The sequence below is a fragment of the Myotis nattereri genome (genome assembly GCF_964212035.1).
Source record: "Myotis nattereri genome assembly, chromosome: 12".
NCBI classification, from domain to species: domain Eukaryota; kingdom Metazoa; phylum Chordata; class Mammalia; order Chiroptera; family Vespertilionidae; genus Myotis; species Myotis nattereri.
This window is the reverse complement of record NC_138087.1, coordinates 18,320,671-18,392,759: the sequence shown is the minus strand read 5'-3', so window position 1 is coordinate 18,392,759 and position 72,089 is coordinate 18,320,671.

The window sequence follows — 72,089 nt, the reverse complement described above, 5'->3', positions numbered from 1 at the left end:
AAAACATTAAATGATATCTATATAACATCAATTTTTGCAGAGTATGAAATTTTATAGTTTTATTGTAAGTTTTATAAATTAAAATTATACAATAGTACTCTTAATATAAACCAGTGCAAGAGGCTATCACAATATTGTCTGTATTTGCATAAAAAAATGAAGATTAGGCCACTAAGTACTTCAAACTAAAATTGTCTCAACTATATGGCACAGGAAACATTATTGACTCATTATTTTGACTAAATATCATTAGTCTTGTGTTAAAGATAAACCGAGGCATATTAAAAATGTTAAGAATTCATCTGAGCAAAAATCAACTCAAATCCAGCAGTGCCAAACTGACAATGGTTATGAGGGCTCGTCAAGTAGGAGCTGGGGAAAAGACTTGTGTAGAGACTAGATGGGCTGTTTATAATTGGTTGTCCATAGGTTTTGATTTCTTAACAGTGTGGCATTTAGAGGCTTACATAAGCTACCAAAGTATTAAAGACACTTCATTCTTGTTTGATTAATTTAACATATAATTTAACATACAATATATATCTTATACTTATTATGCAAATACCACTCTTCTGAATGCTAAATCATATTTGAAGAGTAAGATTGTGTAGAAAACATTTTCAATCTGGAAAGATGTAATATATATGCAAATAAAATCATTAAAAAGTACAACCGTATTGTGGTAAATACAAAAAAAGTAAAGAGATGCAAATATTTGGGTGCTTTGAGGAACAAGTAATTATTTCTAAAGGAAAGACAAAAGGTAAGTTTTGTAATTGAAATGGCATTTGAACATGCTCTTGAAATTTGGAAAATACAGCAATCATCAAATAAAAAACTGGAAATATTCCAAAAGAGTTAAGTTATGGGAATGGAAATGCTTATTATGAGTCCAGGAGATAATGAGCTCTAAGTGTGACAGAAGTAGACTATGTGAGAAGGGAAATAGTGTGCAAATAAGTTAGCAAATGTCAGTCTTGACTGGTGCAATGAGTGAATTGAATGGAGTTTGGGTATTGATGAAATTTATTAAAATGAATGATTGGATTATAAGTTTTCAAAGACCAAATCATATGAATGAATCCAAGTGTTTCCACTGACTTTGGATAACTCATATATTATTTACTTAAAGAACTTTTAATTTATTTTGGCAGGGAAAACAATGAAATCCAAAACGTTCCTTCAGAAAACTAAATCTAAGACCAAGATGACCCCTGAGAGCATAACTATTGTAAAAAGACCTGTTCTGTCCAATTCATATATATATATATATCACTCTGAAATTCTGTCTCCAATTATTTCTCTAACTTTTCTTCCTACCATTTCCATCGTATCATTCACCTCAGTTCCCTACGTTTTTTATGATGCGGCAGCTCCTCTAGAACTCATGAAAAGTGGCAGCAATAAGGTTGGGTGGTGTAATAGGTCTCTGGTTTAGAAATAGTACAACATGCAAACCAAACTAGCAGAGAAGGGAAATTATTTGTTGATGTTATTGTTATATTAAGTGCACGGTTAACGTAAGAGGCAATTAAATGGAAGCACTCCAACAATAATCTCATGGTTATAGTATTTTTTTCCTTTATCTCTCAGCCTCACCTTTCACCTGATTCACTCCATATTCAGCGAGATTTCCTGTCTTTCCAAGAAACTCATTACAGCTTTAGATCCAAGATACCTCAGTTTGAAACACATGGTAGAATGTGGGTTTCCTTCCCAGAAGTTGCATCAACAGTGTTTCGGTGATTCTGATGAACTCAAGTGCTTGCTTGATGTATAGTGAATGGAATGCTCTGATGGGCTCAGGCCTAGGACGCCTGCTCCATTCTTCACCTGTAATTTGAAAGGGTGTTCCCTAGGAAAAAAAAAAATGTGGTGCAGTTAACAGAAGAGAGAGCAAATGAGAGATAGCAAATAGTAATTTCAAAACCACCAAACAAGCCTAACTTTTAACTGACCCCAATCTGAGAGATGAAAATTTGTTCTGTAACTTCATTACCTTTGCAACAAAACTTAGAGTGCTTTGTCAAAATATACAGTTGACTTTGATTAAAATTTCATGCCTTATGTATTATTTGAGCTTTCAATAATAGTGTCAGGTGTGGGGAATTTATGTGGCAAGATGAAATACTCCTGAGACTTTTATTTCAACTAAAAAAAATCTCATATTTTGTTCAGTGTCAAACCTGAGGTTTCATGAAAGGCTATCCCTGCTATCTGACCTCATAACTCAGGTTGAATCACTTTTAATTTATCTTCCCCTTTCACTCTTCTGTAACTGCACTGTCAAATGAGGCCAATTGGCTCCTGATCCAATTTCTGGGTTCAGATATTTCCTCTCATTATCAAAATATTTCATTTTTTGCAGTGCACTGCTGAAAGTAGTGATTTTAGAGTTAAGTTTTTGAAAAATATTTGCAGAAGTCTTTGTTGAAGTTCTACAAGAGAAGACTTTGTAATATTTATTTTGACTAGAAATTAAGAATCACTTCTAGATAAAATGTATGTACAAGATTATGAACCAGCTTACCTCTCCCTTTCATATCTTAAAATGTGTAACCTCTTATCACACAGAAAGATTCCCTCACATTAATTAAAGAACTGGTGGCCAACGAGGATCATACCTTATGATGTAGGGCCCAGAATGAATGGAAAAACAAATACCCTTCTAAATGTAGTCTAAGGATGTTGTTAAGACTGCCCAGGGCCAAAATCGGTTTGGCTCAGTGGATAGAGCGTCGGCTTGAGGACTGAAGGGTCCCAGGTTCAATTCCGGTCAAGGGCATGTACCTGGGTTGCGGGCACATCCCCAGTAGGAGATGTGCAGGAGGCAGCTGATCGATGTTTCTCTCTCATCGACGTTTCTAACTCTCTATCTCTCTCCCTTCCTCTCTGTAAAAAATCAATAAAATATATTTTAAAAAAAAGACTGCCCAGGACTTCACATGATATTTAATGAATCTGAGCTGAATCTAGGAAACTCTGTTGTATTTATGTCTATCCTTCTTATGTTTTAGAGACACACTAATATTTAGAATGTTTTGAAATGTTACGACCATTTTTTAAAAATAAGTCTAATTTTAAAGCTGATGTCTGGTGATATTGCCACTCTTCATCTTTTATGTCACTCTTCTTCTGGGTGGGCTGCTGTATGACTTTTGTTCATGATCTCTTCCTGCGGGAAACCTTTCTCTCCCTATCCTTCCCACAGTTATTTCAAGTGCTCAGTTGATACATCTGTCTCTACAGTCTCAATACTAGGGTATTGAATATTCCCTCCTTTAGTTCTGTTGGCTGATCAACTAATGAAAATGACATAGGACAGATGAACTGGAGAAAATAAAATTTAATCCGTACATATGGGGAATCTGCATGAACGTGAGAGATTCCAATAACAGTAAGGCAAAGTGTGGTATATATGTCATTTGGGACTAAGAAAAAGGAGGTAGAGGTCTGGAACTTCGATGGAGAAAGTAAGGCCATTCATAAGAAGATGGAAAGATTCAATGTTTGGTAAACAAGTATTCATTGGGCCATACAGAAACAATGAGATACAGAAAGTACTTTGATTAAAGGGGCCTTGCTAGGTTCATACCAAATTCATGTTAAACTGGTTACCTATGGCACTACCTCTCTTCCTGGAGCAGGTCCTCCATGTAGATTCTTTTAAGCAATTGGGGAGGAAGGTCAAGTGTCCTTCCTGAATCTTTTGTTTCCTCAAATCAATCACCCTAAAATAATCTTCATGCCGGAGAGAAACATCTTGAGGAGGCAATGTTTGTTCCCCTACAGTAGCTTAAACAATATTTCTATGTGAGATTTTGTGATCAGGAACATAGCAGCACTCAATAAAAGTCTTTTGTGTTGTATTTCAATTAAATATCAGAAGTTAGTGGGAAAACAGTCTGTTGTCCTTTTTTAATGTATTTTCTTTTCTGTGGATTGTCAGGAGGGAACCTGCTCACAGGTTCAACACAATTTTTTCAAATCTTAAACCAATTAAAGAAAAAAATGTCAGTCATTTTTACTCCCTAGAATTTTGCTCTGTTGCAAATTGCCATATATATTTATATGTGTTTGGATATACACATGTATTAGTAATGCACTTATTTATATTTATCAAAAATACATATACAGAAAGTTATATTTTTTATTCATTTCCCATGTTTTACTTACACAGACATTAATAATTTGTGATTTATATTATGGCCATGATACATTGGCCATAGTCTTAAAAGCTGGGGGGAAAAAGTCAAGAAAGCTACATAAAATTTTATTTCTCAGAGAAATCACAAAGACACAAAACAAGATGTTGTATTCTTTCCCTGAATAGTTTCCATATTTTCTGCTAACCACCAAAAATGGGAAAACTATTTTAATTAAAAGGGAGAAGAACTTGCCACCCCCAGAATATTCTTTTTTGTTGTAAGGATTATTTTAGGTTGATTATTTTCAAGAAATAGCAGCCACAGTAGGAGCTCTGAAAACAGAGTGGAAATTACTCTTGTGTAAGGAAACTTGCATTTATAAGGAAAAATCTCCTTTTGTAAGGATGTCTCCCCATCTATATCAGGAGGAAGAGGGTGATCAAGTCTCTATAAACTCTTATCAATGAAGAAGGCAGAGATTGAGAGCTCTGCAACAAGCAGACTCCTGCTCACTGTCATTTTTCTGGTAACTCCCATAATTACCCCCAACATCTTTCTTTTGTCTTTAGCTCTAGATCGTATTTAAGATGGTGGCTTGAGCCATTTGGGGGGAGTGATTCAGTTTTATTGGAGTATCTCCATGTATACAAGAGGCGTCGATGTTATTAAACTTCAGTTTGTTTTTCTCCCTTACTCTTTTATTCCAGGGGGTTCTCAGCCAAGAACCAAGAGAAGAGGGATCATTTTTCCTTCCTTATGCAATCCGAAAGGGACTAAGCTAATCTCAGCTGGTGTTTCAGTTTATTAGAAGAATTAGTTTACTTCTGATTGTCCATTGTGTTTGCCTAAGACCTACCCCCTTCCTTTTAGTACCTGCTAAACTCCTTTTTATTTTTCTTATCCTCAGTACTGTATATCTGCTGAAAGATCCACTGAGCTTTCCAACTTTATGTATAGGTTCCAAATTCTCCTGGGATTTGCGTTTTATGAATAGCAAATCATTTCAGGAGGAACTGCACACTGTCCTGATTATGTACTGAGCCTCCGTCCTCTTTGGGACTTGGGACTCCCAATGCCTTCCTTCCTTGGCCGGCTAGAACTTTATTATTTTTTTCTAGGTGTTTTGTTTCTAGGTCCTTATGCTTTTGTTCCTAAATGCCTTATGCTTTTGTGCATGAGTTTCTTTCACCTGAATTTCCCTACTACTGCCATGTCAATTCCACCTGTGAAAATGATGCCTTTTGTCAATATGGCATCATTTGACATATCACGCCATATCAAATGTCTTCTCAACTTGTTGCTGTTTTTTTTTTTTTTTAGCTTACCCAATAAAAGTGCTTTTTTCTGTTTGTACCTTTCTTATACCCACTCTTGTATTTTGCTTCATATCTTACTGTGAGTTTACTTTACCGTGAGACTGCTTCATATATCAGTGAGACCCTTGAAAAGGGGAAGGTTTTAAATTCACTGTTGTATTAACAGTTTCTGGCACATGTTAGGTGACTAATAAGTATTTATTGAATGAACAATATTAGAATATTAACTGAGAAATAAATTTCTCTCAGAGACTCTTTCCCTTCAGCTCCTTATCTGGAAACATTTCCATTGCAGCTTTACCTGAGAGTAGTTACTCTGCTCAATTCATTTAATATTTAGCTTTTGCTTCTACGAACAATTCAGTCCCGAAAGGAGTATCAGCCATAAAAATGCAGAACAAAAATTAGCTTTAATAAAAAACACAATTCAATTCCCTATAAGAGGCAAACAGGTAGAAAAATAAATGAAATTAGCATTCTTATCTCCTCTCCCTGCATAGATCTTAAGGCATTCTGGGTGAGTTCCCAAGATTAACATGCAAAAATTTCACATAAGAATTGTTCACAGCTCCATGGATGAATTTAAATGTAATTCAGAAATATCATAAAATAATTTAATTCCCTAAAAGTAACACAGACATTGCAAAAATTAGAATGTAAAATGCCTACCAATTTCCAGGAAGTACTGCTGGAATTAACCTTGCTATATATAAATATTCTGTAATTCAGCATACTGGTTACTTTTCTATTAGAGGTAGTACTTAGTTCAGTTTTACATTTACATACTGAGAATTTGTAGTTTCTTAATTTTGAAGAGAAGAACATGCTACTGGGACCTCCATCTCTGAATACATATATATTTTTTCCAAAGAGGACAGATTTTTATGTACTTTGAGATTCTCAATCTTTCTCCTATTAGCAAAAACAGACATAGTCCAAGTCCAGTGGAATCTAAAAGGAAATGAATTTGGGGACTTGGTAAATTATTCCATTCAGTTCTCTAATTCCTTTAATAATCATGATAAGGATATTTATTACTAATGTGTATTGAGTGCTTACAGTGTTTCAAGTACTGTGCTTAGTACTTAGCATGCATTGAGTCACTGTGAGTTGTAGACACAACCATAGAAAATAAGCTATGTAACCTTGTTTTTATCATTCTTGAAAATAAAGAAGAGGGAAAGATCTCGCTTCACTCACTCTTGCCTTCGGTCATCTTCGAGCCTTCACCCTTTGCGACAAATCATTTTGTAACTATAAAAGTGAAGGCAAATTAGTCCACAACATAAATTTTACATTTTATTTTAATCAGTGTACCTTGTGATAGTGTTTAATCATAGGACTTGAAAAGTGAGTAAAATTCTTAAATGCAAGTACATTTCCTCTTTTTTCTAATTTATTTTATTCAATATCACTAAATCCATACTAGATATTTTTATTTACATTGCCCCCAGAATTAACTAAATCACTAGTCCTTCAGGAAATAAAAATAAAGTATAAGGGAAATAATTAAAAAATGCAAAATGTTTTTATAAATGGCATAATGGGGATGCAATCAAATAAGTGGAACGGTTTTGTTTAGCCTTTGCCATGAGCTACATAAAAGGGGATGGCTCTGAGCTTCAGCTTCATCATCTGTAAAATAAAGAGGAGTGGGTCCCACTTTTCCTAATATCCATTTAATTGGAAGTATTGCATGGTGCCAGGAAAAAAAAATGAAAGAAACCTATTTTTCCTAAGACTTGAACAAAGTTGAACATGTCAATGTTAATATCTCCTGAATATTTAGACACAGAGAAGGGGAAGTAATTTACTTTTGGCTTTTTGCCTTCTGGTATTTTATACTATAATCAAAGACCAAGCCACTAAATGATATGTAGACTTATATTGATTCCTGTTACCTATCACTCAAGGATGATGTGGTAATAAACACTAGAAAGGATGCTCACTGGAGTTTTTGCAGGAGTGAGAAAGTGTGACCTTCCGTGCAAAACAAAGTGGTCTACTCAGTCACTAAATCAATGAATGCTGACATCTTGTGAGTCTCACAACCCAAACACTGAGCCATTCTCTTCAAGCATCAAAACGTGACAATGGAACAGCTTTGGGGGTGATATTGTACTCTTTACAGCTCCTACGGGCATAAAGTTATAAAAAGGGTGGCAAACCTTTCTTTTGGGTTTTGTAAATCCTTCTGTGTAAAAATATAAAATGGCATTTTTAAAGACAAAAATCACAATATACAATTACTTTACAGACTCCAGAGTTCACAAATCTGTCATTTTCAGTTATTCAAGCTCTGTGAAACAGAAATAAGTAAAATATCTTCTGAGTCACAAAGACAGATTTTGCAAAATGCATACATTAATACCCAGTCTAACAAACAAAATACATAGTTTTGGTTCAGACACCATTAAAAGTAATAGCATATAAATGAATGCTGGAGGCAGACAATTTTACAACATTAATATGTAAACACTTATTGAGCACTTACTATTTGGCATTTATTGCCCTAAATGCTACATCACCATGAAATAGAATTATTTTATGAATTATTACCATGAATCATTATTTCTTTTAATTTCAGAGATGACGAACCTGAGGCTCAGAAAGGTGATATAACTTATCCAGGTCACACAACTGAAAATGATGTTGCCAGGATTCAATCTCAGGCAGCCTTATTATGGAGCTCAGACTTAAAGCCAGGACATTTTATTACTTTACTAACAACAGAAAGGATGGTAATTTGTAGTTTAAAAATATATATAAAATAAATAAACATTTAAAACATCAATTAAGGAAGAGATAGACTGGTAAAATACAAACAAAGATTTATCTATTCATATATTTATTACAATCATGTATTAATTCTTTCAGCACTTTATTTTTCCCTTGGATTTTTGTCATTTGTGAGTATTGCATGACAAAGCAAATTTACTGACCATAATTTTTCTCATAAGCAAAACTAGGGTGTTTTCCTTGTGAGAGATATGATAATAAAATCTATTAAGGGTCTAGCACAATGTATGGTATATCTGAACACTCAATACATGATAACTATTACTTTTAGTTGTTAATGACAACATAATATAGAATGTGCTCCAATTCTGATATTTAGATTCAAGGGATCATATCACTTTTTTTTTGCCTGATGTTTAAGTTGATCATGATTTATAATGTATATTATCTTTTTAGAAAAAGTTTGCAAAAGGTATTTTTACACCTCCCAATATATTTGAGAATTAAAAAAAAATGCAATAATCTCTTTCCAAGACTAAAATAAATGATTCTTAGGTTGAATTAATCAGAAATAGGTAGTTGAGGCCATATTCTAAACTGCTGATGCAATATAAATGTTCACATTAAACATAAATTGCCCATATCAGAAGCAAATCATTCATACAGCACATAATCACAGATAGTATTGGTTATTTTACAATCCCTTGGTAAAATCTGTTAAAATATTGAATCTATCTAGAAAAATATACTTTTTTTCCTTGTCAATTCAACCTGAAAAAAAAATATCCTCTCTTCGGCTGTAAGGTGTGTAGATAAGCTATTTTGTAAAATAATGATATTCACTATGGCTACATTTATTTTCATCTATTTGAGATAAACACCTAAAATGCTAGCTAAATATAAAAACATTTATTTTTACATATGGTTGGTTTGTTGACTACAAAGGAAGTTTTCAAGGACAAGAACAAAAGTAAGCATTGTAGCTAAAGGTTGTCCTAAAGGTATTTGGTGACAGCTTTAGTAGATTAGGATGTGAATATATTTAAAGGTATATCTAAACAACATGGACAAAACAGAACCTAGACCTATACCAGAATAACCTATTAAAAATGCCATACTTACGCATGAAGCTAGGACCCAGGACTCACAAAATATAGCACTCCCAAGTGAGAAATATGCACCCATTTTTCCCCTACAGTCTCCCCCATCATCACTACCACACACCAACACCCCTATGAAATCTATGAAGGGAGACTGTAAACATATGTGGTCCTGTTGTTCCAGTTTGCTCTACAATTCTAACCAGAATGCTTCACAAACAAAGGTTTAGGTGACTTAAAACTTGGTCCCAATTAATAGTGTTTCCAAGAGCCTGACAAATTACAAGCCTGTCACAGCAAAATTCAATTTGCATTGTGTGTTGCATATTTGCATTGTATATTGTATTGTGTGCCCACCACCCAGTCAAATCATCTTTTGTCATCATATATTTGTCCTCCTGTTCCCTTTACCCCTCTTCCCTCTTAGAACCACTGCACTATTGCCTATGTTCATGAGATTTTGTTTGTTTTTATTGCTTGTTCATTTGTTGCTTTCAGTTTTATATCCCTCATATGAGTGAAGTCATATGTCTCTTAACATTTTTTTGTCTGATTTATTTCACTTAGCAAGATATTTTCATGATCATTGCAGCATTACTCATGGAGGAACTCACTTTAAGCCCACATCTTAGAATCTTTTCCTCCCAAACCTCCAAAGAATAAGCTCACATACAGAACCCACTAAAATAATAAGAAAAATGAAGTCGATAGGAAAATACAATTTAAAAATTAGAACCATCAAGCTCATAAGTGTTGATAAATCAGGAACCACGACACAAAATTATATTTAACATATAATTTAACATCAAGTAAAGAGCTCCTCAGTTCATAGCATCCAACAACATTTGTCTCTGTGAGGTCCTTTCCATGTTTCATTCACACTTTTGATTCCTTTCCACTTCCTTACAGGCAATGGCTGTATTCATGAATTGGTATATAATATTATAACAATGTAGTGAGGTTTGATGGTCTATATATTTCAATTTACATACATGCTACTTTCATTTTACATAATTTACTCTGTGCTGTTTTAATAATCTATCCATGTTGCTGTTTCCATCTACTTTGTTTCCTATGATTTCTGTAACCGTTCTCTCTGTTCATAGAAACACTTCATGATGAACATCTGACATGTTTCCTTACAGAACTTTGTGATAATCAGAGAGAGATAGAGAATGAAAGAGAATGAATATGAATCAGGAGAGAAATGTTTTCTCCTAGGTACTTATGGAAGTTAAGTTCCTCTTAAGAATGTCTCTTTAGCCTGGCTGGTGTGGCTTAGTGGTTAAGTATTGACCAATGAACCAGGAGGTCCCAGTTGGATTCCCAGTCGGGGCACATGCACAGGTTGCAGGCTTGATCTCCAGTAGGGGGTGTGCAGGAGGTAGCCAATCAATGATACTCTCTCATCATTGACATTTCTATGTTTCTATCTCTCCCTATCTTAAATCAATAAAAGTATCTACACTAATAAAAGAGAAACATGCAAATCAGTATCACTCCACTATACCCACCAGCCAATCAGAGCAACTATGCAAATTAACCCAACAAAAATGGCAGTTGACTTGCATACGCAGGCACAGAGCGAAGACTGAAGACTGAAGACTGAAGAGGCTTGGCTTCTCTGCTGCGGCTGCAGTGGAGAAGCCAAGCCTCGCTGTGGCCGGACCAAAGGCCTGGGTCCCAGGTGCCAGAGGAAAACTGGCGCTAGCAGCCAGGGGAAGGAAGGCCTATTGCAACGGGCTTCTAGTATTAAAAATAATGGCTCTTTATGTCTTCCCTCTTCCTTATTTGACTTTATTCTACTACTTAGGATTCTAGAGATAACTGTGTTTGAAAAATAAAGGCCAGTTCTTAAATGGTTGTTGAAAATTTAAGATTTGGTTAAAAGTCCTTTTATTTTATTTTTTTAATGCCAAAAAGGAAGTCATGCTATCATTACTACAAATGTCTAGGGAACAGATCATTGGCTTTTAAGATGTGGAATTTTGTTTCCGATCTGAACCTAATCTCTATATCTACAGTTTTTTTGCTATATAACATTGGGATGTTGACCTAACTGATTTAGGAACTTTAATTTTATAATCTGCACTAGAGGCAGATTATCTCAAGGCAAAATTCATGCAAGAGGCTCGGTTACCACAGCCACGGCAGCTGCCTCTGCCTTGGCCCCCGGCCACCGTGGCTTCATCAAGAAGGTCGTCTGGTCTAATTAGCATATTACCCTTTTATTATTATAGACTATGGGAATAAATATCTATTTTATATGATTATTGTCATGATTAGTAGAAATGACATACATAAAATGTCTTTCACAGAGCAATCCTGATGCAAATTTTATTCATCTTCTCATATCCGTAACCCCCCCCCTCCCCATTTTCAGCTATGTTAATGCTTTAGGATAGTGGCTCTTCATATTTTGAGGACATTGACTGCTTTGAAAAGTAAATGAAAGCAATCTACTAATTTCATTTTTTAATATATATAATAAATACAAAATTACAAAAAATCAAGATGATCATGATCTCTTTTAGAGACTATGCTTTTTAAAATATTTTCAGTTTCACCAGAGCCTCTGGCATTTACCTCCTTTTATGGAGCACAGCCCCAAAATATGAATAGATTCACAACGCAATATACTGGGAGAAAGGACTGTTTGTTTCCTGGGAACTGGTCTACCTAGACCAGAGTTACGCTGGGCAGCCACAGCACTCCAGCCTAGCAGAACATTTTATGGTCTTTTCCACTGTCAAGAGATAAAGAATGAGAGCTTTCTGCATGCCTTCTGCAAATTATAATTTGCTTTATGTGCAATGTTCATTAATGGCTTTTTGTTTTCTTGTCCTGAGGCACACATTTCCGTCTATGCCTTTGCTAAATGGTTTCATTTTCTGCCATTATTTATTATTTGTACTTGTCAGATTTTTAATTGTATAATTAAGATGCTGTTGGTCTCCACTAATAAAAAGGCATCAAAGTGTTGTGACAGTGTTGTACCAAATAAATTTTGAGGTCACTGAATATGGGAATTTATAGATTTCAAGATCCAAGGTATGTAACACATTTCATTCAGGGGCAAGCTTAATCAGCTCTAGGAAATAACCAGTTTTGCTAATAGCTATTGAAATGCAGACAATTATTAGCTCGGCATTATTGAATGAAATGACATTCGACCGGTGACCAATGTTTGAAATGGATGATTTTATAAACATAAAATTGGGGGTAAACAATTAGACATTTTTTCCCAGTTCTTTTCTATGAAGACAGCAATATTGAGAATTGAATAAAACCAATTTAGAACAACAAGGAGTTTTCCTTGAGACAAAACTGATGTCTAGAACGTTTTGTCATTTACACAAGGCCATGAGGTCCTGTACTGATTGTTTTTTTCCATGCCATTATTATTCCAGCCAACTTCACTGTTTAGTGTTTTTTGTTTTTCTTATTTTAGTTTCTTTTGTCTCTACACTGTGGGCATGCTACTGCATGGCCCCACTGGTAGTATTATATAGTTTAGACACATATGTGCCTAGAATATGGAGGTTTGGAAATGTAGATTTAACATGTACAGAAAATTTCATACAGCTATATTGAAGTAGATTTTTGAAAATAGATTTCCTGCCCAGCTGGTGTGGCTCAGTGGTTGAGCATTGACTTATGAACCAGGAGGTCCTGGTTCGATTCCTGGTCAGGGCACATGCTTGGGTTGCAAGCTCGATCCCCAGTGTGGGGAGTGCAGGAGATAGCCAATCGATGATTATCTCTCATCATTGATGTTTCTATCTCCCTTCCTCTCTGAAATCAATAAAAATATATTTAAAAAATAGGTTTCCTTTCAAATGAATATTGATTTACAAAAGTACAAATTGTCTAGTTGTAAAAAATTCTGAATTTATATAGATTAAAATAATCAGCTAAAACATATGCTCATAGGTGCTATAAAGATGATACAAGGTACAACTATTTGATCATAAATTATGTTTTTTTTTCTCAAGATATCTTTGTTATTTTCTTATTTTGCAGAAATAGTTTCTGAGTCTTGTCTTGTTTTCCCCTCACTGTTGTGACATGTGGCTTTTAAAAAATGCCTTTATATTTCTCTTGTACATGAACTGTAGCATACATCCAGATTTTGGCCCTTTTCCCCTTTGAATGTGAATAACTTTGAGACAGACAAGTTACTGGAACAAAGAATTCCCAATTCTCTCCGTATGAAATCCGTATGAAATCTGCTGACACCTGAACTGGCTTCTACCAGAATTTGTTTTTGGCTGATCTTTACATGACCTTTGAAATCCTGGCATCTGACCTGCCTCAGGCTTGGACTCCATGGCTGTAAGCCTAGCCACTGCGGGGACTTTGTCCTCCCAGTCTAGTATTTTCTGGATCTCTCTGTCTCTCTTAACCCTGTGGAAGCCAAGAATATGAGAAGCTAATATTTTCTTGACCTCTTGGTCAGTCCGAAGCCTATGAGAGATAAGATATACAAACCCGAATACCACACACCTCTTCCTAGCGGCTGTTCGGTCCCAATCAATGTCCAGTGCTTGAAAGACGTGCTCATTGAGAGGAAACAATGAGCAAAACAGAAAACGCCAAATCCTGAGAGACCTTGGGCTCTGTGCACAAAAAGGAGCCTCAGCCAGGTGATTTCGTATTTTATTAAAATAGTTCTTCTACATATGAGATTGCTAAAGTTAGCAGATAGCTAGGTTAAAATTTTGGGAAATGTCAAGACAATGAGTCCAAAAATAACATTTGTAATAATGCATTCTTTCACACTTAGATGGACTTCTTGATTCTGGCTTGGGCTATTGACATTATGTGCCAACATTTTCCCAGGAGAAAACGTGGAATCCTCACAGGACTTCTGCCCAACTGGAGAAGGGAAATTCCAGCCATCTCTTAATAAAGCATGAGCCCCAGAGATTTGCAACTCAATTTTGGAGACCTAATGAGTTTGAAGATGATTGGAATAAACATTGCAAGTCTGGTAGCGGCTTAGCCGAATTCTGGCTAATCTCTCTGTCCTCTGTGGTTTGCCCTTCACAGATGCAAACTCCTCACAGCTATTGCTAACCAAGATCATTAGTGCCATACAAAGCCAATTGAAAACAAGTCAAGTGACAATCCTCGTTGTGTATCTTTAATTTACAAAGAGAAATTCTCTGGGCAGTTTTCATTAGCTTCTAGCAAGTTTAATTGGATGAAAACATTGCTTTCATGATCTTTGATACCATGTGTTGGTACAAATTAAAGCATAGCAGCGTCTAGTCACGGAATTTTGCTTCTCAAAGGCCTCAAGGGAGTTAGGCTAGACAAAGGAGGGCCCTTGACAGAATGATTACAAATTCCAAGGGTGCAAATTGATACTTATAAATATCAAGTTTCAGTACCAAACAAAAGAACAAAAGTTCAGATAAACACATGCATAATCAAACATTCATGAGAAACACATAATGGGTTCAAGACAGGCAGTGTGTTCAGGAGTCCTACCCTACGTGAAATGGAGACAGGCACTTTTATAGAAAGATATGTTTTAATATATCACAGTATATGAATCTTGTCTATGTGGCAGCATAGCACATTGATAGTTTTCTGGCTGATTTGAAATTATATTATCACTGGTGGCCTATTAACTGAAGTTGGTCAATAGAAAGCATTCAACCCTTGGTTATTTTTTGTAAGATTACATTGATTACTCTGATGAAGCAATCTGTAGCCAGAAAAATAAATTAATCTTCTACAGTTAGAAGAAGGTAAAGGGAGGAGGCTGCGGACTAAGATTTAATATATTTGTCTAATAAGATAATCACAGAAATCGCATATCCAATTTTTTTGATTGAAAAACACAATTACATCGATAGTTCTTGAGGTGGTCAGTCTTTTGGAAGGTAGAACTTCACAAACTACAATCACAAGTTCCTAAAGCAATTATTTATTCAGATATATGCCTACCACTGCGGACCAAAATCCTTAGGTCGGCTTTTAATGGCATTCACTCCCCAAAAGGAAGTCATGCATCTCTTGATGAATTCCTAATAGAGAGGAAGGAGAAATCCTAGGAGAAGTGTCACAGTTGTGATAGCACACAATATGCACTTTCACTATCTGGGGTTATATCTGCCAAACAACATAGAGGTTGTGTCTACCAGCTCTCCCGGACATTGACAAATTCAGACTTTTTTATTTCTCATTGACTAGATTCCAGTGGGTAGGTTTATGCCTTCATGTTGTGAAAAAGATGACAGTATTACATTAAAAAAAAACTAAAAAAAAACAATCCAACTCCTTAATGAGTCTATTGGATACATTTTGGAAACCAGAAGTATGTATCATGGATGTCTCCAGTCCCTATTTCAAGGGTCATGGCAAACATCACAGCACTGGGACCCAGGAACACGGATCCTTCTTGACTGTTTCAGGCTGCCACTTGAAACACCCAACCATGCTGCTCTATGTCATGAATTTTGGAAAATATTCTGGCTTTATTAGGAAAATATATCCAAACAATCTGTTATGGAGAAATCTCCTTGTAAATCTTCAGTGATTCATCGTGATTTTAGATTCTGATGGTAACACTTTTGGGCTTGCTCCTATTCTAGTGTGTGTTCTATTTAGATAATGTAGTCCCAGATTTTACAGTAATAGATTCAACCAGACAATGGCCACTTTAGGTGAAGAATAAAAAGTTTGGAAGCATTCAAGTGATGTCTGGAAATAGTTTAAGTTTCTTTTTTTTCATATAAATTATGCATGCAATTAAAATATTGCTAATAATTCATTTGCTTGAATAGTCATAAAACTTTAAATATGATACATAGCGATTTGATTCAACTCTATTTTTAATTAGCAAAAAGTGACATGATTTTTAGCATTAAAAATCTTTAATAATGTTTTAAATGAAAGATCATGCTAATGGTTGTAAAGAATTAATTCTAATTTCTAGCATAAATCAGCAAAACGCATTTTTTTTATATTTAGAAAATGTTTCCTAAAAGAAAAAAAAAAAGAATTTGTATGCAAACACATGCATTCCCTACTTGTGCAAATCTCAGAAATGCTTTAATTTCCCCCAACATTTAATTGACATTTTACATAGCAGTGAAGGAGTCATACAGAATCACCTTTATGTGAAAGTGAAGGCTCCTGTGGAGCAGCACAGACTTGGAGGCTGAAGCAGGAAAATAAAAATAAAAAAGCATCTAGGTAAACATTTACGTAAAATGGTGCCGCCGTGATGGCGGTGTAAGGGGATGATTCTTGGTAGATGCAGAAGGAACAAGTGACAAAAAGAAACGCTGCTTGAGCTTATATTGTCCCCAGAAGTTCACAGTAGTTGAGGGAATGTTTCTTCCAACTCCTCCTTTTCTATGTCTGCCCAGGAGAACAATGCCATCATGTCTCATCATGCTCTTTTTCTGGCAAGTTCTCACAAAATACTCCCCAGACACTTGTGGCCCTAGGTTATCAGCAGCTCCAGACAATACCGTGAGCATCCCTCTGTAGTCTTTCTCTTGCTGCTTACTAAAACTCCTCCACCGGATGCTAATTCTCCCTCTGAACCAAATGAGCAAATTGGTTCAGACCTTGTCCCTAAGTGGTTTTATTTCGTTTGATTCTTAAAAGGCAGAATTTAGCTCTCCCTTTCACTGTAAAATTATCCTGAATTCCCTAGGATCTAGGCCAGGAATATTCTAATGATCACACTTTGTGTAGAACCATTGACCTTTCTAATTTAGTCTAATTTCATCCTCTCAAATTGGGCACAAAACTCCCAGATTCACTCCTACCTCATGTCCTTGCCTTTCTAAAACATCATCCTCTCTTCATGGGCCTGGGAAGATTTATTTGAAGGACTGAATGAATAATTCAGTCTTCTCTATTAGCGTCCATATTTCCTTTCTTGATATTTCACATTATGAAATAGCTCAGACATGTTGATCATAAGGAGGGATCTGTCAACAAAAGAAATTAAAAGAGAGTTTTATTCCTATATGATTTTCAAATTAAGGGACATGAACCAAAGATATGTTCCAAGGTATTATGGCTGGGGTGTGTTTGGCGGGGGGCGGGTGGGGGGGGGGGGGCGGCAGGCAGGATTTTTAAAAGGAGAAGAGTTGCTAGTGAAACAAGGTTATAAACCTAAATCATTCATTTTCTGGTGGGGACAACTGAACTTTCAATGGTAAGAACAAGGTAGAAAATATAATGAAGCATTTGTCAACATCCTAGTTTTGATTCAGGCTGACAGAAAAAAGGCTCTGGTGGAGCACTTCCTGTACAGAAAATGTATGGGATGCATTGCTATCGACCTCATAGCGGGTGTGATTTACCATACAGTACAACCAGCCCAGGAGGGCTGCTTGCCCTGTAGGCGGTTTCAGAGCCCAAGCTGAAAAATCCCAGTGTTGGGCCATAAGCTATGATATTAAAGTTCTTATAAGTCCTCATATAATGTTCATATTTGTATATCACCTGTGGTACCAAGGACCATAGGAAAACACAGGATCTAGAATTTAGTTCTCTGGGTTTAAATCCTGATTCTGTCATCTACTAGATGAGTGACCTCAGGCAAGTTACTTATCCTCCCTGATCCTCAAAAAATATCTCATCTGGAAAATAAGGGTCCTATTAGGGGAAAAAAAATACATACCCTAGGGTTATAGGGAGGAATAAATTCTATATTAATATATGTAAGATAATTACATGATAGCCTGGCATTCAGTGAGGCACAGGCTAGAAGGGTTTGGCAAGAAATGTTCAAAGTGATGAAAAACAAGGACTTACAACCAAGATTACTCTTCCCAGCAAAGCTAGCAAGTAGAATCAAAGGATAAAGAGTTTCCCACACAAGAAAGAGCTAAAGGAATTCATCACCACCAAATTAGTATGACATGAAACGTTAAAGGATCTTACTTAAGAAAAAGGAAAAAAAAGATTTTAAATATGAATAATAGAATGACAATAAATACATATCTATCGACAATGAATTAAAAAACAAAACAAACAGAACAGAAGCAGACTCAGATACTCAGAGCATTTCATTGTTGCCAGATAGGAAGGCTGTTGGGGGAGGGTAAGAAAGGTGAAGGCATTAAGAAGTACACAGAATAGTCATGGGATGTAAAGTATAGCATAAGCCATACAGTCAATAATATTGTAATGACTAAGTATGGTGTCAGAATGGGAAGAGATTTATCTGGATGATCACCTAGTAAGTTATATAATGTCTAATCACTGGATTGTACACCTGAAAGTAATATAATATTGTATGTCAACTATAACTGAAAAAAATATTTAAAGTAAAAAAAAAATAGATTTTAGTATATTGTTTAATAAATGTGTAGTTTATGCTAAATTTAAATAAGCCAAAATATAAATTTGTATGTATAACATGATGTTATTTACCTTGAAAATATGTGTGGGAAATGTTTGAAGGTAAATCTGGTTTAAATGTTAGCAGCGGTGCAATAGACTGACCGTGCTCCCCCAAATTTCATATGTGAAAACCCTAACCCCTAAATAATTATATTTGGAGGTGGGGCCTTTGGGAGGTAATTATATCATGAAGATAGAGCCCTCATGAATAGATTAGTGTCCTTGCCTCTTCCAATACTTGAGGACACAGAGAGAAGATAGGTATCTATGAAACAGGACACCAGGTTTGCTGGTGCCTCGATCTTGAACTTCTCAACCTTCAGAACTGTTAAATAAATCATTCCTTGCTTATAAGCCACCTAATTTCTGCTAATTTGTGATACCAACCCAAACAGACTAAGTTAAGTGGCTTCTCCTGTGTAATAAAATTTTAGTCAGTTTTTCTATCCTTCTTACTCTGATCTTCACAAAAATTCTATTACTTGATAACTACTCTGCCAAATACCTATTTCATAAGTAATAATAAAAGTTTAAGAGACTGTGAGTTGGTCTACAGGCCCAAACACACATGCGTGTCAACATGGACTCAAGACAACAATCTAATTGTCAAAATGGTAGGCACTGAGAATAAATACAATCCGGGAGTGTGACTGCTTCTTGACTTCGAATCCTGTGGGGATCCTACTTATTGAAGACTCTCTGGTGATTAAAATGTCAGTCTCTTTGGAATCAGTATGCAAAACACATCCTAAAGCCCTCATTCGGATTCTTCAAGTGTTTTGATACACAAGGTCCTCTGATTGAGTGTGTTTGGGGAAGGGAAGCTAACGGGGGCGCTGAGAGCAGAATGGTGACTAACCTGGAAAGAAGGGGACAATTTTCAAACAGCAAGCAGCTTCCGTATAAATAATGTGTGTCTCTCCATGACCCATACTTTGACAGCTGGTTGCTGCTTCATTCTAGCAAGGTGAGGTCTTCCTCCTGATTAGGCCACCTCCCTTGATGATCATAATTTTTAGTGCTACCGCAAGGCAGAAACAACAATAAAGCAATGATAACAACAAAGCTTTTAGTGCATTAACATTGCTTTCATCTCTGCCAGTCGTATGGTTTTGTAAATTGTCTCCACTTTGTAATTGTGCAAAGGCAGACTACTGGCTTGCTTTTCAAACGGGAGCTTTTATCTAACAAATGATGCCATCAAAACCAGACAGTGGTAGGAGTTCCTTTACCCCTCTCCGGGCAAAATACTTTCATCGTTATTCTCCAGCTGATTAAGTCTGAACTGTTTGCTCCAGAGAGATTAGACAAGATATAGTTTATCTCTAAGGATGCTCTATTGGTGCAACGTGGAGTGGAGTGTGGAAATTGTCTAATGAGTCTGGACAGATAAGTAGTTTATATTAATAATTCAAAGTGTCTCCTTCCTGAAACTCTGCTTTTATCTTAGTTGCTGTTTGGGATAAAACATGGAATGTAATCACTGTGGAGCTACACAATCAGTTTCCTCAACTTTCTTATGAGCTTTAACATTCCAGATTCCTTTTCTCCTTACTTTCCAGTTCTCACCACCAACCTATCCCCTGTGGGTTATTCTCCATATTTAGCTGTATATGAGAGCGTCTCTACAGTCTCTCCTTTGATGCCTCTGGAAACCAAACACTTAGGCCATTTCTTTTACAGGAAACAGACAGGGATATAGGAAATTACAAACTTGGGGATGTTAAAAAATGTTCCAAACACGCTCTTTGGTTAACAGTCCCTGACTCCCTTCTGGGATGGTAACCAGACACCATATAGTTTTTATGGCTCCAAGAAGAGCAATTCTTCCCCATTGTAGACCGAAGAGGCAATCCATGGGAGAAAAACAAATGTCTATATCTCTCATTTGGGCAGTTTGCATGTCTGGGGATTTACACTGGGTAATACTCATTTTCTTAAGGCTCTGTACCTCACTGAAAAACCCTTTGGACATTTATTACCTATGCAAGATTCAAGGAGAAAGTAGATTCTTTGTGCCCCATCTGATACCTAAATGCTGTATATGGGGTGAAATGTATTATTGGTATTTTGGGAAATTCTTCAGTTCTTTTATTGAGCACACAATAGAATTTGTGACTTAACAAAAAATAGGTCCTTCCCTAAATTCTGCCTTGCACACACAGACACACACACACACACAAATTCTGTGTGAATGTACACCTAACTATAGTGCACTATAAAGGCAAAAGATATCCATAGACATTGTATGATCATGGTTATTATAGCTGTCTATGCCTCACAATTTTTTTTAATATATTTTATTGATTTTTTACAGAGAGAAAGGAAGAGAGATAGAGAGTTAGAAACATCGATGAGAGAGAAACATCGATCAGCTGCCTCCTGCACATCTCCTACTGGGGATGTGCCCGCAACCCAGGTACATGCCCTTGACCGGAATCGAACCTGGGACCTTTCAGTCCGCAGGCCGACGCTCTATCCACTGAGCCAAACCGGTTTTGGCGCCTCACAATTTTTTACACAACTTTTGTTTTAAACATTTAAAGTATATGGAAGCAGAGCTTCTGATTTTATTAATCTGAATGTAAACATTTCAGATAACACTTTATTTTTGTTTGTCATAAATTTACTACTCATTAACTCTGGTGGGATCTATAATTTATGATAATATTGAAATAAAATACAATTTTCATTTGAACCATTGAGTTATGAAATTGAAAATTAATCCAGGCATAGGTAGGTAGTAGTGTATTCCTCCTACTAATACACGTTAGCTTTCGATTACTCAACACAGTTGTGTATTCAGATCGTATTATAAGAGTCCAAAAGTAAAAATGAGCGAGAACAAAAGTTATGTGTATTTATTTATTTATTTTATTATTAAATTTACTGGGGTAATTTTAGTTAATAGTATCATATAGGTTTCGGGTGTACATCTCCATGATACATGATATGTATATAGAATTAGGGCCCACCATCCAAAGTCAAATCATCTTCTGTCACTATATATTTGTACTTTTTAAATATTGATTTTTATGGATTCAGAACATAATCAACTTACATTGGGTCTCAGAGAAGTTAATGTTTCAAGTGTTCAAGTTAAAGGTGAAAAAAACACATCCTCTAATCAAAGCCTCATTTTTGAATTTCCAGTTACCAGAACTATAAATCTAGGTACAGTTGACAGTACCAGCTCTGTCAGGAACAAGTTGCAAAATGTTTCTACCTTGTATTGCCTTCTTATCTGAACTCTAGAATATGGAGGCCAGGTAGAGTCTTTCTAAAGTAATTCTGCTCCTATTATTCTGTGATGGCATCTGTAGATATACTACAAGACTGTTTGCCTTCTTCGTTTAGATGTGCAGATTGAAATTAAGAGCTCAGACCCCCTAGAAGGAATGCTTTAGCAATTTGAATTAGGGATCCTACATGACTAAGGGAGCATGGTTACTGTATGAGCTCCCAGGTTAAAAAAGATAATAATATTCTAATCTATGCATTTATATTGTATATGGCACAAATTTCAGGTACAGAAATATAATTCCTCTAGTTTCCAATATTCCTTTTTGTGGAATATTGAAAGTGCAATATTGATTTTTGGCTAAGTAATTTTATTGTTTAGACACGTTAATCACTGCAGTTTTCAGAGCACATTGAATAACTGATGACCAGTGGTTAGGTAAGCACGTTTAGTCAACGGTCAAGGCATGCAGCAAATGATGGACAGAAGGAGTGTCTAGAAATCTTGAAGAGGTTTGATATCTCTAGGCCAGTGCGTGACCATTGAACCGATGTAGGAAATTACTCAGGTGGAAAGGGCAAATAGGGTGAATATTCAAGCATTTCTAATTTAGAGAAGACTGATTCATATGTTAATGGTTCAAAGATTTTCAGAAAAGGCATTCAGCTTAAACCAAGGCAGAGACTGGCTTATTCCTGTACGAGACACGTTTGACAATTCTATCGTACAAACCCTTTGTGCTGAGCGAAATGAGGCAGAGGAGTCAATAGCTGCCTCTTTCCTATGCCTCATTGCAAAGCGTGATCTGATGAGCTGCCTGAGGATTTGTTAGAAATGAAGATTCTCAAGCCCCTTCCCCCAGAACTACTACCAGAAAAGGCCTTTAACAAGATGGAGATAGAGTTCACAGTTTGTGAAGCACTTGTTTGAGATCCTTTTGATTTTAAAAATCTTAGTCACCTCAAATCAGCCTAAAGCATTGACTAATTAGTATCTAATTTTTCTGGAGGCCATGACAACTTTCTTTTAAAAAATAGTTGTTACTGATTTCAGAGGGGAAAGGTGAGGGAGAGAGAGAGAAACATCAATGACCGGAGAGAATCATTGATTGGCTGCCTCCTGCATGCCTCCTACTGGGATCGAGCCAGCAATCCCAGGCAGGTGCCCTGACCAGAACAGACCTATGACCTCCAGGTTCATAGGTCAATGCTCAAGCACTGAGCCACACCAGCTGGGTGTGATATGAGGGACACCTTTCCAGAGGAGGCATTTTCTCATCTCATTTTCCCCTGAGGGTCATAAGCCAGCAGACAAGGTAATGTTCCAGGTAGGAGTTGCTGCTCCACCTCCTTGCCTGGCTCGTGTCCTACGCTGAACTTGGCATTTGGAAGTAGTTTCCTTTAGGAGAGGAACAACGCTCCCAGCCTCATCACTCTTCACCCCAAGCACTTTTCATGTCAAATCCTAGTCTCTTGGCAGACCCCAACCACTGAAAATTTCAAATTTTTAAGAAAATAAAAAGTGGTTATTTTCCATGAAGAGGGACACTTGGGGATTTTTTCCCCCCTTTAAGAAAGGGTCCTTTATATCTTGTAAACTCCTGTGACTCAATCACAGAAGCTTCTTATTTCCCAGTCAAAATGCCTTTTTATTTCTGCACTTAACACCAACCCTTTCCCCTCTATAATGCACACTGAGCCAAATGTGTTTTCGTTTTCGTTTTTGTTGAGTCAGAGAGAACCGTGACCCTTTTTGTAGCACTCATCTAAATGTATAACACGCTCATTGGTGACACTGATTATTACTATCTTGACACTAGAACACAGCAAGTATGTTTTATTTCTGTGTCTTCTGTCTGCTTGGCACAATGCATGACCCAGAGTAAGCACTTAGCAGTATTTTCAGGTTAAATAAACAATGGAATATGAGACTCAAAGAGGTTAGGTAATTGCTCAAAATGTCACACAGACATGAGATGTTTCTAACTATGAATTCTATGGTTTTTCTTCTACACCTGTATTTTCTCCAACTGGCTGCGTCCCAAACCGATTTCAGCAGAATCTCTGGAAATGGACCCTTGCATGGGTGTCATTAAAGCCCTCCAAGTAATTCTCGTGTGCAGGTATGGTTGAGAGCCAAACTCTGTACTTTGCTGTTTCTTCTACTATAATGACACAAAATCTTCCAGTGTAATAAGCAAAAACAGCAATTGAAGAAGTCAAAATAGACTTGTCAATTGGTAGGAAAACATAAGGAATGGAAAAATCTTCAGTCTAAAGTAATGAAATCACAAAAGGACTTGCTATCTGCCTTTAACTGTTAGAAAGGTTTTCTTTCTTTTTTTATTGTTTGACGTATTACATATGTCTCCTTTTCCCCCCCATTGACCTCTCCCTGCCCACTCCCGCCCCCGAACGCAAGGCCCCACTGCCACAGTGTCTGTGTCCATTGGTTATGCTAATATGCATTCATATAAGTCCTTTGGTTGATCTCTAACCACCTTCCCCCCTGCTTCCCTCTGAGGTTGGATGGTTTGTTCAGTGCTACCTGGTCTCTGGATCTATTTTTGTTCATCAGCTTATGTTGATCATTATATCCCACATACGAGTGAAATCATGTGATATTTATCTTTCTCTGAGTGACTTATTTTGCTTAGCATAATGCTCTACAGTTCCATCCATGCTGTTGCAAATAGTAAAAATTCCTTCTTTTTTATAGCAGTGTAGTATTCCATTGTGTAGATGTACCACAGTTTTCTAATCCATTCATCTACAGATGGGCACTTAGGCTTTTTCCAAATCTTAGCTATTGTAAATGGTGCTGCTATGAACATAGGGGTGCATATATCTTTTCTGATTGGTGTTTCTGGCTTCTTGGGATATATTCCTAGAAGTGGGATCACTGGGTCAAATGGGAGTTCCATTTTTAACATTCTGAGGAAACTCCATACTATTTTCCACAGTGGCTGCACCAGTCTGCATTCCCACCAGCAGTGCACAAGGGTTCCTTTTTCTCCACATCCTTGCCAGCTCTTGTAGTCTAGAGATGCAAATCTAAACAACAATGAGGTAGCATCTCACACCTGTCAGAATGCCTATCATCAACAAATCAATGAAAGGTTTTCTTTTTGGGATTAGATTAATTCTGTGTATTCTCCGGAGGAAGAACCCAGACACGTGTATGCAAATTTCAGGAAGGCAGTCTGGGGTTCAGTAAGAGGAAAACTCCTCTTAGAACATGAACAATGAAAATGTATTAGATCAGTATTGGAGGTGATGAGGTGTTTAGGTAAAGCTCGGTGGGGGGATTGATGAAGTCCAAGTGCTGAATTAGTTAGAATGTAGCTGCATGGGATTCTGGGATTCTGTGTCTCAAAATATCTATGTTTTATTAAAAAATGATACTACTAAAAATAATGATTGTGAATATTTATTGAGTGTTTATTGTGGCCAAGCACTATCTTAAACAGCGTATATCATAGTATTACCTCTGGTAAGCCTCACATCTTGATGATGCTGGTATAATTAATAGCCTTATTTTAGTTAGGAATAAACATAGAGTGATTAGTAAACCTGTACAAGGTAATTAGCCAAAAATTATTAAAATATGAATTCAAACTCAAGGAGTCTAATCTTAAAGCCTGAATTCTAGGTCATTTAGTTCCAATCATCCATAAAGACTGTCAATATTTATCAAACAATAAAATACCAATGTTACTTTCATAGGCATACCTACTTTCAGATACACAACAAAGCCATTAAGGAAGAAAGGATTAAATTCAATTCTTCACTTAGAAATGAAGAGATTACAACCATATATTTAGTTCAGCAAAGGTTGAATTCCGTTTTGATGGCTTAAGATATTAAAGATATGTGTTTGATTTCTCTATTGAGCAATAAAGAACCAACTGAGGTGCAGCTTCTAAACTCAGAAGTTTCACTAAAAAATGTTTTATATTTTTCAAAATACATTGCCAAAAAATTTTAAGGATAATTAAGTACCGTTTTTTTTCTGGATCTTGACGGATTTTCTGTTATGAGACCTGTATTAAATCCACAGTTGAATTAGTTTTGCTTCTCAGAGGCTAGTGTGGGTCGTCTGGTGTGTATCATCATGTGGTTCAGCATGCTTGAGCTCTACATAGTCCTGTGAAATGGAGAGTCTGAGATGTGTATTGTCTAATGATCATCCCAGAAACTATATCCTCCAATGATAAATAATAAGTTAAATACCTTTGCTTTCAGGTTGGAAAATAAAGCTTTTGTAGCTTATTCTTAGAACCTCAGTTTACTCCTCTCCAAGGTGGAGAAAATCATGCCGACTTCAACAGATTCAATGAGGATCAAATGAAATAAGTATCTGAAATACTTGGCACATTTCCTGGTTCTCGGCATATGTTAAACAAGTTTTAATTGCCTTTCTTTTTCTCTCTTTTATTCTTTGTTCCATCATCTTTAAAATGGGGCCAATAAATCTCCCTGACTTACTCCATAGTTCAGTTATGAGGATAAAAAATGGAATTATGTACCTTTAAGTGCTATGAAAACTGTAACTTATGTTTACAATTATAACTATTAGTCATCCCTCTTTTAATTATTTAGTGTCTATCATTGTTGACATGCTGTTGTATTTTGAGTCTCTAGAAAATATACCTAATCTATTTTGTTTAAGGCACTGTAGAGATATTACTGAGAAAACAACAACTTCATAAAATTAGATATACATCTAAACTTTCCCAGGAAGAAAAAAAACAAAACTGAAAATGCTAAAAAAAAAAAAAAAAAAAAAAATACTGCTGCATCCTGTTTAGATTTGTTCTCGTCTTCTGCAGAGTTAGTGTTAAGGCGTGAGGCCACTCTTAAAGCCAAGAGAAGTCTCTCACTCAGTTTAATCCTACTCTTGATTAAGTTCTCACTGCCATTGTCTACAGAGGGTGGGTATTTCCCTAGGAAAACTGACCCATGTCTTTTCTTATACATGCTTATTAAGTCCATGCTCTTTCAACTCCCTTTTCCTCGTAAATATCAACTTCATCTCCAAGCTTGCATCATTATATCTCAATTAGAAGCTTTTTCTACAATCATGACCTGCTTGTGTTTTATTTTGCTTTACTAGAATTTTATGCACAGAAAGGATGCAAGTTTGGTGCAAAGTTAGGCCAATAGCTCGAATGGAAAACTCTTCAGAACAAAAGCAATGTAGTCATTTTTCCTCCAGCTAAATGATGTGTGCATTCACCAGAGAGTGATAAAGGGAAAGGACTATGTGTGAGAAACATATGTATTATTATGAAGTTTTCAATAAATAGGGCAAAGAACAAGGTGTGTTCTACTAAATAAAATTGTGTTTTATTTAGTAGAACATTTACAAAATTTTTAATAAAAGGAATATTTACTTCAAATAAAAGTTATAACACTTAGTCATTTTCATAAACATGATCAAGGAGAGAAGGGTTACGTTAGGTTTTACTCCAATAACTTCCAGTAGCAGAAATAATGGACTTCAATTTTCCAGGGAGAAGGAGTGAATTCCCGTGTAACCAGCTTAATGAAACTAAAGATAGCATCATCACAGATAAAAAGAGTAGTTTGGTGAATATGTCCTTCTGAACACGACTTCTAAACGTTTTAAAAATTGAATCAGCTGCAGTGTGCAGTTTAAAGAATCAATGGCATCTTCCATTTACCCAAAAGGAGAAAATCGCTACCTATTTTCTGGTGGCAACGATCACTCTGCCGTGGCTTTAGGAGTAGTTAGAGGGGGGGTTTGTCCTGCAGGTTTGGAAAATACACGGTGGAAACGGAAAAGCTCTGCTGAGCGTCTAATTTTATAGACATTTTAATCTACCCAAACCCCCATATTGCGAGCCTGTTTACACACAGACTGATTTGTTGACGCCAGAGGAGCGGCTTTCTCACCAAGAGTCATTCAAAATCACCTGGACTTTTAAACGTTAGTCAAAGGGGTAAACGTCCAGTTCTGTAGTGTCCACAGTTTAAAGCAGATAATGGGCTTCGGAAATAACCGGCGACATTTAGAAATTGATTTCTGTCATCAGGAAACTATCCTGATAAGTTTCTCCTATAGACAGGATGTAACTTGGGGATTTTCTATCTTCCTGATGTTATTTCATTCTTAACATCTCTGTTCTAGAACCTGGTGGTTTATCCTGAGATTGAAATGTGTTAATTTTGTGGTGGTTGTTTTGTTTCTTATTTGTTTTCTTATTACAAAACAGGGGTGGAGCCGCCGGGGAGAGGTCAAAGGGGGAAAAGGGAGACTTATGTAATACTTTAAACAATAAAGAATTTAAATTAAAAAAAAGAATAGGGCTTTGTTGGTTAGGCAGAACTCAATCTTAGTTTTACTACTATTTGTGACTTGGGACAAGCTTCCATTCCAATCTCAGTGTTCTCATTGACAAAACCAATGGAGTAAAATCTATCTTGTAATGGTTAGAGGTATAATGATCAGCATAGTACCTGTGAACGTTTTCTACAATCATCTGAGCACATTAAATGAAGACCAACACTGACTTACCCAGGGATCCATGAAGATGTACTATTTTGAGGCATAAGGGATGACTAATGAGATGCCTGTGTATTTTTATTTTAAATGTTTTCCCAAATATCCATTGATGCATCAGATTATTACAATAAAATTAAGAGCAACAAACATGCATAAAAAGGAGCCTGTGGTTAGCCCTTCGATTCTACTGTTCACATTAAGAACTTCATGAACTTTTCTATTTGAACTTTTCTAAACTGTTATTTCTTGCTCCATTTTTTCCCTTCAGACCACCCTAAACAAGTAAAAGACAATTTATCCAGAATCATTCTAACATGTCACGGTTCTGTTTATCCTTGTGAATAAAATGACAGCTCACAAATCCCAGCCCTGTTCTTGGTCAGGGTTTTTGCTCCACAGTTCAAATGAAATTTCAGCATTTTTCTTAATGTCCACAGTAATTTTGCAAACCAAATGTGAGAAAAGAACATTTTTGCTTCTGCTATGCAAGGCCCAGATGCTCCATAAATATTATTTAGCATCTTCATGGTGCATTCTGTGTGCACTCTGCTTTATAATCATTGCTACGGCCATTAGCATAAAAATGCTTTTCTCCAGTCTTTTTTTTCCATGCTTTGGCTTCGAAATTTTATCCTTATTCATAGTTCAAGAACTTTGCAAACAAATCAGATGCTGCACAGAATACTTTAGGCAGCTTCGATCCCAGTACTAATCTGCACTTTGTAGCATGAAACGAAAGTTAAGCAAGCATATGGCCAGAGACTGGAATATAATAATATTATGCATGAGATATAAGAATGGAAATTATTTACTAAGGCCATTAACTATAAAGTTATTATCCATGCTTCTCTGACAAAAAAATAAGGCTGATCACAAATATAAACTTACGTGTCTGTGTGTATGTATAATTACATATTTTACATTTCCCTTATATATTGTGTTTAGTATATATGCATTTAGTAAAGTGTATATATTTAGTTAGGTATATACATTACATTACATATATTTAGCTTAGTATACATGTATAAAGCATATAGTGCACTTACATATTTTTATTGTTTCTTACTTTTATATTGACTATATATTTTAGATAAAACGTTGGTAGAAATACCTGTGGAAAATGGCAAAGGAAAGGCAGGGACCCGATTAGAATGGAGAAATATATAGAGTCCTTTGTCACTTAAAAGTGTGGGAAGAGCATTTGTTGGGAAACAAAGCAGTGAGGGGATATATTCTGCCACCAAAGCCATGATGCCTGTAAGGAGCAAATAAACTAATAAGCCAACTGCCCAGCACAGAGTCTTCTGATTCTGAGACATGAGGGGAACTATTTTGTGAATTATCATAAAGGTAAATGATGAGGGGGAGGCAGAGAAAACATTTTTTATAGTTTTTTGTGTGTGTTTTTTTATTATCATTGAGATGAAACACAAATATATTCACTACTAATGAGTGGGCTGCTTTTTCAAATACTTGTCTCTCATGTGAATTAAAAGAAAATACAAGTCTTCAAGTCAGATTTTTCTCTATAGAATATTATTAGCATACTAGAGACCTGGTGCATGAAATTCATGCACAAGTGCAGTCCCTAGGCCTGGCTGGTGATCGAAGCAGGAGCATCTGGTGTGGAAGGGCAGGTCTCAGCTGACTTCTGGGCAGCACGTAGGCCCCCTGCGCAACCCCCCCTTCCCATCTGCCTGAGTCACAGTGCCCGAGTCCCCATACGAAGATGCAGTGAGTGTGGCCAGACACTGTGGGGCCAGGACGCAGTGTAGGCCTCTGGGCCGCCCAGAGGTGCTGCACAAAAGACAGGTGGGCAGCTTGCTCTCTCCTGGCCAGCCTCGCAGACTGGCTCCTGCGCAAACCCACGGGGAGCCAGAACAGCCCCTGTGGTCCGGTCCCAGTGGCTGCGACCGGGCGCCGTGGCCCGGCTTACCTGGCAGAGGCCGCGTGAGTGTGGGGGAGGGTAGCAGGGGAGCAAGAGCGAGCTTAGTGGATACCCCACATTCTCACCACACCTCCATCCCTGTCACCCCTGCCTCCAGGTAGCTGGCAAGAGGTCAAAGCCCCTGCTTGGGTGGCCGCTGGTTGCTTTCTGTGGAGCAATCAGTCAGAGCTGGACCCCTGCCTGGCTACCTCAGTGCCTGGGAGCTGGGCATTGGCCTCGCCCCCGCCTTGGCCTGGTGCCACCCTCTCATCTGCTCCACCATCCCGCTGCAGTCCTGCTCTCCTTGGAGCTCATCAGAGCCGACAGTGCCTCCAATGCCGCCCGCTGCCAGTGTCGTGTTGCTGATGCGCACTATGTCCCACACTGCCCCCTGGTGGTCAGCACATGTCATAGCGAGCAGTCAAACTCCCAGTTGAACTCTGGGTTGAAGGGACAATTTGCATATTAGGCTTTTATTATATAGGATTGTAAAGCTTGCCTTTGGAGAGGCATTATTATCTTACACAACCAACATAATTCTAAAGATTTGACTGAGGATCAAATTTTGGTAAGGAGATTTTATATTTTAAATAATAAGGCATGCTTATTTGTACTGTCACAATTGTGTCCTTTGGTAAACAGGAATTGTTAATTTTAATAAAGTTCACAAAAGGAAAGAAGAACAGCACAACTAAATCATTTTTTTCAAAATGAAGGGCCAACTTGTTACCTCATCAAAAAATTATAAATAATTGGCCCATAAACCTGTCAGCATGTACTCAAAATTTTCTGTCATCAAGAAATGCACGTTCAAATAGCTTCCAGATATAACTACACACTGTTATAATGTCTAAAAAAAAACTGAAAAGCACACATATATTTTGTAAAAGAAGCATACACAAGACTCCTGATAGCAGCATTTATCATACGAGCTCCAAAGTAGGAAGCTCCCACACTGTAATGGACAAATGTGTTGCAGTGTATTAATTTGCTTAAATCTAAAATGACAGTTCAATTTCCCAAACCCCAGCTACACACAACAGCATGGGTAACTGTCACAAACATTATGTTTCAAAAGTCAGACCTTCAAGAGGACATGATTCCATTCATATAAAGTTCAAAGTCAAAATCGGGCACCACGGCTTTGGGGACAGAAGACAGAATCGTGGGTACCCGAAGGTGGTGACGAGGACACCGCCAGGAGGGAAGCATGAAGGGGGCTTCCATGGTGCTGGTCGTGTCTGACTCATTATAAAACTTCTAGCTGTACACATATTTTTGGTACATTTTTTGCTAACTCAGGATGGGCTCTTGAAAATCTCCAAAACAAGGGGCCGCCTATACAGAATAACTCACAAAACAAAGCAAGCATAAAAGCAAAGTAGGAGGCAGAAGCGTGTGCCTCTTTGCTGGGAACTGCACTTCTTCAGGTGCTCCGACGGCTGGCCTTGCACCTACCCCTCTTAGAGCACTTATTGCACCGCATTATTGTGTTTCTCTGTTTACATCTGTGGGACTTTTGATTTCCCTTTACTTAAGAAGGGAAAGAAGTATCTCATATATATGAACTGGTTAGATTTCTGTGTCGTTGTCTTTAGAAAGGGGCAGCATCAAAGCAAGGCCTGTCTTTCCCGTGATCTGTGCTAGTGTCTCTCTACCAAGCTCCCACCTCACGGTGCGAAGCCAGTATCACTGATCCCACACCAGCTAAGACTGTACTCCCCAACTCTGCCCTCAAACCCTAGCCCACTGGCACCACCATCAAGACTGGGGAAAATGCAGACCCTGAAGCTTGTCACATGATCTCTCTTGACACTTTGTAAAGGGGATTCGGGACTAGAAATCAGTTGTCTTTCTCTTTTTTTTTTGGCTGAAAATAGAAAAATAGTATATTTTAAGCTAACATAAAGTTTTTTTTTCAAGTGCACAGTGGAGCAGAGAGGCCAGTTAACATAAAATTAAGAATGAAGCAGAGAGATGTAAAGATGAGCCCGTGTTACCCTGAGAACTGGAGAAAGTAGTTTCCTTTGTTTATAAGTTTCCTTTCTCCTTCTAGCTCCAAGTACAGCCAAACTACCCTTCCCTTCTCCTACCAATAGATGCATCATGTCACTTAATGCAGCTTCTCCATGCTTCTGTTCCTTGCAAAACCAAGCAAACAAAGCCCAAGCCCTTACTTTAAACCATAGATATGTTATTTCAATCAATTATTTCTATGAGGTTTCAAATTTGATCTAAATGCAAATTTATACGTTTTTATTTTGTTCTTCGAAATGTACATAAAGTCGAATTATAATTTCTTCCTTCTCTAAAATTAACCGCTAAATATATGATTCCCTATATATTTTAGGATGAATAATAGGAAATGGTAAAGGATGAGTACTTAACAGGAATGAGTTGGGACAGCCTTGATTATTTTCTTCGGCAAAGAAGCTGGCTTCGTGGCTCCAAAAATAAGGTCAGTTTAAAAAAAACATTTTGCTATAAAAATAGTGGCTAACTCTCTTTCTCTCTTCTCTTTTCTCTTTTCTTTTCTCTTCTTTTCTTTATTTCCTTTTCTTCCCTTCGTGTAATCAAAGAACAAAATGTAGTTATTAAACGAGGCTGCCTGGAAGTTGGCATTTGAAACACAAATTTTCTCTTATGTCTGCTTCTGCTCCAGAATGTCTAATGTGAAGGCTCATGATTTGCTGAGTGGATGCAGCAGACTGAACTGTGCACAGCAGCTGCGTGTTTATGTCAGATCCACAGATAGGAGGATGTGTCCATAAAACACGAGAATGCGATTATCAAAGCTTTGAAATGAGCAGTAATGTGTAAGCAGGCACAGATTGGCTATGCTGGACCCACCATGGGCTCTGGATGCCAAAAAGAGTGCAAAACACTCAATTTCAATTGCTAAAGGGCTTAATTGATTTAAAACTGATAAACAACTGATATTTACTATTTACTCCACTTCTAGACAGTCTACCATTTTTTTTTTCAGTTAAATCCCATTTTTCTTTAAGAAATGAAAAGCCTGTGCCAAAAATAATTAAAGAAGGCATATCTGTGATAATAAAAGTGTAATATGCTAATTAGACCAGACGTCCTTCCAGATGAAACGGGGGCTGTGAGAGAAACCCAGGTCCCAGGTGCCTGCCAGTGGCCGAAGAGAGGGAAGCCCAGGTCCCTGGTGCCAGAGGAAAGCCAGTGCCAGCAGCTGGGGGAAGGAAGACCTACTCTTCCACAAATTTCATGCATCAGACCTCTAGTACTCTTATATGGCCATTATATGGCCATAAGTAGTATCTCCCCTCTATACTAATCAGATTTTTGTTGTTGTCTTTGTATTTTAAGAGGAGTAAATATAGATGGGTTTAAGAGAGGAAGTTAAGAGAATTAAATGGAATAAGACATGGTTCTAAGCTATAGGGTCCAAATAACAGTGAGGCATCACAGTCATTGTTGCAATATGTTCAATATTTGGGGGAAAGTAAGTTTTGGGAATGATCAGGGTATGTACAAATCTTCTATAATTTTCTAAAACTCAAATCTTACTGAAAGAAGGTTACTTCCTAAAAGTCTTCAGGAAATATAAGGACTTTGGGATTTGAAGGACTTGCCACTGGAGGGTGAGGAGCAGGGCTGATGGGAATAGAACAGGCTGAAGGGGTCTTCTCCCACTGAGCTGAAAGTTCCTCCCACATCGGGTTCACATGGCAACATGGCATAAGTGATACAGATATGACATGTGAAATTTCCATGGTCAGTTTTTCTTTGTACTGGTATCTTCTGAATATTCCAAAAAAGTTTGGTCCCAGCATTTGGGCCTCTTATGACTCTTCCTTCTAAAGAGTAGCCATGCATACAAAAGGTTGATGTAGCCCCAAACATAGATATATAACCTGAGAAAATAGTAGCATTGTCGCAGTTGCTTTTGTTCTTTTTGTTACATCTCAGTGCAAGAGTTTATGTTTGAAGATAATATTTAGATGCTTAGTTGAATTTTCCAGGGTTCATGATTTGTGACACCTAGAAAAAAAATGTTTTATATCAAAACTGTCCCCAAATTCAGAATCTGGGTCAATTAAGAAAGTTTTTAAATATAGGTATTGTCCAGAAGATGCCAAATTGTTTAGTTAGAGGTGGTGGGATTTAAGTCAACTCACTTTTCTGCAGGTCAGTGTGGTAATTGTATAATTTCACATTTTGTTTTTGAATAGAGGATGCAATATTCTGTTCTTGGAAATAAAATTATTTTGTAGTCAAGGAGATTTATATTTTAATTCTATTCTATTTCATAAATGGGTCAGGAAACCTTTTAATATTTTAATATCTTGCTCTAAATAAGGGTTGTATGTCTAATTCATAAAGATTATGTGAGAAATGCAATAAACTGTATAAAATGTTTAAACTCCCTGGCACATAGTAAGTGATCAATAATTGTTTGCTTACATTTTGCTCATAATTATAAAGATAATACTGATATAATCTCACACATAAACATGAATGTCAGTGCTAATATTAGTTAATAAAAGTAAATAATCATTAATATTTATTACACTGAGAAAAGCATTTAATGGGGATTTCTCATTTGATCCTCATCATAACCTATGAGGTAGGTGCTGTTTTTGTCCCCACTATACAGAAGAGAAAATAGAGGAGAGTGATTATAAAGTTGTCCAAGCGCACACAATTTATCAATGTTGAAGGAAATATTTGATTTCAGCAATCTGACTGTGGAGCTTGTAATCTTAATCAGTTACCATAAAAAATCCAGCTGTAAAAAATTAAAATAAAAAATAATGTGAAAAAGACCTGGATAGGAGAATTGGGATATAGCACTTCACACTTTTAAGTTTCTGCTTCAAAACTCCACTTCACGTTTCACAAATACAATCGCTTGATATCTGAATATTTCCATTTACCAATCCTGTTGCTTTTCTTTCCTTAGTTTCCTTCCCTAAGGTATGATTTAAATTCAGCTGAAAGGACATCCTTTTATTTATTGTTTTCTGGGTCTGCTCATGGCAAATGAACTCAGGTTTTGCTTATCTATACATGTTTTCATAGGGTAAGTTTTATCTCCCACCCACCCCCACCCCCATTCGCATGTTGGAGTCCTAAACTCAATACCTCAAAATGTGATCTTATTTGAAAATAGGATTGTTACACGTGTAATTTATTAAGACGAGGTAACAGTGGAATAGGGTGAGCCCTTCATCAAATATATGGCTGGTGTCCTTATGGGGAAAAAAAAATGCTATGTGAAGAGACAGACACGGGACAAAAACCATGTAATTGGGGCAATTCTTCTATAAGCCGTGGAAAACTGAAAATTGCCAGCAAACCACTGTAGCAGAATTTTTGGACTAGAATAAGCAGTGTTTCCCTGGACTGGAAACCGGATTCTTTGTCTGCTGGAATAGAAGAATGAATCCACGGACAAAAGGTGGTATAGCAAAGGTGGAGATTTATTGAAGAACAAGTACAGACTCCCACGTAGGGAGTGGGGGAGTCCCACAGAACAGACTCCCATGTAGGGAGGGGGAAAAGGGTCTCACTGAGTTCCTTTTCCCTATGGCTTATAAAGGCTGCAGATCCTGGTGCCTTGATATTCCCTCTGATTGGTCACTATTCCCTTGGGCTGGTTACTATAGTAACTCCTGGGCTGGAAGGTTGAACCTCACATGGGACATGTGAGGTTCTCCCTGCCCCCCTCCTTCCTTATTGTTTTCCTATTCCCTTTGGTCTTTCTTCTTCTCCTTCTGGATGAAGGGCTTCCTTCCCTTTATTTTGTAAATTGGGGGTGATCAGGCCGGCAGGGGAGGGCAGTTGGGGTGATCAGGCCGGCAGGGGAGCAGTTAGTGGGCAATCAGGTTGGCAGGCAGAAGTGGTTAGGGGCAATTAGGCAGACAGGCAAGCAGGTGAGCGGTTAAGAGCCCGCCATCCCAGATTGTGAGAGGGATGTCCGACTGCCAGTTTAGGCCTGATCCTAAACTGGCAGCCAGACATCGCTCAAGGGGTCCCAGATTGGAAAGGGTACAGGTTGGGCTGAGGGACACCCCCCTCCCATGCACGAATTTTGTGCACCAGACCTCTAGTATATGTATAAAAACTAATAATAATAATAAATAGACATTGCTTATGTCTTCAAAATTACAGTCCAGGGAGAGATAATAAAACATAAGCATACAAATGAGTGTATAATTATAAATTGTCATGAATACTCTGAAGGAAGAAAGTGTGGCTTCTAGTTGTTTCTGGTGACAGTGGAAGAAAAGCATCATTCAAGATGAAATGATGTCAGTGTAGAAATGCTGTTGATTAAAGGAAGGACAAGAGCCACAGCCTTTCAGTAAAAACCAGAGGGAAAGGCTCAGTCATTGAAACTATCCATAACTTAAGAAGCTCACCACCAAAAACAGGAAAGAGAAACTTCACCACAATAGGTTAAAATATTTAGCTATGCCTGGTCCAACTAGTTTTGTGCTTAGAAACTTTGTGTTTTATTTCATACTTTTTAATACGATAGTTCCTTATAGTGGTTATAATGCTACATTCAACATATTGTAGTAAATATAAGTACTGAATAATAGAGCAAGATATTCTTTATGACTTTAAAGAAAGCACTGCCTTAGCCATTTTGGCTCAGTGAGTAAAGCATCGGCCTGTGGACTGAAAGGTCCCGGGTTCGATTCTGGCCAAGGGCACATGCCTGAGTTGTGGGCTCGATCCCCAGTGGGGGCGTGCAGGAAGCAGCTAATCAATGATTCTCTCTCATAATTGATGTTTCTATCTCTCTCTCCTTCTCCCTTCCTCTCTGAAATCAATAAATTCTTTTTTTTTAAAGAAAGCACTGAAGAGAAATTAAAGAGCTCCATGAATACCCCAAATGTGTGGCCGAGGACAGGAGCTCACCCCTTCCTATAGTCTAGGTGACAGAATGTCCTTTTAACACCAGTCGAAAAGGGAATCAGTGAGTGTCACAAGATTAAACGGCAGGTGAAAGAGTAGATGTTATTTCTATTCACCATTTTATTAATGCAGAAGAACTACGTTAAGTTTATGGATATCTTTCCTTCACTAGATATTTGGCGAGAGCCCACAGGTGATATTTCTTGCTAGTTAGTGAAAAAGAAAACTACGAGGCCACATTCCCTATTAGTATATTCAGCCGATTTCTGTGGAGGAAAAAAAAATGCAGACTGTCTGGCCAGCCCCTAAATGAGTGTGTCCCAAACTTGTCCATTCCACGTGAGTGTCTGGCACATCACTGCTCTCAACAAATACTACAAAAATAAATGAGAAAAAGATAGGATAGAAAATAAGATAAATGGGAAGATAGAAAGGAAATCACAAGCATTTGGAGTACAAAAGGCATAATTTTTCCAGTGTATTCATATATAATTGACATATAACATTACATTAGCTTTAAAACGTGATTTAATATGTGCATAGATTGCAAAATGATTAATCACAATCGTTTAGTTAACATCCACACCTCACACAGTTAGTTTTTTTTCTAGTGATGAAAACTTTTAAGGTTTGTTCTCTTATCATTTCTCAAATACACAATCCAGTATTATTAATTGTAGTCACATTGGTATACATTTCATCCCCAGAATTTACTTACCCTATAACTGGAAGTTTGTAAAATTTCCCTATCTCCTATACACCACCTCTGGCAACCACCAATCTGTTCTCTGTTTTTATGCATTTGTTTGTTCGTTGTTGTTTTTTAGTCATTATATTAGTGAGATCATACAGTATTTGTCTTTGTCTGTCTGACATCACTATTTTTAAGTAACAAAGAAGGCACAAAGGGAGGAAAGGAAGGGAAAGTATCCTGAGAAGCAATTGTATGTCCCCCATTGACAAGCTCACAAATAACCCACAGTGATCTTCTGTTTGGGTGGATGTAGTGTATGTTTTATGCTAATGCTGTTGGAAACAAAATAGGACATATTACAACAGATGCATACAACTTTGAAAACAGAAATGTTGGAAAAGATATAACAAGCATATAATGAAAATGAATGTGGATACAGTTATATGACCCATTGGCAATCTCCCAATGAATCTCTCTATCTCTTTTCCTCTCCATTCTCCAGCCCATTAAGATTCCTATTGAAAAACGAGTCAAGATAAAGAATATATCTTTATTTTTTCTTACTTTTGAACAGCACTGAAAGTGTGGCAGGGACACGTGGACACACAGCATGACGAGGTGTCTTCGTGAAGTTTCTGAATGTTTAAATGTTTAAGATTTGAGACCTCCTTGCTTTGAGAGTCTAATTCATTTTGGCAGTTGACAGCTTGTTGGCAGTTTACAGTGGGTAAGTGCACCGGACTCGTCAGTCTGTTTTCATGAGCTACCTACCTGTCACACTGTGAGTGGCCTTCCTTCCACTTTCTCAAAGACTGTCTTCTTTATATTCTTTTTCTCGTGGAGAGTTAAAGTGACTGCGTGGTGAAAGGGCACATCATCCATCTTTGTGATGACACCATGCCTGCACTCTAGATATCAAAATATCATAAATGCAATAGTAAAAAATAGGCTGGTTCAGAAATGTTTTTTAAAGTTACAATCTAGTGCTGACTGAATATTGAGCATCAAGCACTTGTTTACAATTGGTGGTTTTGAAACGGAATTTTTGGACTGGAACCCGGATTCTTTGTCTGCCGGACAGAAGATGGTATAGTAAAGGTGGAAATTTATTAAAGAACAAGTACAGACTCCCACCTGGGGAGGGAAAAAGGGTCCCACAGAATGGACTCACACGTAGGGAGGGGGAAAATGGTCCCACTGAGTTCCTTTTCCCTATGGCTTATAAAGGCTGCAGGCCTTTGTGCCTTGATATCCCCTCTGATTGGTCACTATTCCCTTAGACTGGTTACTATGGTAACTCCTGGGCTCAAAGGTTAAGGGACATGTGAGGTTCTCCCCCACCCCTCCCTTCCTTATTGTTTTCCTATTCCCTTTGGGCTTTCTTCTTCTCCTTCTGAATGAAGGGCTTCCTTCCCTTTATTTTGTAAATATAGACCTTCTGCTATTCACAGCTCCCTCATTCTATGGAAATGTACCTGTTGCAGCTTTTCAGCTTCCCCTATTCCAGCGGTTCTCAACCTGTGGGTCGAGACCCCTTTGGGGGTCAAATGACCCTTTCACAGGGGTCGCCTAAGACCATCAGAAAACACATATATAATTACATATTGTTTTTGTGATTAATCACTATGCTTTAATTATGTTCAATTTGTAACAAGGAAAATACATCCTGCATATCAGATATTTACATTATGATTCATAACAGTAGCAAAATTACAGTTATGAAGTATCAACGAAAATAATTTTATGGTTGGGGGGTCATCACAACATGAAGAACTGTATTAAAGGGTCGCGGCATTAGGAAGGTTGAGAACCACTGCCCTATTCTATGTAAATAATCCTTCTGCTGCTCTGCAGCCCTGTGCTTCCTCCATGGTCCCTTAATTTCCAAAATTTCTAAAATTACCTAAACCTGTCCTATTTTAGTCCTAAAATTCCTGTTTCAGTTTCATGTGTGTTTAATAACTTAGAATCTATTCCACAATAAAAGTAATAAAGCAAATCGCAAGAAATAAAAAGATGCAAAGATAGATGGTGAAACACTTGTTTGTAATCTGAAAGGTGGATATCTTGTTAACCTTCCCAAGCAGGTCTAGGAAAGAGCATTTGTATGAACCTGAGATCTGTTACACGATAAAGACAGTGATGTGCAGGGAGAATCCTGGTGTCCTTTTGATGACATTGTTAGAAAAATTGGACAGCTTCAGTGACTCCAAATGCAGGCTGGACTCTGAAGGCGGGCACAACACCAGGGAAAAGAAGGTTCAGAGAAGAAAGGCAAAGTTGGAAAGCTCTGGGGTCATTACAGAAGTTATTTTGTTCCTTGATAACATAACCTGCAAATCAGCACCATCTCATATTTTTAAGATAACTTACTCTTAGCATAACTTCTTATTAGAGTCAAAAGGAAATGTTTTCTTGAGTAATAAAACATAATTCAGACCCCAGGCTTTATTATAACTTTACATAAATGTGCAGTGTTCAATAAATAAATATCCAGGCATGCAAAAATGAAAAAACTATCAAGAGAAAAAGAAACAAGAGAACAAACCCATTGGGAATTCAGATTATGGTGTTATTGGAAGCTAAATTTAAAATAATTGTGTTTGATATGTTAAGGAAATTAAATGTTCAGATGAATTATTTTAGGTGGAAACTACAAAGATACACCAAACAAACATTATATAAAATAAAATATAAGAAACTAAAATTTAGAAATAAATAGATGGGTTTAATAGCAAGTTTTCTAGAGTTAAAGAGAAACTTAGTTAACTGGAAGATTGATTAGTAAAAAATATCCAAATGGAAGCATAAGGAGTCAAAAAGAAAAAATAGAGAAATTACTGTGATCTACAGAACATAGTAAAAAAAAAAATCTAACTAATGTAAAAATGAAGTTTCCAAATTTTAAGAGAAGAAATGGAACAGATACAATATTTAAAAGAATAAAACTGATATTTTCTAAATTGATTGAAAACATATAGTACAGAATAATAATGCTACAGTACTAATGTTTCTGGTAATGACTACGGGAACTGGAGGACTAGAGAAACTACACATATGGACCTCTGTCTTTGAGTACAAAGTCTAAGCAAGGGAAAATGAAGTCTAAGGTTCTAGACCAGTGGTTCTCAACCTTCCTCATGCCGCGGCCCTTTAATACAGTTCCTCATGTTGTGGTGGCCCCCAAGTTCATTGTTACAAATTGAACATAATTAAAGCATAGTGATGAATCACAAAAACAATATGTAATTATATATGTGTTTTCCGATGGTCTTAGGCAACCCCTGTGAAAGGGTCCTTCGACCCCCAAAGGGCTCGCGACCCACAGGTTGAGAACCGCTGTTCTAGATGCAGGCCTCTGAAATAAACTTAGCAATAGCTGCTAAAACAATAGAAAACAAAACTTACTACAGCCACGTGGCAAATACAACAGGACATCCAAAGGCCCAGGCAACCCCAGCACTAAGAAACATGGCAATTCTTGTTCCCTCAGAGTTCTCCTCGCTTTTTGTCATTGAAATGGGGAATGGGGAACATGAATTGAATGAATCATCAAGATGAAAGGGGCCATTGGTTGGACCCAGAAAAAAAAACACAAAATAAAAATGATAATTATGTTTTAATCCAATATATATTACTATTTTGCCCTGACCAGTTTAGCTCAGTGGATAGAGCATCGGCCTACAGACTGAAGGGTCCTAGGTTCGATTCTGGTCAAGGGCATGTACCTTGGTTGCAGGCACATCCCCAGTAGGGTGTGTGCAGGAGGCAGCTGATCGATGTTTCTCTCTCATCGATGTTTCTAACTCTCTATCCCTCTCCTTTCCTCTCTGTAAAAAAAAAATAAAATAAAAAAATCTAAATTACAAATATATATTACTATTTCAAGGTTAATATTATTTTAAATGTCTAGGTTAAAAATTGCTTATTCAATTGTCAATATTATAACATAAGATAATTTCTACCAAGAACAGATAAATTACTAGTCCATTAGTATGTAGATAGCTTATAGTGTGTTAAGCACCTATACAATGTATAATCTAGAACCTTTATTTTTTTCTATACTACTGAGTTATAATTTCTTTAAGGACAGAAGCTTAACTTAGTTATCTTTGATCTTTCTGTAGAACATAGTGCAGTGGTATGCACACTTTAATTCAATAAAGATCTTTTGATTATGTACCAAAATCAAAGAAAAAAAATGAACCGCAACTCTTATCTCACATCATATGTACAAATTAACTTGAAATAAATTATCAACCTATAATACTTCCAGGGAAAACATTACAGAAAATCTTAGTCACCTTGAGTCAGAAACAAAAAACATGGAACATCTGAGACCAAAGGTGCCTTACTGGACCTCACCAAATTAAAATCTGTTGTTCTTCCCAAGACTCAGTTGAAAATGAAAAGACAAACAGCAGATTGGAAGACCATATTCACAAAACATGTATCTGCCAAAGACTTGTATACAAAATAAAGAACAATTATAACCCAATAAATATTAAAAGTGATAAAACAAAACAAAAAATGACCAAAGTTTTATAATGAAAATATTTTAACAGACATTTTGCCAAAGATATGTAATTGCATGTAATTATACATAAAAATATACTCTACATTATTGAGAATATTTATTAGGAAAACACAAAGTAAAATCACAATGAGGTAACACTAGAATAGTTAAAATAGAAAGTTGAGTATGTCAAGTGATGCAATACTAAGGAGCTGCTAGAATTCTTATCTAGTACCTCTGGGATTGTGGTGAACACAACGGCTTTGCGAAAAAGACTGACAGTATTGTGAAAAGCTAAATATACAACTGTTTCATGAGTTTAAATGTATATATACACCCAGCTTTATTCAAGAGTAATGAAAAAGTATTGAAGTACTCACAAACACACACACAAATGTCCATCGTACCTTTATTTATAGCATCCCAAAACTATAAGTACCCAAATCTCCATCACTAGAGGAAGAAATAAACATATTTTATTATCTATATATATATATAAAAGCCTAAGCAACTGGCCGACCACTGGACCATCCGACCAGTAGCTATGATGGGCACTGACCACCGGGGGGCAGATGCTCAATGCAGGAGCTGCCGAGCTGTGGTGACTTGGCAGCTGCGGTTCTCGAGTGATCCACCTGGAACCAGAGAGGAGGGAGCCTGATTCCAGAGTGTGCCACCCAAGAACTGCCCTCTTGCAATTCAGGACCCCTCAGGGGATGTCAGAGAGCTGGTTTTGGCCCAATTCCCACAGGCCAGGCCGAGGGACCCCACTGGTGCACGAATTCATGCACCAGGCCTCTAGCCTATTGGCTCCCCACTTTGAGTCTGGCTCACCATCGGGCCTCTAGCCCATTGCAGAGGTCGTGGGTCTGGCCCTTACAGAAACTTTTCGACTCGATTAGCTAAATGATTAGACGTGCAGGACCTACTGGCTGCGGCCCCGATGTCTGATGCCGCCCATGCCAGCCCATCCACTTAATATCCATTTCCAGTGGAGGCAGTGAATTTTCCCGCTACCACTCTAGGCTGGGAAACCAGCTGCAGCTTCCCTCCTTCTGGGAGGATAGTAGCACCAGCAGGCAACCTCCAGGGAGGGAAAAAGGCAAAGGAGTAGCTCAGGTGGGAAGAAAGAGGTTCCTGCTGTGCCAGGACTCCACCTGGGAGGAGCCTAACATTGAGCAGGGTCCTGCCCTAGGCCAACTAGATTCCAGGTAAAGTAAATCCTGTTTGCTAAATAATTGCATTTTGCAGCCAAATGCCCACAAGTCTTCAGTTACCACCAAACTTAGGGTAAAGCGAGATGAAAGAAGTGAGACAGATACACAGAGAAAGTACATAATATTGTGAGAAGAGTGGAGGGAGCCCGATTTTGGGGTGCGTCACCTGAGAACCGCCCTCTTGCAATCCAGGAGCCCTCAGTGGATGTCGGAAAGCCAGGCCAGGCCAAGGACCCCACCAGTGCACAAACCTGAGCACTGGGATTCTATTTCAGCAATAAAAAGCAGCAAATTATTGATGTGTACAAAAAAATGATGGATCTCAAAGTAACTGTGCTAAGTAAAAGAAACAGACAAAAGAATCCACTCTATTGTTTCTTTTATATGAAATTCCATATGCAAACTAATTAAGTACTGATAGAAAACAGATCATTGGTTGCTTGGAAACTGAGGTAGAAAGAATAATGGATTAGGAGATTAGGAAACTTTTGGTCGGGAGAGAAATTTTTTGTATTTTGATATGTGATGTATCTCTATGTCAAAACTCATGAAATTATACATTTAAACATGTGCAATTTGTTGTATGCTGATTTACAACTCAATAAGTCTATAAATAATTGTTATGAACTTTAAGTGTTATAAATACAAAGAGAACTGGAACATTATAATTAAAATGCAAAAGCAAAGACCAAGAAAATCTAAAAAGAAAAAAACAAAACAATAGACATACTATCTTCAAAGTAACAACAATAATAAAACTGGCGACTCATTTCTCAACAGAAACAATGAAAGCAAAAGAACCAAAACTGTGGGGAAAAATACATTTAAAAAGTCATTTTGAATGAGAATAACTGCCAACATAGAATTCTATAACTGATGACAATATTCTTCAAAAATGAAAACATTTTCAGATAATCAAAATTTGAGGAAATTGTTCACTAGCAGGCCTGCACTAATGCAATTATTAAAAGTAATACTTCAGGCAAGAAAAAGCTAATCTTAGATCCCAGGTCACAGATGAAGGAAAATGAAAAGCTATAAAATTGTAATTATATGGGCACATCTAAGTAAAAATTTACTGTATAAAATAGAAACTATAATATATTTGTGGTTATAAATGTTATCACATTTATCATTTCCATATACACACAATTAAATGACAATATTATTACATCAGTTCAGAGGGATCGGTTTGGTTAGCATATTGTAAAATCTTTTTATTATCTAAGTGAAATAAAATTACTTATTTTATTAAACTTTAGTATTTCAAGGATGCATATTTTAATATCTAGAGTGACCCTTAAGGGAGTAGAGAATATATACTTAATAAACTAATAGAGGAGTAAATGGAAAATTGATAAAATTAATTAATTACTATAGAAGAAAGGAAAGAGGTAGGGACATAAAAGAAGCAGGACAGAGAAAAAATGAATAGTAAAATTGCAAATTTAAATCAAAATATATTAGTATATACTCCAATTAAAGCAACAGCAGTAAGATTCAATTTAGCACAAAAAAACTCGTCTATGTGTGCTTAAAATATTATATACTTAAATACTATCTTAAATGATTTTATATTTAAAGGTTTAAAAGTTCAGCCTTTGAGTACAATAAATGTCTGTTGAGGATACAACTTCAGTCAGACCCACAAGCTCATAGCACATAAAACTACCGAGACAAGTTATTTATCCCCAAGAAACTTAGTTTCTTCGTATAAATATAAAAAATAAATATCAATAGATGTTTTAGTCATATCAACAAACTAAATAGAGTCTATTTTTTTCTTTTCAATTCTATTTTCATGTAAACTCTTTTTGGGGGGTCATACATATGCCTTGAAATATATTGCTATGACTCTATTTTTGAGCACGGCAGGTAAGCAAATTTATGCAGAATTAGCATGAATGAACCCGTATGCAACATCTGTTCAGCGCAATGTGGCTTTCCTCTAGGGTGAAAATGTCAATGTAGCATAGCAACTTTTTGGAAAAGGAAGAAGTGAACTTTCATTGTTTCTAGGCAGACATAAATATCACAGGCAGTCGCATGACAGACTGATTAATGGACTCAGAAAAGGGGAGAAAATGGATCACTCTTATCATATGACCAGTGTTGCACATTCTTTCCTAATTTTCTGGATGGGCCAAACATATTTTTTTTTCTCTTTCATATTGAAGGATCAACCCAGCTATTCCTGTGAGCACTGAGCTCTAAAGAATGTGATGTTACTGTCTGAGACTCTATTGTAGAGGATGCTGAAGTTCTACAGGTCAGACATGGTTGTGAGTTCAAGAAACAGTAGGATTTTCAGGCAGTTTTCATACGCACTTATAATATTTCATATAGATTCATATTTATGTATATCTAAAAATGCAAATAAACACTAGTATATGTGTGTATGTTTAGATATATACTTTCATTCCTCCTATTTTTCTACCTTTCTTTCCTTTCTATCCATCCTTATTTCCTTCATCCCTTTTTAAAATTTCCATTCTGATACTTTGGCACAATATGGAACATATGGCCACCATTTCTTTATAATGATTTGCCCTTATCCTTACAAGTCAAACTACATTTGCTTTTTTTCTCTTGTCAATAGACAGTGAGACACTGTGTTCACAATTACTGGTCCTAGGAAAGCTATTATTCAGCAAACTCAGATGACCAACGATAGTAATGATCTTTAACAGTATATTTCCTTTCCCAGTCAGAAGTAGCATCTTTTCAAAAGTCGCTTGTGTGATATGGGAGGCTGTACATTGGATCCCGGCTTCAAAGAGTTTTGTGAATCTCATAAAGGCAAGAGTTTGGCGCAACAGAGAAATAACTTAAAGAAGAGCAGAGGGTGATGCATCTTTGTGCCAGAATAAGAAAAACACGTAAAACACAACCTCTGATTATGATTCTGAAACCCTAATGCGTCTTCCTTGGCATAGAATTGGAGATGAATGCAGCAAGCAGCACTTTTTGTTTGGCACAATCTCAAAGCATGCCTCCAGAAAGCCACAGCTTGGCAGAAATGGACTGAAGTTTTTCTCTTGTCATGTGACTTGAGGGATGCCATTTCAGCCTCTATGTATACATAGCAAACTATGCACCTCTTCTGTGCATGATGCTTCAATATCCAGGGTTACCCCTCCCCTTATCTACTTTGATTATCTAAACCAAAAGCTTTCAATATTGGTTGACAGTGTAACAATTAGTGTATGTGTGTGTGTACGCGCGTGCACATGCGTCTGTGTGTCCAGGGTCATGGCTTGGAGAATTCATGATGAAATGTAACATCTTGTATTGTTAAATTATGAAGAAGATCGTAAATTTGGTGGGTACCAAAAGGACATATTTTAAAGTGGCATAATCTGAAATTAGTTGAGCATTAAAAAGTGATTGTAAACCTTCATAGCTTTTCTATGAAAATTTAAAATTATGAGTTCATTGTAAAGATTAATGGATAAATAGTCAAAATAAAAAGTTTTCTTACAAAGGAATACCCTCTAATACATGAGAAAAATTTGATGGAATTAGAAAGTCATTTGAAAATCATAATGGTAATTCTAGATTCAGGCAAAACTAATCAACAGATGGGAAAATTATTGGGTAAAAAGATATTTATTAATGACAAAGAAAAAACGGTAACTTTACAGATGTAAAAACCAAGCAAATATCACCTTAACTAAGAGACCAAAGTTAAGATCACCAGTAACGGGACAAATCATTATTATAATGTCCTGACATGAAGCACTCAGAATAAGAAAATATTACTTATAAATAAGAGGAAATATTAAACAAATCCAAATGGAGGTACAGTACAAAAAAAATAATAGTCCCGTACTTTTTTTAAAGAGTACTTTATTGATTTTTTTTTTTTTTTGAGAGAGAGAGAGAGAGGAAGGGAATGGGAGAGAGAGCACAACATTGATCCCCTGCCTCCTACATGCCCCCTACTGGGGATCGAGCCCACAACCTGGGCATGTGACCTTAACTGGGAATTGAACTGGCGACCTCCTGCTGCACTGGGAGACACCCAACCACTGAGCAACCCTGGCCAGGGCTGTCCTGTACTCTTAAATAGCAAGTTCCTGAAGACCATGGGAGAATGACAAATTGTTCCAAATTAAAAAGGACTAACAATAGTTGGCATCTAAATATCACACAGAAACCTGGGCCAGACATTTCTTTTTGTTTGTTTCAAAGAAAATTACTACATTTGAATAAATTTAAATACTAAATTTATTTTCCTCGGGTCCTGCGCCTTTTCAGTCTACTCTCAGTGGAGCTAACAGAGTCGTTCAAGTGAAGCATAAGACAGATCATATCATTCACCTGTTCAAACCATCTAGGGGTAAGCTCTACTAGGATAAATTTCAAACTCTGTATTACAATCATAGTGACTTATTATCCAAACCGGGGCTCCCTTGAGAGTGAAAACAGCATTAGTAATAACTGCTTCAGAACACAGACAGAAACTGGAGTCTATGGTCATCAAATCCTCGGTGGCCCCCATTACTTCTTTGAGCTTATGGTCCTCTCCTAATTATGCTGTTACAGTCACATTAGAGGCCCAGTGCATGAAATTCGTGCAGGGGCAGGGGGGATCCCTCAGCCTGGCCTGCACCCTCTCCAATCTGGGACCCCTCGGGGGATGTCCAACTGCCTCTTGCAATACAGGACCGCTGGTTCCTAACCGCTCGCCTGCCTGCCTGATTGCCCCTAACTGCTCCCCTGCTGGCTTGATCACCCCTAACTGCCTCTGCCTCGCCTCACACCTGGGACCCAGGATTCCCTCCTCCGGCCAGTTTCAGGCACCTGGGACCCGGGCTTGTCCCTCTCCTGGGCCGCAGCCACAGCCGCTGGTGCCCGGGACCACGGGGCTGGTGGCTTGTCCCTCTCCTGGGCTGCAGGCTGGTCCCCATTCCTCTCTCACGAGCACATTTGTGCTCGGCTGGTCCCCATTCCTCTCTCCCCAGTGTTAAGTGTCTGAGCAGTTGCGGTGCAAGGGCGCAAGGGCGTAACACCATTTGCATATTAGCTCTTTATTATATAGGATGGGCTTTCGACCTGTTACGTGCAATCCAATAAAACTTCTACCACAGGGTCTTTGGAAGGATTGCTTTCCCTACCTGTAATTCTCTCCCCGCAAATTTGCTCATAGCTCACTCTTTTATTTCCTTAAAATCCATACTCCAAAGTCACTTTCTCAGTGATGCCTTCTCTGACCTTCCTAATTAAATTTTAGTATCCCCTCTCCAATATTTCATACCTCCCTTCTCTGACTTATTATAGGCATTCATTTATAAATTTTTAATAGAATACATTTTAATGATTTATATTGCTTAATGTCTATATTCCATATTAGAATACAAGATAGCTGAGGGCAAGTATTCTTGTTTGTAGAGAATAGTCATATATACACCCTAGCTCCTACAAAAACTTCTAGCACTTGATAGGCAGCTAATAAATATTTCTTGAAAAAGTTAAAGAATAGATTTTATCATTTCAATGAAAAATATTAGATTAATTGAGTGTTTATGAAAAATTATGAATTATAAGAAGAGCCTAAATCTTTACTACAATGCATATCTTTATTCACAGCCCAAAACAGAAATTCAACATTTGTTATATTAAAATGACAGTTTATTTACATATATCAAAGTCTTAATAAAATATAAATAGTGAAGTTTGGGCAACATTCAGGAAATTTTCACCTTTGGAATGGGTTGAATGGATGTCATTTTATTGTTTTGTTTGCATTTCACTGATGAATAGTTGCATTGAATATAATTTTTCATGTTTTTTGAAACACTTGTTTTCCATGTCTTATGGGTCCTCTTTTATTTGGTTTTTAATTATTTATTTTTTTCTAAGAAATCATAATACTGCCGAAACCTGTTTGGCTCAGTGGATAGAGTGTCGGCCTGCGGACTGAAGGGTCCCGGGTTCAATTCCGGTCGAGGGCATGTACCTGGGTTGCGGGCATATCCCCAGTAGTAGATGTGCAGGAGGCAGCTGATCGATGTTTCTCTCTCATCGATGTTTCTAACTCTCTCTCTCCCTTCCTCTCTGTAAAAAATCAATAAAATAAAAAAAATAAAAAATAATTCATAATATTACTCATATGGTCTCTCTTAAATATTAAACATTTTACATTATTCTATTATAAAGAATATGCCACGGCATTTTACAAAGTTTAGGAAATGGAAAAATGTTTAAAGGATTCAAATGTAAGCTTACTATCCTAATTGTAGATTCGAAGCCAGCATCCTGGATTTGAATTCCCGAAACAAGCTGACATCCTACATGATTATAATACTTTTGCATCAAATCTTTATGCTTCAGGACCTTCTTCACATGGCTTATAAAATGGGATGAATTAATGAATTTTAAGTACTTAGTGTTACACTGTTGTTCATTAACTATGTAGTAAGCTGTCAGTTTTTAGGGTAATATATTATTATTAGGTTTTATTTTTATTGGTCATCGTTTTTGTCCAATAATTTCCATATTCCTACATATTTGCAATGATGGAGTATATTCAATTTTATATCATCTGTTTTACTTAACAGCATATCATCAATAAGTTTAATATTGCAACATAATATGCATAATTTAAATTTTTATGAAATGCATGTTATTTTATCTAGTGATTATGTCATAACTTATTCAAATATTAGACTAGTGCTGTTTAATTAGTTAAACCACTTTTTCACATAAAAATCTGGTAGATCGAGAGAGGCCTGGTCACCAACTCATGATCAGTACACAAATATATTCATGCAGCCTTTCAAGAAAGCGTGATTGGAAGGATGTCAACAATTTTTAAATGAAGTGGTAGAGAAAAGCAGGCTTACAGTTTGACTATGCAAAACACAGAGTTTATCCTTGCATTATTTAATAATCATTACATTATTTATTTGTATTATAACTGTAAACCTACTTTTGCCCACCCTGCTATATTCATTCTCTTTGACCCAGCAATTCCAGATCTAGGAATCTCTTCTAAAGAAAGCATCATAAATGAGGACAATGATTTATGTACAGAAATTTTATCATGACATTATTTATGGCAGCAAGCCACTGGAAGCAATCCAAATGTCTTGCAATGAAGGATGGTGCAGCTATAAGAATAAAGAGTAGGCAGCTTGTATAGAGTATACTGGTGAAGAATCTTAAAGAAGTGGGAAATATTCATACGTTAAAAGAAAAACAGAACTGATTTTATATTGCTAAAATTATGACATGTACATAAAATACACATATAAGCAAGAAAAATTAGCTGAATTATCTCTGAGTAGAGGAATTACAGGGGATGTGTGTTTTTTGTTTTACCAATTTCCAATGTCTTCTACTATATATCATTTTAAAGATATTTTTTACAGGAAAGGAGAGCTCCTGTTAAATTACTGATGGAGACATGTATGTTTGGGTGGGGTATTTGAAAGTCTTGGCATGCTGTGCATTACAGTTTGACACTGACGGCAGGACACCTCTGTTGGTGAGCATGACACTGCATCCCAAAGGCAATGCAAGGCCATTTCCAACTAGTTTCAGCTCCTCTCAGCTCTGTGGAAAGTCTCCAAATTGCAGAGTTGTGGAAGGAGAAGAGAGTTAAAGTCTTATGAAGTTACAGCCTAATGAGCAGTAGCAGCAGGTTCATCCACAATCCAATTACTTGGAAAGTAAATGTTCCATATCTAGTTAGTGATATTGTTTAATATTTAATCCCGTGAAACCAAAGCAGGAACATTACAGTTCTATAACAAACCCTGGAAGCGTGAAAATAAAGTATAAAGGTAGTAGATCTTTATACAGAAAAAAAAAAAAAACCATAGAAACTACTTTTGTACAGATCACACATGTGCTGTCACAACAGGATAAATGGAAACTGATTTTGTTCTTTTTTTTTCCCCCTTCTGACAAAAATAATTAAAACTAGGTTAGGTTTGTTACAGTCTCTACAACTGTCTTCTCAGATACTATAATGCCTGACAGCCTATTTAAAAACGAGCATTATTTAAGGTCACATAGTTTTGAACTTCAACTTATTAAAATGTTCCTAATAAAAATATAGTAGAAAGATGAACCTTTAGACTCATTATTATAATGATGATCACTTCCTACTTCTCCTGACACTTTACGCTAGAGAAACTGAGGCCTCCAAATTATGAGCTCAGCCTCATCAAGGACTTAAAGTAATTTTCACACTGAAAGCAGAACACAGTAAGCCCTCTCACCACCAATGATAGGGTTTGGAACTATCAGTTCTATTCTTATCCCCAAATATAGCATGTCTGCGGTGAGTCTACCAAGGAACAGCCTGTGAACACAATTGTATGTTGTGTTTGTGTATTTATGCTTTGATTCATAGTAACTTCTCATGTTATCGAATTGATTTGAACTGAACACAAACTATAAATAAAAAGAAATGACTGAACCCAGCCAGCATGGCTCAGTGGTTGAGTGTCCACCTATGAAGCATGAGGTCACAGTTAGATTCCCAGTCAGGGCACATGCCCAGGTTGCAGGCTCGATCCCTAGTGTGAGGTGTGCAGGAGGCAGCGGTCAATGATTCTCTCTCATCATTGATGTTTCTGTCTCTCTCTCCCGCTCCCTTCCTCTCTGAAATCAATAAAAATACATTTAAAAGAAATGACAACTGCCAACCGTAATAGACTCTTTCCTTCGGATTTTTCAAATTTGAACTTGTGGCTGCGGCACTGTCACTGAAATGGTGAAAATAAGATAATGTGACACACGAGGCTTATAGTACTGTAGGCAATGTCCATGTCCCACCCACATCAGTAGTCATTCTCATTTCCATGCTGGCTCAAAGTCCGTGATAACAACAGGGTATTGCTGCCTGTGACTTCCTTGGCCTCTAGATCCCTTTCTGCACAGGTGTGACAGGTCAAAAGGGATGAGGAATTAACATACAATGACTGACAGGGGCAAGTAGGTTAAACACCCCAATTCCTTCGTTCTTTGGGTGGAATATCATGGAGCTGTAGAATCTATACCATCTCCTTGACCTCCAGTTGATTATCTTTCCTCCTTCCCTGTTTTGTTGTGTTTTGTTTTCCTTTAATCTCCTACAAAAGCCTCCAGAACACATCTTCCAAAAAACCACAGGTATTCCAAATATACCATTGTGTTTTTTGTGGAATCCAAATAAGACATTAAGGAATATAGAGTCAGACAATTTTAAGGAATAAAACAATTAGTCAATGGGACAAAGAGATCAGAACTAGAGATTTCTGGTGGTACCTGACTTATCCACCAATCCTGGCCTACTTCTAAAACTGTCACTTTTTTTTTCTATTCTATGAATGTCACTAGGTACTTCCATTACCTACTCTTTCCTACAAGTTAAAAAATTAGTATCTGATTTTTGGATGCCAGAGAATCCAAATCTAAACTATGTTCATCAGTGGGTGTGAGCAGCAACTGCCTGCTCTGATTGCCCCTGAGGGCTTCTCCACCTTCCACTGCTCCTGAGGGGCAATCAGGGCAGCCGCCACCATTCACACCTGTTGACTGTGCGGGCCCCAATTGCTCCACACTGTCAGCAGGTGCGAGCAGGGCTGGCGCCGTCAGCGTGTGGGAGCAGCGGTGGCAGGAACGGAGCTGCTGAAAGACAGGGGACTGGGGGCCAAGACAGGAGGGGCTGAGACCTGCCCCTGTGCCCACCGTAGCCTTGTGGCCCACAGTTCCTTTCAAGGTACACGAATTCGTGCATTGGGCCCATATTTTATTATAAACATGCAAAATATATTTTGTTTAAGCAAGTTGAACATAAAGAAAGTTGGATTTAGGACTAGTGGCTTTATGAGTCTTTTGTGACTTATATTTCTACCTGGAAATTTCTCTAACTTATAATAGTAAGGGGTAGCAAAAATGTAAGAAGAGTTTGAATGTTGCTTAATCATTTGTTACCTGTAAAAAGCTAGAATACTTACTAAGTCATTCTGTTTCCTAGTCACTAAAGTTGGTATAATTTTCTCTGCCATATATGGTTTCTATAAGGATTAAATTAGTTAATTTAGAATGGACTGAGTGCCACATATAAAATTGGTACCCCCCCCCAAATAATGTGATATGCTAAACTTGAGATAGATGTGGAATCAGTATCATAAAGATCTCCGACTGCTTCACCTGGTCCATCAGTTTAATCATTGCAGGGGAATTTAGTGTCAGAAAGTCGCATCACATCCGAAATTAGTGTTTACTAAACAGAAATTCTGCATGAAGATGGTGTCAGTCAGTGTACCTTTAATAATAAAGTAAATTTAAATATTAACAATAAAGAACATTTGATGAGGTCACATTATGCAACTGGCACTATTATCAGGACAAAAATTACCTGACTCTTCGATGGAGGCAGAGTTGAAGTCTGGCGTTTGAACTGTAATGTGAGCTTATAGGAATGGCCTCAAGCACTTTCTCCACTGCTGCATAAAGCACATCCCTTCCACACCTGTCATTTGGCCGCCAGAATCTCAGACTACCTTTGTGACTGCCACCAAATCAGCACCCATCCTCACCCCCACCCCCACCCCGTTGCTACCCCACACCTACCAGCCTGGAAATCCCTTTCCCAGCAGCTCTCTCTCAGGCTCACATGTCTGCTCGCAGGAAATGAACAGAAATTCTTGATAGAGTCTTGCCCATTCTGCTCCCTTTCCCTTTCCCGATTTCCCACTTGTTGTTTTACCCAGCTAACACCCTCATTGATTCAGAGAACTCTGGCAGCATTTCATGTAGTAAACTGTCCAGATTACCCCAGTCTAAATTAACGTCTTCTTTCTCCCTTCTCTTTTATCACTTGAAAATTCCTATTATTGAACTAAGCATGTTATTAAGTGAAAATAGATTAAGACAGTGCCTAGCCAAGATTAGGGGCTCAATGATTGTGTATTGAATGAGCAAATAAACAAGAGTCAAAGCCATTAGAAAAGCTGAGTGCACTGCATTTCCTCAGAGCAGAAATGTTATAAATAGTATTCGGCTTTTTCAGGGGATGTCCCCTAGAACTTATATTTAAGACAAAATGTCACAATGAAGTAAAAGGAGCACACTCTTATTCTATTGTTTAGGTCTTATTCTGTTTAAGTTTTACCTAGTTGGCTTTGGAAAAGAGCTGTGTAAGAGAATTAGAGTGGCAGACAGTCCCTCACTTCCCCCACAAAGTTCAAGGGGCAAAACAAATGTAATTAAGTTCATTTTATAAATTTTTGTGACAGAATAGATTTTCTAAGAAGGGGAAAAAAGTTTTATCCTTAGCTCAAAGAACTTCCTTACAACTACATGAAATACATGAATGTTTCAGAGCTAAGAGTAAAGATAAACATATCTTACAGTGCAATTTTGGTATATACATATAAACATATGCATATGCACGTATACATATATGATCCCCCAAAATATATATATATATTCTAAACGTGCAATGAAGTTGATCACAGTGTCACAGCAGATATTCAGCTAATGACTGAATTCCAGTTTTTATTAATCACAAGAGAGCTCTAAATTTTTTTTTAATATATTTTATTGATTTTTTACAGAGAGGAAGAGAGAGAGATAGAGAGAGAAACATCGATCAGCTGCCTCCTGCACATCCCCCACTGGGGAAGTGCCCACAACCCAGGTACATGCCCTTGACCGGAATCAAACCCGGGACCTTTCGGTCCGCAGGCCGACGCTCCACTGAGCCAAACCAGTTTCGGCAAGCTCTAAATTTTTTAACATTTCATTAATTTTCATAATGTGTGATGCATTAAAAGTATTAATTGTCCAAGTATATCAAACGGTGCATTACATGTACCAAGGTCAGAGGGCCCAAACACTGATTTAACCTGAAAATTAACTCTCTCCCTGAGAATTAACCGCAATTTATGTACTACTAAGATGAGAGAATAAAGAAAAAAAACACATAGGCATTGGCATAAAGGTTAAAAATGAGATAATACCTCTAACATGACAGAAACTAAATAATCTTTCAGACTAGGAAGTAAATACTTTGAGATTGGCTTGGTGAGGAAAGAGAACCTTCAGCAAGTTTGGCTGATTCATTACCCTAATTTCTACCAAATTTGGGAGAATTATGAATTTGTTGATATACAACTGTGTAGCACTTGATTCTTCTCTTTACTATTCATAATCCCCCATCAGCTATTTATGTAGGCACCTGCACTATGAGTTCAAAACTAAATTTAAGCAAATGTTAGGAGTGAATAATTGAATCAAGCATCCAGGTTGAGTGTGTAATCTATAGCCTGCAGGCCAAATTCAGCTTGCTGGCCATTTTGTAAATAAAGTTTTATTGAGACACAGCATGTTTATTTATTGATATATTGCTTATGGCTGCTTTTGCACTACAGAAATCTTATGGCCCACATATATTTTCTATTTAACTCTTTACAGAATACATTTGCTGAGTCGTGCTCTACACAATTCAGGAAAGCAAAGCAATACTATAATAGAGAATGACTTTATTTTGTTGAAGGAGAAAAATTCTGAATAGGGGTGTGATTTGGAATATGCACCGAGGAAGCTCAAAATCATTCAGTTTCTTGAAACATTTATTTATTTTTTAAAATATATTTTATTGCCAAACCGGTTTGGCTCAGTGGATAGAGCATCGGCCTGCGGACTGAAAGGTCCTGGGTTCGATTCTGGTTAAGGGTATGTACCTTGTTTGCGGGCACATCCCCAGTGGGAGGTGTGCAGGAGGCAGTCAATCGATGTTTCTCTCTCATCGATGTTTCTAACTCTCTATCCCTATCCCTTCCTCTCTGTAAAAAATCAATAAGAAAAAAATAAAATAAAATATATTTTATTGAGAGAGAAACATCGATCGGCTGCCTCCTGCACACTACCTACTGGGGATGTGCCCACAACCAAGGTACATGCCCTTGACCAGAATTGAACCTGGGACCCTTCAGTCCACAGGCTGACGCTCTATCCACTGAGCCAAACTGGTAGGTTGAAACAATTTTTTAGACTGACTCTAGATTTCAGCAGTGGTAAAATGTGACAATTTCTATGTGGATCATTCAGAATAAACTTGATTGATTCAGTTTAAAGGATTTCATCATTTGGGCAGCTAAAGTCATAAAGTGGTAATCTAATTATTTTAACATAGTCAAATTATGTTTACTATTCATGCCTTCTCTACAAGTTACTATAATCATATGATTGTCAAAAATCAGTTAACTAGGCAATAATAATAATTTATGAGTAATATTTCTAATACTGGAATCATAGCTTTACAGTCAAACTGATAGCTTATTATAAGACATTAGAGGCCCGGTGCGCAAAAATTTGTGCACTCGGGGGGAGGGAAGGTCCCTCAGCCCGGCCTGTGCGCTCTCGCAGTCTGGGACCCCTCAGGGGATGACCACCTGCTGACTTAGGCCTGCTCCCTGGGGGATTGGGCCTAAGATGCCAATCAGACATCCCTCTGGCAGCCCGGCAGCCCTTGGGGGAGGTCTACTTGCCAGAGGGAAGCAGGCCTAAACTGCAGTCGGACATCCTTAGCGCTGCTGAGGAGGCAGGAGAGGCTCCCACCACCACTGCTGTACTGGCAGCCATCAGCCTGGCTTGTGGCTGAGCAGAGCTCCTCCCATGTGAGAGCGCCCTGAACACCAGAGGGTAGCTCCTGCATTGAACATCTGCCCCCACTGGGGTGCCTGGCCAGTCTGGGTGAGGAGCTGAGGGCTGTTTTCAGGCTGGCGGGTGACTGAAGCTCCCAACCTCTCCTTTTTTAATTTTTTTTTTTTTTATTCTTGGATTTATTTACCTTCTATGGCTGTCACTGGAGCTGAGAGCTGGCTTTAGCTCTGAGGATCGGCTCCAGCTCTGAGACCTCGGCTGCTGAAAGCAGGTATCTGGGTTTGTTTGGCTTCTATAATTGAAACATTGTTGCAGCTCCAGCTCTGAGGCCCAGCTGGCTGAAAGCAGGTTTCTGGGGTTTGTTTAGCTTCTATAATTGCAACATTGTTTCTTAGAGCGCTGCTCAGAGGCCGGCAGCGGCAGGCAGGGAACCTTGGCTTCCTCCATCACTGGAGCAAGCAAGCCTTCTGTTCGCTTCAGTTGCCTGGTTGCCAGCCGCCATCTTGGTTGGCAGTTAATTTGCATATCACCCTGATTAGCCAATGGGAAGCATGTCTGAGGTATGATTAATTACCATGTTCGTCTATTATTAGATAGGATTCTTATTTAAAGGGATATTATTTAGTTCCTATTTGCAATACAGATAGGAAAATAGATATATAGAAGTAATACATCACTAACTTATGTGCCCTGATCTCTCTTTCACTAGCTATTCTGGGATTAAAACCAAAGAACTGAGCAATTGTGACCCTAGTTTAATATATTTTATATGCTAAATTCTCAACAAGTATTTTATTGAGACAATATGTCAGATTTATTGCAGTTGGTCTATGTGTCTAGTTCAGGGTAGATTTCTAACATTTTCTATGAGAGAATTTTCTATGGGAGAATTCCTAAAAATAATACAAAAGAGCACCAAAAGGAAAATCGTATGTAATCCTCCATTTGGAGGGATAATTACTGTTACATTTTTCTCTGAGCAAGTTTAACATTTCTTTGCTTCTCTCTGACTTTCTTAACGTCTGTTTTGCAAACCACTCTGTCTCTGTGTTGTTGTTATTGTTTTTCACTTGCACTATATTGTCTATCAATACACTTATACACCAATGATTTTTAGTATCCCAACAGAAATGTGTATTTTAAGCTATTTTTAAACTCCCCATTATAACGTATTGCAATTATGTAATGTTTTTTTAATATCTGCCAAAGACTTCTTTGTTGGCATCTCTAATTTCTTTAATAGACAAATTCCTAAAGCATAAGTACTGGGTCAAAGTGTATGTTCTTATTCATTTGCTTCCTTATGTGTTGTTCGTGTGATAGCTACCACTCCACTTTTCACTGTTTGACTATAAGCTTTGAATGTTACAAATATATCGAAAGAGCCATTCTTATAACGCCAGAAACACCGTGCAGACTTATTATTTTCATTTATAATTCAGAAATCCATAGGCCAGAGTTTATACAAAAATATTCTAGAAAATATTTGCTTTGTCTATATTGGGCCTAAAAAGTATCTACCCAAATACATAGAACTTCTTTATTGGCATAAAAGTGAGGGGTATATTCCATAATTTTAGCTCTATGTGTAGGAGAGGAGTAATAGCAATATGCAAATACATTATATCTAATATAATGGGAACTGATCTGTGATATGAATTAAAATCACCACAGAAATGGATTATCATGACTTCCTAAAGGTTATTATATGGAAGAAGGAATAAAATAAATCATAAGTATTACTTTACAAAGAATGAATATTTTTAGCTTGATTTAACTTAAATAGTCTTATGTTTCCTTTAAGGTATTTTTTCTAAGATTTATATAGCATTTACAATAAAATGTTTCCAGTACATCTCTAAAGCAAAAATTGTGCTGATTTTGCACAAGAAGCCAATGAAATTTCTTAATTTTATTTTAAAATAAGCTATTGTATTGCCTATTTAGTAAAGTAGCCAAGTTCCAGATTGCTTTATATATGAAACAGAGGCTGGTGTGTGTTCTATAAATTAGATAATGAAATTGCCTATTGCATAAAACAACCTACTTCCCTCTAATCAGTCTACCTCACCTTACACATTTATAAGCATTATAAAAAGTCTAGATTGATATACCTTCAAAAATTATATAAACAAAGGGAAATTTTTATTTGTAATATCTAATCACTGAAAAACTAACCATTAGGTTATTGATCTAATTATCTTCCATTTGGAAAATAGGACCCAGAACATTTACAAAATGAGTATCGTTTGTTTAGGTGAAAATCATGACCTGTAATAACAACTGTGATGAATTATTATTTTGTTCATCTAAAAAATGGCAATGTATTCTCACTTATCATCCCTCTTCCATACCTCACTTGTCACATTCTATTCTTGAGGCAGGTTACCATAGTGGAAAAACTGTGTCCAGGCTGGGGGTATATCTAGGGGAACAAAGGATCCAGTTTCAGAGTAATCAACAGACCTGAGTGGTCCCCCAAAGACGGCTGAGTGCAATAATGAAAATAAAGTAATATAAGTATTTATTCCTCCAACAATATTTATTTTGCTATTGTGTATATTTACACACTTAGCCTTACAACTCAAAAAACATTTATGCATGTTCCATAAATGACTGTCAGTTTCAGTTCACGTTTTTCCCAGAAATTTAAACAATGGACAATGTATCGATGTTCGGAGAGCTTTGTGTCTAAACCTGCTTAGAGGCTGGGCGTGGGGTAGAGTGCTACATTATATAATCTCCCATAGCCCTAAATCCCAAAAATGTCCTTAAACTTTTATAAGCTATATGCAGGGCGAGAAATAGTTTGTTAATAAGTCTCAAAGACCAAGATTTGTAGTTATTTATGATCATTACCTCATATAAACCCATAACAACCTGTGAAATAAGTACGAATTTTATCTGCATTTTCCTAATGAGACAATTGAATTCCAGAGTATAAAGTGCCAGGAGTAAACCCATGCTGTCTCACTTACAAATATGAAATATACACTTACAATAACGATAGTTACAAAACAGATAACATTTACCAGTTCTCACAGTTCCGAAGAGACTTTCAAATGCATTACATGGATTCCTTTAATCCTCACAGCAATCTTTCGATGTGGGTACTAATGCTATCTTCATTTTACTGATTAAAAAGACACTGAAACAGAAATGTCAAATATCATACCCACTGCCACTATGTATGAAATAACAAAGCTAGAGGAAAACACAGGCAGTCCTTCATTTTGTGGTCAAGAAAAATAGTATATTTCATACTAGAGGCCCAGTGCACAGAATCCATGCACGGGAGGGGGGGTCCTGCAGCCCGGCCTACACCCCCTCACAGTCTGGGACCCTCGGGGGATGTCCGCAGTCAGACATCCCTCTCACAGTCTGGGACCCTCGGGGGATGTCCGCAGTCAGACATCCCTCTCAGAGAGTCTGGGGCTCTCACAGTTCAGGACCCCTCGCTCCTTACTGCCCACCTGCAGCAGAGGCAGGAGCGGCTCCCGCCACCACCGCTGGGTTTGCCACCAATGAGCCTGGCTTCTGGCTGAGCAGCACCCCCTGTGGGAATGCACCACCAGGGGGCAGCTCCTGCACTGAGCATCTGCCTCCTGGTGGTCAGTACCCATCATAGTGACTGGTCGTTCTGCCGATTGGTTGATTTGCATATTAGGGTTTATTGGATATCTAAACTAGAGCGAGGGTCCCACCTCTCATTCCCTCCCCCCCTAAATTATATTGGTTATTGTAAACTTATTATTCCTATGTATGAATTTAAAAATCTCTTGCAATATATACATGTTTATCTTTAAATTTTATGAACATTCATGACCCTTTGCAATTATAAATTCATTTTTATTCATTTCACATTAAGATTTTATATTAGTATAAATCAAATGTAACCAAGGTATTCACTATGCATCTTTACATTAAAGGCAGTAACAGTAAAGTGATACTTATATTTCTATGTTGGAAATCATTAATGAAAGCATCAGCTCAGCGTTGGCAAAAGATAGTTGTTAGAGTTGCCATATGCCAGTTAGAACTGTATGAAGTTGCCAAAAAATGTGACCAGTTTTGATCTACAAAATGGCATTTTCCTATGTTCAACCTAACACTGAGAATAGGGTTTATGCAAGCTATGGAAGATTTATGATTCAGATGCAGAACGTGCAACTCTATCCAAAGCTAAGATTAATTATGTATGATTATATCTCACCAAATTTCTCTACCAGTTGATTAAACTTCAATAAGTGTAGCTACAATGCTTTTAGCCAATGAATTCCCTGAAATTTACTGAATGTGTGTTGCTGGGAACACAGCATATATAACTGTCAGCATTTTACAATCTATAAAGGAAACACACACCGCGTTCATGAGAACTTCACTAACCATGAAGAGTCAGGTTTAATAAAAGTGTTCAGGGCCAGGATTTATGTAAGAATTTGCACAAAGCCCAGTGATAGATTGATCCCACAGACCTCTTCAAGGTGTATTGTATAACCTGGTTGAATGTTTCATTTTGAAGAGAAACAAAGTATTGAACTAAAAAAGCAGAGGCTGTTAAAAAGAGTAACGGGCAGTCGTAGTAATAATTCACATAACCGTCCAACACATGACATATATTTCTTTTAATTAAAGCATGGTAGAATGCAGGAATTTGGTAATTTGTCTCATAATGCTCATAAGATCAGTAGCAATAAACTTTGCTAAATACTAAGTTTGAGAAAATGCTGTGCAGCAGATGGTGACTATGAGCCTAAAGTCTCTCCCAGAGCTGCAAACAGTTCCATCTGCTGCTCTGCTGATTTCTTTTTTGTTCATTGGTATCAAATTTAATGGGGGATCACACTTTACATTCTAATTTTATGCCCTGGCCACAACGGTGGGAGCTCTTATTTCCCTCAATGTAAACTTGTTCAATTTAATAAGGAATTTTGTTCTTCTTTAAAAAAAAAAAGAAAAGAAAAGAAACAACTAGAGACATCCACGCTTCCATTCATAATGGAGGAAGAGGAACTGGATTTGCCTTTCTTTTTGAAACAAACTAGAATGTGACATCAAATAGATGAACAACACTTTTGCAGACACGGGGCATCAGGCAAAAGAGGATGGATCTGTAAGAAATGAAAAATGAATATCTAACATTTCCCCAGCTTACTGCTGTAACAGAGTTTCCAGCAGAAGACTCAGAGAGGGAAAGCCTCCATGCAGCTCAGCAGACTTCCTGACTTAAGGACAGAGACCTGAGAGTCTGGGAAAACAAGGAAAGTGGAGATTACAGGAGAAAGTGCTAGAGAAGAGAGAGCAGTACAGAGAGATAAGTCTGGGTGCCTGCAAAGGGATCACATCAAGATTTCGGCAGAGTATCGATCAGCAAATCTGGGTGAGGAAACCCCAGTGACCTGGGAAAAGATTTAAGGTAACAGTGCCTAGTTAGCATTCACATCAGCTTAGAAATAATAAGAAATAATACCTAGCTATTTCCACAAGTCAGAATGGAAAGCCACACCGTTCCTATGGCTTTGGGTAGATTACACAGAAGTATGTATTAACAATCTTAAAAGTAAGACCAAAAGGGTCAAAGTGTTTCCAAATAACTACTTTCCAGATCAAAGCTCAAGAATATTTATAGAAATAAAAGGATTTCCACAACTCAAATCCATAAAGATCCGAATGTCTGCTATACAAATAAAAATTAGCAGGAATACAAAGAAGCAGGAAAATAATAAAAAAATTCAATCAATTAAAACTGGCACAGATATTTAAAATAGCTGATAAGAATATCAAAATAGTGATTAAACCTATCCCCATATGTTCAAAAAGTTAGAGACAGACAATCAGAGAGCAAATTTCCTCTCTTGGAGCAATTTTAAAACTCTGCAGAATTGACAAAACTAATCATGTGACACTCTGAAAATCAAGCAAGGTATACAAAATATGAGAAGTGTTTGTGTTTTTAAACCTGTTGCACTTAAAGAACAATGAGAATCTGTGTCATTCTTGTCTGAAGCTACACCCCAAATTTTCCCTGTCTTTTTGGTAAGGAGCTTTACCACACTGAAAACTAGCAATGAAGACTATCTTTTATGCAAAATGGAATGAAACTTACTAAATTTGGAGGAGTAGGTGATATTTATGCTCAGTGGCATTGTCTATGGATTGATAGAAATTATGTAATCTCATACACATATCCAAATAGGAAAAGTGTTTTCAAATGACTAGAGACTCAGAAATCTATGGAACTCGATCAACTATGTCATCATACATATATTAGAGCCAAGAAGGAGAGGAGCAAAGAAGTGTTTTACAAAAAATATTTGAAGAAAGAATGGCTGAAAATTACCAAATTCAGTAAAAAAAAAATATTCATCTAAACTTCCAGGAAACTAAAATAAAAATTAAAATAAAATAAAATCCTGGATAACTACAAAAAGATTCTCTCATAGATATATCATAAATAAAAAGTTGAAAGCAAAAAAAGCAAAGAAAACTTTTTGAAGTCCTCAAGAGAAAAACAAAAGACTAATGTTCAAGGAATCCACATTAACATTAACATCTGGCTTCTTATCAGAAATAAGAATGCCAGAAATTAGCGGAATGAAAAATTGAAAGGAGTGTAAGAGGGGTCCGGGAGTCAACCAAAAATTCAAAAATAATGATGAAATAAAGATATTTCCCAAACCACAAAGAATGAGAGAATTCGTTGTTGGCAGGCCTGCTTTACAAGAATTCCTTCAGACCGACTTCAGATATCAGAAAAGGCACCAGGTGATTACTCAAATATGCAAGAAAAAATAAAGATCACTGTTAGTGCTATTTATTTACCTTAATTGAAAAGACTATACAGATATATAATTTTCTTCCTTATTACTTTTATTTTCTTAATAGTCACAATATTGCACAAGACAATTTTATATAACACTGTGTTTTTGTGTTTCTAATAACAATGATAGAATAAAGGTTATGGAAGAAACTGGAGCTATACTTGAGAAAAGTCTGTATATTTTATCAGAAATAATTATTCATCTACAGTAGTTTGTGATAAGATACATGCCATAACGCCATATCTAAAAGAAAATAAAAACATAGTAAAATTTAAATCAACAGATTAACTGAACTGATAAGCAAAAATGACTTTAAGATACAAATTTTATTGTTGACAAGAATGAGTATTTTATAAACATAAAAGATAAACACCTTCGGATGGTAAAACAATTATCTATGCATTTTTGCCTGGAATCAGAGTCCAAAAATACAGGAAGAAAAACTGACAAAAAAGAAAGGAGAGAAAAGGTAATTCAACAACTATCATTAGAAGTTGGAATGTCCTACACTCAATAATTTATAGAAACACTAGAGAGAAAATTAGCAGATATGTAGAACAGTATGCAAGATTCTTAATAAATTTCACATAAATAATATATAGAACACTCCACAAAACAATACAATAAACTTTCATTTTAAATATAAAAAAATAAACAAATACTAGCAACTGAAATTTAGCAACATTTAAATTGGGCTATATGCCACACCATGTAAAATATATGCTAAAAATACATGGTAGGATTAACATTATAAAAGCAATATAGCATGCACCATTAATGAATCAAAGCCAAAACAATGTAAGATTTGTACACTGAAAAATACACTGAGAAAAAAATAACTATCTAAAATAATGGAAAGACCTTTCATGTTCAAGAGTTAGAAGAAACAATATTGTCAGGAAAGCAATTCATTCCAAATTGATTTTTAGAATCAATGCAATCCTTGTCAGAATTCCAAACATTTTTTTCATAGAATTTGACAAGCTGATTCTAAAATGTATATGGAAATGTAGCAGACTAAAAAGAGCCTAAACAAATTTGAAAAAATAAGGAAAAAGTTACATGTTATATCACCTGATTTCAAAAGTCACTATAAAGCCACAGTAATAAATATGGTATGATATTGATGCAATTACAGTTATGTAAATCAATGGAAGAGAACTAAGGGTACAGAAAAAAATCTTTACAATTTAACTTGTATATAAATAATTAATTGTCAATAAAGGTTCCAAGACAATTTAATGGGAGGGGGGGGGGGGACATACTTTTTTCACCAAATCCTCCTGGGACAATTGCATATCCTTATGTATAAATACACACACACACACACACTTTTTTGCTTCTAGGGATCATGAAGAAAATTAGAGAAACCATAGTTTGAGAGAAAATAATTGCAAAACATATATTTGATAGTGGACTCATATGCAGAACAAGTAAAGAACTCTTACAAACTATAATAATAAAAGCATAATATGCTAATTAGACCAGATGTCCTTCTGGACGACCTTCCGGATGAAGCTGGGACCCAGGTGCCTGCCTGTGGCTGAGGTAAGCCTGGGCCCCAGTGCCAGCAGCTTGGGGAAGAAAGACCTACTCTTACACGAATTTCGTGCATTGGGCCTCTAGTGTAACAACAAGGAAAAAAAAAATTTAAAAGTGAGAGAAAGATTTGACCAGATAATGTACCAAAGAAGATAAACAGATAAGTAATCAGCACCTAAAATGATACTTAATATTATTAGTGATTAGGTAAATGCAAATTAAAATCTTAATGAGATCACTGTGTACTCACCAGAAAGCTATAATAAAAAGACAGACAATCTTAAGGGGTGTAGCGGAAGAAGAGAGATTGAAATTCTCCATATATCGTTGGTGGAAATGTAAAATGATCAACTACTTCGAAAAATAGTTTGCAACTTTTTAAAAAATGTAAACATACACATATAGGATGCAACCATTCCACTACTAATGTACCCAAGAGAATGTAAGCAAATTAACATAAAAACTTTCACTTGTAAATGTGTACATTATGCAAATTTGTACATAGAAGCTTTATTTTAATATCTCAGCAGTTCAGATTGAGATATTTGTTTATAGTGTTTTACAAATAGACAATATTTCTAGCCATTATCTGATATGAACCCAAGTTTCCATCAATAGGTAAATGTATAAATACATTATGAAATATTCATACAATGGAATCCTACTCAGAAATAAAGAAAAGTGAATTACTGATAAGTATAATAACATAGATGCATTTAGAAAGAATTGTGCTGAGTGAAAAAAGCCAGTCAACAAAGAGTACATACTGCATGGGTCCACTTATATAAAATTCTAGAAAATGCAAACCAATCTACTAGTCCAGTGACAGGAAACGTATTAGTGGTTGGCAGAGGACCAGAGGGGGAATGTGAGTGATAGATATATTCATTATTTCAATTATTGTGATGGTTATATATATATATATATATATATATATATATATATATATATATATGTTAAAACTTATCTATTACTACACTTTAAATATGTACAGTTTATCATGTTAATTATATCTCAATAAAGCTATTCAAATACAGAGTTCAGCTAGAGTTTCACACTATATACTGAATTCAAGAGGTGAGATATAATGTGGATTTCAGTCATAACTTATTTTTTAGCTGGTGCACCTGAATACTTAAAGGCTTTCTTTAACTCAGGCACAGACATAATTAAGAATCAACACTTAAGGGTCAATGGGGAAAAAATGGGACATCTGAAATACTTTCAACAATAAAGATAAATTTTTTAAAAAAGAACCAATCTTCTTGATTCAATTGAGAAGTGTCTTTCTTCAAAGCCTAGTCCAACCTTTCCAGCAAGAGTAAAAACCTTTTCTGAGCAGTGACTGGAAGCATGAGAGAAAGGAAACACAGGCTTTATTTTCTTGCCTGTTTTCCACATCTTTGATAAATTCAAAGGAAACCCTCATCTTAAGTATGCAGTTTGAGGAATGAAGAGAAAATATGGTAATATGCTTATTTGAGTTGAAAGCTTTTAAGGAGGCCATGATCATGTATTATGAAATTTGGTATGAAATGAAAGAGATGAAATGTGTAGTATGGAACATTGTAATTAGAACTCTGTGCTCTCTTTGAAGCTTGTTAATAAATGTCTATCTTTTTTTAAAGTATATTTTTATTGATTTCAGAGAGGAAGGAGAGAGGAGAGAGAGATAGAAACATCAATGATGAGAGAGAATCATTGATTGGCTCCTCCTGCACACCCCCTACTGGGGATTGCGCCCACAACCCAGGTGTGCACTCTGATCAGGAATCAAACCCAGAACCCTTCAGACCTCAGGTGAACACTCTATCCACTGAGCAAAACCAGCTAGGGCAATAAATGTCTACCTTTAAGCAAAAAACAATTATTTTTCTAATTTTTTCCTTATATATAAAATGAGAAATTATATCAGATTGTGACTAGAAATACTGTCTATTTTTAAGGCATCTAGGATATGAATGCTGCATTTTTATCCTCTTGTTAATGAAAATTTTTAGATGAGCAAGGTTTTATTTTTCAGTTTTTATTAAATTGTTTTTCTAGAGTTGGTTCAAGCAATGCATTTCATTATTTTAGATGTACTTTTTGGATGAATAAAACTGGGGGTGTATAAGTTGTCAAAAAACTACTTCTCTAAAATAAATAAATGAACAAAAACATTTTAGAACTTGAAATGCTAAAGAAGCTTTAACATTGAATTGTCAAGAAAATATAAAGTAAAAAAGGATACACTTGTCTCTGGTTGCTTTTACAGTGTAAGGCAGAATTGAATAGTTGCAGAGATCATATGCCCTGGACAAAATTACTTTGTTTTTAAAATAATAAAATGACTCTTAAAAGGAATAGTGTTGATATTTTAGTTATATTTAATATGAAATTATATAGACTATAGTGATATGATATTGGTTATACATATTTTCATGAATATTTTAGGGAAAGGTTTTAATGGAGTTATCTATAATAATAAAAGTATAATATGCTAATTAGACCAGACAGCCAAACAACCTTCTGGATGTCATTCCAGATGTTCTTCTGAACAAAGCCATGGCAGCGGGGGCCGAGGCAGAGGTGGGTAGGGGCAATCAGGCAGGCAGGTGAGCAGTTAGGGACAATCAGGCAGGCAGAGTGGTTAGGGGTGATCAGGCAGGCAGGCAGGTGAGCAGTTAGGAGCCAGCAGTCCCAGATTGTGAGAGAGATGTCCAACTGACAGTTTAGGTTCAATCACACAGGGATCAGGCATAAACCAGCAGTTGGACATCCCTAGAGGGGTCCCGGCTGTGAGAGGGTTCAGGCTGGGCTGAGCACCCCCCACCCCGTGCACGAATTTTGTGCACCGGGCCTCTAGTATTATTTATATTTGTTATAATCCAATCTAAGGATAGCTATACTATATTGAATACATGTTTTTGTGTTGACAACTTAATCACCTCAGTTTTTAATACCATGGCAAAGTTATTCCAAGGAGAAAGTCTTTTCATGGAAGTCTACACACAACACAACCTCAAGTGGAAGCAAATAAACTTCATTGAGTGTGCAGGGTTACAAAATCCTGCCATCTCTTTCATTTTAAGTGTTGAGATAGTAAACTAGACCAGTTTGACAGTTGGAGTGGTTAAAGCCCATATAATTTTCTGTGAACCCAAACAATCTACCCTGATTCCAATAGGGTTTGCGCTACCTAGAATGTCACAAAATAGCATAAGCACTTCCATTTCTTGCTATTATTTTTAAACACTATCAGGCAATATGTTTCTGAGATATTACCATGTTGAACTTTCACAGGATGCTGTTATTCTAACACAGTGTAAAAATCTTTCACCACAACAAGAGTAAACATGTTTAATTGATGCAAAATATCAATAGCATCAGCCACATTCTTCCAAAAATTATTTTTCACAGTAAATATTTTATCCAGAATATTTTAAAAATAAATAAGAAAAAAACAGAGACACACATGCAGTTCACTCCTTGCCAGAAACTAGAATAAAATAGGATCATGATATTTAAAGAGAGCTGTGATATTTTGGGAGCCCATTTTTTTTCTATTAATTGAGTATGAATAACATTTTTAAATGTGCTTAAATAAAGACATTACTCCACTTTTGACATTTTTATTTTCATCAACTTTATATAAAACAGACTAGTCCTTTATGGTATCTGGGCCATTGTGCAGCCAAACCGTTAGTCTTAGCCAATGTGGTATATTGTCCTAGTAAATATTTCAACTGATTAGGTTAGTATATTTCACTTTTATTTGTCCTTATTAATTTCCTTTACATTTGGAGGTATTAAATCAGGAAAAAGTTTGAATATTATAAAGATAATTTGGTGGCTGTTGCCTCTTACCCAATTATGGTAGACATCTTATACATATATGCCCACTCCCAAATGAACCTCTCTACTTCGTAATAGTCATTAATCCTCAAAATTTGGGTTTGTCTACCAAGTTTGCTCTACTGCTCCAACCCCATTAACCAGAGAAGTTTGGATGAGGAAAGGATAGCTGAGACAACCTGAAACTCATGAAAGAAAGTTGACATTGGATTATAAATGCTAGCTAGGAGGTCATGCGAACTTTAAAGTAGAAGACCCATAGTGAGAATAGAGGAAATACGATAACCTGTGTACAAAGAAGGAGTCAGATACAAGAGAGAACAAGTGGCACCTGAGAGAGGACTTCCCTAAGCTCCCAGAAATTTTTGGGCCTCGACCCTGTGTGTCTTGGCTTTACTCTTTCTACTTGTTTTCGTGAGCCAAACCTGTATCTTGGTAAGGTGAAGTATCATAAGGTCTTAAGATCGTATTAATAAAAAGTAAATATAAGAAAGAGATATACTGCTTATTATTTACCAGGCACTGTTCGAAGAACTTTATGCATATTAATTCATTTAAGTTTTGCAACCCTATGATGTATTGTTATCATTCTTTATTGTTGAAAGTATTATATGTCTCCTTTTGCCACCATTGACCTCTCCCAGCCCACTCCCACCCCCCAGCACAGGCCCTCACCCTCCTACTGTCTGTGTCCATTAATTATGCTTATATGCATGCACACAAGTCCTTTGGTTGATCTCTTACCCACCTCCTTCCCCTGCCTTCCCTCTGTGGTTTGGTGGCCTGTCCTCATTCATAGATGAGGATACCGAGGCATAGAGAGGTTATATAATTTACCCATAACTTATGCCTCTTTTTTATAAGACAGTTGAACAGAATGTATCAAAAGTATAATAATTTGTTTAAATACATAAAAACCTTTCTCCTTGCTCAATAAACAAAGATGTCCAAGAATTGAAGCTAGAAAATCTAAAATAGGTTTTTTGATGCTAAATAAATTTTAAAAATGAAGCAAACAAAAATAATAGTCTTAACTAAGAAACCTAGTGAATAGAGTTCTATGAAGTTAATTGCGCTTTATACAATAGTAAGAAAGACACTCCCTTTGCAAATTATCCCTTTAAACCATGAATTCTCAAAGCAAGTGTGCGACGTTGCCCCCAATGGGAAAAAAATTGGTTTCTGGGGTAAAAAAAAAATATTTTTATGTATAAGTCACAGGTATCCACATAATATTATATAAATATTTGTTGATTGTACTCACAGTATCAAAATTGCTTGTAAGAAACAATTATAATAAAAATGTTTGAAAAGGTTATTTTAAAGGGGTGAAAAGAAAAAATGATTGAGAAATACTGCTTCAAATAAAACAAAGCTTTCCCCCTGTGTATTGACCTCAGCCTCAGTCATAACACAAACCTACACATTTTTTTCTTACAAAAATTCCCTAAGAAATGATCATTCTAGAATTTGCAATCAGCTTTATATCTATTCTTCTCAAGTTCGAAAACAGTATGTAAGCTGTTTTCTGTATTAAAAAGAAAGCTGCAAAAGAAAAGTTTGTTTCCTGTCATTAATAAGCATTTTTTAAACTAGCACTTTTTTGTCCTCTCATTTGATCCAAAATAGCTTTCCTTTGAAATGATGAAACTTGTTACTGGCTCATTCTTCCATGGGAACAGCTGCCCATTGCATGTTTGAGCATATTTGCTTAAAGAAATACAAAATTATTAACATTCTAATCCTCTAACCTTTAAAGCAGAGCCAGCTGTGAGTATTCAGAGCTAGACCAGTCCTTCGGTTCCAGCTTTGTGGAAACTTCTTCCCCTGATTTCTCAGAGAATATTATGTGAATAATTTGATTTTCTGAGTAAAAGCTATACCATAAGCAAAGCAACCTCAACTACTGGCCCCAAGAACTATGAAAGATATTTTTAAATGTTAATCTGGTTTTGCTAATGGTAAGAAGTTCTCATTGCATTTATTTTATTTTATTTGAAAAAAAAAATTTACAGCACTTCCTATGTGCTATATACTCGGTACTGTTTTAAACACTCTAAGACATTAATTAATTTAGGTGCAATCATTACACTTGCTACTTTATAGTTTAAGAAACTGAGCCAAAGCGTGGTTAAGCAAACTGCCAAAGGCCACACATCTGGTAAGTGCCAATGCCAAGATTCAAGCAGAGGCTGTCTGGATCCAAACCCTGTGCTCATTATCATTAAACTCTAATATTCCAAACACCCAATTAATTATGTTATTTATTCTTTCCTTTTTATGTTTAGAGCAACCCAAAGAGGTAGCGTGCCTGGCATCTCAATTTTGACAGGTGGAGCCCATGAACATGAAAGAGTGTGAGCACCTGGCCCCAAATCCCAATAGTGTTAAGAGGTGAGCATCGCATCTGAACCCAGACCCTTTCTGATCCCAGAGCCCCTGTACTGCATTGACTCCAGACTTCACCCAATTGCTTCCCAGGAATGTATACCATTCAAGGTCAATCACCACCCTGGCTTGTTTGTATCACCCTATAGTTCGGCATAAATCAATCCAGTAGTCACCGCCTAAAGC